General features: G+C 55.4%; 2 protein-coding genes across 2 annotated transcripts; one reads left to right on the forward strand and one right to left on the reverse strand.

Moving 5' to 3' along the window:
- Positions 1–34,929: 34,929 nt before the first annotated feature.
- DIO3 (iodothyronine deiodinase 3) lies at positions 34,930–37,042 on the reverse strand. Its single transcript, XM_033107043.1, has one exon. It carries the CDS (start codon positions 36,888–36,890, stop codon positions 35,976–35,978), a length of 915 nt encoding a protein of 304 aa, XP_032962934.1. The 5' UTR covers positions 36,891–37,042; the 3' UTR covers positions 34,930–35,975.
- LOC117022748 (basic proline-rich protein-like) lies at positions 37,031–40,950 on the forward strand. The gene is made up of 4 exons (XM_033106851.1): positions 37,031–37,193; positions 37,266–38,103; positions 39,614–39,692; positions 40,202–40,950. The coding sequence occupies exons 1-4, from the start codon at positions 37,031–37,033 to the stop codon at positions 40,358–40,360; spliced, it is 1,239 nt and encodes a 412-aa protein (XP_032962742.1). The 3' UTR covers positions 40,361–40,950.
- The last annotated feature ends 28,858 nt before the right edge of the window (positions 40,951–69,808 follow it).

The following is a 69,808-nucleotide window of genomic DNA, read 5'->3' on the forward strand; positions in this document are numbered from 1 at the left end:
CAGATGATGTATTATGGAATTGTACTCTTGAAGCCTATATAATGTTATTATTAACCAATGCCACCCCAATAAACTTAATACAAAAATTCTCCTCTGATACTTTCCTGCTTTTTTTTTTTTTTTAAATATAGGTTCAAGCTTCTGACCTGTATATATTTTTTCCTTCTTCCTGAAGAACTTTTGAACATTTTTTTCAAGGCAGGTCTGGTGGTGATGAATTCCTTCAACTTTTATTTGAGAAAGGTTTTATTTTTCCTTCACTTTTGAAGGATAGTTTTTCTGGATTTAGAATTATAGGTTGGCAGGTTTTTTCTTTCAACACTTTAAATATTTCAGTCCACTCTCTTGCTTGCTTTCCGAACAGAATCTGATGTAATTTGAATCTTTTCCTCTCTCTCTGTAGAAAGTGTCTTTTCCCTCTTGCTTCTTTCAAAATTTTCTCTTTTTCTCCAGCTTGAAAATGATATGCCTTGGTGTAGATTTTTTGGAATTTTTGCCTGCTTGGAGTTTTCTGAGCTTCCTGTGTATTGCAATTATGTGTATGGTACACCTTCTGAAACTGTTTCACCATTCTTGGATATTCTCTTTCTTAATTCTTTTTTGCATTTCAGCTTGGAAAGTTTCTACTGACACATTTTCTTTTTTTTTTTTTTTAATTTATTTTTAATTTATTGGGGTGACAATTGTTAGTAAAATTACATAGATTTCAGGTGTGCAATTCTGTATTACATCATCTATAAATTACATTGTGTGTTCACCACCCAGAGTCAGTTCTCCTTCCATCACCATACATTTGATCCCCCTCACCCTCATCCCCCACCCCCGAACCCCCTTACGCTCTGGTAACCACCAAATTACGTTCCCCAGATTACTTTTCAAACTGACACATTTTCAAACTCACTAATTCTTTCCTTGGCTCTGTCCAGTCTACTGATGAACCCATCAAAGGCCTTCTTCATTTTCGTTGCAATATTTTCCATTTCTAGCATTTCCTTTTGATTCATCCGCCTGCTTATATTATCTATTATTGCATATTGCCTACTTTTTCCAATAAAACTCTTAGTATGTGGATCACAGTTATTTTAAATTCCTGATCTGATAGTTCCAAAATCTGTGTCATAGGTACATTTAACAGACTGTGACAGATGAAGACAGTACACTTGCCACATCTAAAACTGACCAGAGATTAATGTCTAGAGTATACAAAGAGCTACAAGAAAAACCCTGGAAACCCTCTGGAAAAATTAGCGATCAATAGTAGTTACCATTTATATAGTGATCACTGTGTGCTAAGCTCTTATACAAAAGTCAGAAGAGATGCAGTGAGGCCCATGGGGGTCTTGAGGAGGGAAATCCCATGTCCAGCTTTCAGTGGGTGGAGAAAGGCTATCAGGAAGTGATGGGTTCTGAAGGGTCAATAGGAGTTCGCTGGGGGAGGGGGTGTGATAAAGCCATTCTAAGCTGTGGGAACTGCCTGAGCAAATGTGTGGAGAGAGTAACGTGCAAGTCAAATTCCCCAGAAATACATGAGACAGCAGCAAGAGATGTAGCCAGAAAGGCAGGCTGAGGAGCAGGCCGCCATGGATGGTTTCTGAGCAGGTCCACAATGCAATAAAAGTGCGAGTTGGACAGTCAGTGTGGGGGTGGACTGAGGAGAAGATCTGGGAGACATGGTCAGATGGAGGTGTCTTCAGGCCAGAGAGAGGGTTGTGGTGGCATGGAAGGAGGTAGACAAGTAAGACTTTGTGACCTGGGATGAAGGCAGAGGGAGAAGTCGGGGGCTATGCCTGGGCCTCTGGCTTAGCGTACTGGGCAGATGGAGCTGCTGGTCACCAAGAGGGTGGAAGGGCAGGTGGGAGGGATGAAGAGAACACGTTTGGGAGGGTCTGAGGTGTCATGGGCAGCCAGGGGCTTGGGAGGGGAGTGGGGGCTGCTGTCCCTGAGGCAGGCACTGGAGAGTGGGAGGGAGGCCCTTTGGGGCATGGCCCAAGGGTCACATACACTTAGCGGGTGACTGGAGGCTGGGGAGCCAGGAAGCAGAGGAGCAGGTGTGGCTGGAGGTGCAGGCCCCGCGTCCCAGCACCCTGGCCCCCTCAGCTCCATGCACTGGGGTTCTGGCCTCTCTGCATGACCAGACCTGATGTCAGTACAGTTCTCCCCAACTTTCTGGGCCTGGGGTGGGGGTCCTCTCTGGGCCAGAGATCTGGGGCACTAAGCAGAAGCAAGGTTTGGGCAGAGGAAGCTGGGGATGGAGGCACCCCAGGACCACCCCTCCTGAAAGAGAGGGGAGCAAGGGCTCCATCTCAGAGTCTTCACTACCACCCCTCATTCTTAGAGGGACGGGGTCTGGGCTCAGCTCCAGGTATCCTCCAGGTCCCCGCAACCCCCAGGGGTGGTGGCTGGGGGTGTCCCCCAAATGCAGCTGTGTGAGGCACAGGATTTATGCCATGGTCTCTGCCCTCCCCACCTGAGCCCATCCCTTCCACAAACCTCAGCACCCCCAGACCCCCACCCAGCACCTCCCTTGTTCCATTTTCTCTGTTCCGGAATGAGCAGGCCTACTCTTGTGATTTGCGCATTTGACTCTCAATGTAGACCCACCTTTCCTGCCTCTTCAACCTGCCCTCCCACCTCTGCTGCTCTCACCCAGCTTGTCAGACTCTGGACCTTTGTCCCTGGCGTTCCCACTGCCCGGAGCTCCCTCCCCTCAAACTGCCTGTGGATTTTCCCGTCTCACTCTGGCTTAGAAGAGACTATTATCACACGTACCCTGTGCTTTCCCTTTCAGCTTTATGTTTATTTGCAGGTTCTCTCGTTGGCCTGTTGGATGAGTGTTGGTGTGTGGCTGGGCCTTGACCTTGCAGTCACTATGTCTGTGGAATAAAACAAATGAAAGATTTAACTTAAAAAGACCCCTGGAGGGGTCTTGAATTTTGGGACATGAATCGCACAGTGAGTTTAAGCAGTAAAACCATAAGATCACGTGGTCTCATACCTTCTCCGCCGAACGTATGTTTTGATTGAGAAATTGGGTTTATGTTCTCTGTTTCAAACAAGAGCTACAGAGAAAACTTCACTGCGAATCTTTTTAAACATGATATTGGAGGCCATACGAGTAGGAGAGTTTCTGAGACAAGTCAGTAAGGGAGGCTGGAAGTGACAAGTGTTTAAACCTTCAGGGACACGCCGACCTGATGTGGTATCTGTGGCCCTGTGGACAGAGCCAGGGCTGGGGTGAGGGTCGGGCCGTTACCCAGCAGGTCTAGCTGGGCTGAGGGAAAACCGTCCATCTGTGAGGAATGAGTCAAAGACCATGTGCCTCCAGGCTCCTGGAGTTCTGAGGTCTTTGCCACTGAGGAGGGAATGGAGAGGGGTCTGCAGAGGAGGGGTGCAGGAAGTCGGAAGGCCTTACTCACAGCCCTCGGTTGGGTGGGGTGGCCAGCAAGACCTCACACCTGAGACTTATGATTTGCAGCTTTTGTAGGCTGGCCTCAGGGCCTTGGATGTCACACCCAGTGGGCTGGGGGGATCACAGCACTGTCCCTGATCCTTGAGCATCTGAGCCCCCTACCTCCCGAACCAAGATTCTGAAACTTCCTTCTTCATAGGGTTCCCCCACTCTCTTTTCTCCCTAGAAGAAATTGTAGCTGGAAGCCCAGATTACAGGTTGGATGCGGGGCTTTCTGGTTGGCTGGGAGGGAGAAGAGCTTCTTACATTGCTTTTCCACAGGGCAGCCCTTCCTCAAGCCTCCGCAGTGGAGCCCTGCACTTCAGAGCTGGCCCAGAATAAAGGCCCTTCCCTGTCTGGAGGCTAAAGGTCTCCTCTTAGCCTCCCCTATGCCCAGCCTTATCAGCCGGCCTTGCCCAACGTGCCCTTTCTTACCTCTTGTGCCTTCCTACTTCAACTGTCTAATCCCATTCTGCCTAGGGTGAACTCTTACACATTCTTCAAAGCCCAACCGTGTTTCTCCCTCTCTGGGAAGCCTTCCCTGGCTCCTATGTGTTATTTTTCATTCTTTTCCTGAGATCCCCCTACACTGGATACACAGCTGTCTTATAGCAGGCATTGCCCTATGTTATCATTTTGTGCTGATGTGTCTGTTGTCAGCAAAGGACCATGTTAATACCTCTCTGTGTGTCCCTGGTGCCCTGAAGCTGCTGGGGCCAGGAGGGTCTGACATGAGCAGTTGCTTAGAGAGTATTTATTGATTCAACACATAGATGGGTGCGTGGATGGCTGTATGGCTGGGAGGGTGGGTGGATGGATGGGTAGATGGATGGATGGATGGATGGATGGATGGATGGATGGATGGATTCCCTGGCTGACCTCAGGCAGTGGGCCCAGGACGGTGAGTTCCTAGAGCACAGATTTCTGCCCGTCTGCCTCCCCAGGGGCATGACCAGGCAGAGGACAGCAGTTACTTGGTAGGAATTTTCCTACCACAGGTGTGGCCTACCTTGGGGTTGGGGTCTGGGGATGTGGCAGGGGCAGGGGGCATGCACCAGGCCCCAGGCCTACCTGCCCTGGTTAATAGGGAACCTCCCTGCCCTCTAGGAGTAAAGAGAAGAGGTGGCAAGGCCTTTCCAGAGAGCGGTCAAAAGCTGATCAGTCCCCCTCTGAGTCCTGTCCTCTTGGGAAGGAAGAACCCCAGGAAGCACCAAGTGTGAGAACGAAGCACACCGCGTCTTAGGGGTCTCCCTGGGCCAGGTCTGCAGGCGTAGGGGTCTGCTTTGGTCCTGGATCTCCAGCTGCTCTCCCAGGGCCCTCAGGGTTGGGATGGGCTCCCCAACTCCCACCCGTTCCCCTCACTCCCCCTCCTGCCCTCCTCCTACTCCGCTCTCTCTCCTCCCTCCCCTTCCTCTTCCCTTCTCCTCCTCTCTCTGCCCAGTAGGCCCTGCCATGGGTTCAGTGGTTCAGTGCCTGCAGATCAGGCGGGAGGACCCCCTGTTGGGAGAATCAGCCCTAAGCAGGGCAGAAGCAGGGGGGGCCCTGCATGGGCTGGGCCTCAGACGCCTCTGTTCCCTTTCTGAGCCCGTAGTCAATTCAGTTTGGCGAGAAAGAGAAAGCCGCAGGAGAATGCGTGGTGCTTGAAGATCCCTAAGAACCTCAGTCCTTAGGTGGCCCCGCTGGGTCACTGCCCTTCAGGGCCTGGTGTCCCCATCTGTACATGGGGATGAGGCCCCCTCTTTCCTTCCCCTCTGCCCCCTTCTGTCTCCCTCCCAGGCCCTGCATCTGGGCACCTGGAGGCCTGTGGACCACATCCGCTCCTAGAGTGATGGGCCAGGGTGGGGGTTGGGTGGGGGAGGGTGATCGCCCCCCAGTACAGAGGCAGATCCCGGCTTGGGAGGAGGGGCCTCATTAGAATGTATCCAGCAAATAAACCGCAGAGCCTGATTGCACCCCAGGAGGTCACCGCTGCTGTGACATCGGAGTCCCCCACCCCCACCCCAAGGAAGCAGCACAGCTTGGAGGAGGGCTTTCTAGGGCTCTCTACTCTCCTGGAACTTGTGCCCCATGCCTGCACCCCCGCCTCCTCCCTATCACCTCCCCAGGGCCTGGGAGCCACGAGGCTGCTGGGGCTGCTTCCAGCTTTTGGTCCTCCCCTCTGAGATCCTCAGCAAGGGTGGGGGGTGAGGGATGGTCAGGGATGGGGCCAGAGTGAGAGCCACCCTTGGCAGCAGATGCCGTGTAGAGGCCTGCCCAGGCCACGGGGCACTCCCAAACCTGGGTCTTCCTTGGGCAGGGCCTGCTGTCCCCATGTCACAGCTGGGGAAACTGAGGCCCCAGGGGCAAGGGTTTCCTGGAACTCTGAGCTGTGAGGAGCAGCTGAGAGGTGGTGGGGTCTGAGGCTGTTTTGAGAGTCACCGCCCCAGACAGAGGCTGGGAGAGCTGGGGCTCCGCTCCAGAGAGCTCCCAGAGGCCCTTAGTGCAGGCCCTCCCGTCGTGGGGCCTCTCTGCCACCTCCTGCCCACCCCTCGCTTCCAGGACTCTCACATGGGGTGGGAGCACCCAGAGCACCTGGCCAGGAGGGCGCGGAGGGCGTGCACACCCACTGTTTGAGCATGACGCCATGGGGCCCGATGCAAGTCTGAGCAGGAGCCTGCAGCCCAGCGAGTGGGGCCTTTTGGGGCTTAGAGGCTCCCTGGGGAGAGCTTCATGTGGAGTGGGAGCTGCCAGGCCCATGCTCTCTGTGCACCACCCTCCAGCTGTGCCCTGCAGGGCCTTTGCACACAGGGTGCCCTGCCTGGAGGCAGGTGGGGTGCACAGGAGCCGCCAGCCATGACCGTGACCTTTGTAAGAACCCGTCCATCTCATCTGAGCTGCACAGTGATTGTGTGCAGAGCTACCCTCCCTGTGACAGGTGGGGAAACTGAGGCTCAGAGAGCTGACAGGACTCACCTAAGTTTGTGCAGAAGGAAGGGACGGAGCACCTGACCCTATGTGCAGCCTGGGGTTCTCCATGTGCAGACCCATAATTGGCTGGGCCACTTGAAAGAATCGAGGACAGTGAGATGAGAGAGGGCTCCTGCTTCTGCTCCCTTGGGGGCTCCCCAGCTATGCACCCCGACAGGTCACCTCGCCTCCCCGCCCTGAGCCTTCTCTGCCATGTAATGTCACTGAGTGAGTGCTCCCACGTCCCCACCCACCACAGAATGTGGCCGCAGCCCTGGAAGGCAGGGGTCCTGTGTAGGCTTAGGCCTCACGGCTCCTCAGTTAGGTGACATGGGAGGTGAGTAGACTCGCAAGATGGGTGGCCTGGGTTCAAGTTCCAGCTCCAGGGGTCCCTGACTGGGGTATCCCTGACAACCACGGGAGCCTCAGGCTCCTCACCTGTAAACTGGGTGTGCGGCCCTGCGCCCTCTGGGCTCTTGGTGTCTGGCAGGAGGCCCTGCACAGAGCTAAGCCCATGCTAGGACGCGGCAAGGGTGGGGGTGGGGTGGTCAGTGTGGGTTAGGGCGGCTCTGGGGTGGGCGGGCATGGGCCAGGCCACCAGGGGCCTTAAAACTCACGGTGAGGTGCCTGCCTTTGCCCTGAGGTAATGGGGAGCCATTAAGCAGGGCGGCGATGCCCCCAGACTGCCTTTGAATGTCACTCAGCCTGCGGTGTGGAAGCCACATTGATGGTGTAGGGATTCAGAATGAGTCACCCCAAGAGGTGCCTGTGTGGTATGTGGATTATTTTGAACTAAAGGCAACTGAGACCTGGTGGGCTTAAGGGAAGCTTCTGCTGCCACCCTCCCCCGAACTACCTGGGAGAATTTGAACTAGGGGCCTTGCCCAGAATAAGACATTATCAGAGATACCTTTTTTGGGCCTCTACTTGGACAGGCAAACTTCTACTCACTGAATATCTGCTCTTCTTATCCTGCAACGACCCTCTGACGCTCCAGGTGCCTTATCTCGTCCTCAGCTCAGAATGTCACACAGACTTCATTTCCCCTTTCTGTCTCTGAACCTCTCATGTATATGGGGTGTCTGACTCTCATGCATGTGGAGTTCCCGTGTGCACGAACTTAAATTTGATTTTCTCTTGCCCATCTGTCTCCTGTCAATTTGATAATTTAACCAGCCAAAAGAGCCAGAAGAGGGAAGGGGGAATTTTCTGCTTTCCCCACACTGGGTTGGGAGAGGAGGCCATGAGAAGGGAGGGGTCTGTGGTGGCTGCGCCCAGGGCAGTGGCGGGGCAATGGAGAGGCGGGAGCTTTGAGGGAGCTGCAGAAAAGGAGACACTAGGAGAATGGATTTTCCAGTCTGGTGATCTCTGAATAGTGGATTTGTCAGTGACTAAGCTGTGTGATCTTGGCCAGTTGCTTAACCTTTCTGAGTCTCAGCTTTTTTCAACTGTAAAGCTGGAGTCATGATGCTATCTTCTTGGGTTGTCATAAGAGGTCCATGAAGAAATATAGGTGAGGAAGCTCAGTATGTCCAGCAAACACTCAGGAATTGGCAGCTGTGGTTATTTTTAATGTCTCGGGCTTAATTATTGAGACCTCCCAGGTTTCTGACCTGGGACGTGAGGGGATAGAGTGGCCATTCGTTGAGACTGTTTCTTAGTTAGGATATAGGTTGGGCTGTGTGTAACAGACTCAAAATAACTGTGGCTGAAACAGGTAGACATTTATTTCTCTCCCATAGAAATCTGGGTTGCGAGGCCAGCTGTGCTCTGGGAAGCTGTCACGGTCCCTGCCATCCCTGGTGTCTTGCCCTGATTTGCATGGTACAAGATGGTTGGTGAGTGTGGGGGCACTAAGTTAATTTTGGGCTGGGGTCAGTTTGGGGAGGACATAAGTCACTCCCAAGGTCTCTGGGGCTGCACCATTATGCCTCCCCACCCCCCATGACGCTCTTTTCTCTTAACCTTCTTGCACATGCAAACTCTTGCGTCACATGTCACACGTCAATCAGTGGCTGCATAACACGCACCCGCGGCCAAGTTAATCTGCTCTAGCAAAGACGACATCTGGCCCAGCCACAGCACCCGGGTTATTCCTCCGTGGAGCCTGAGGTTGTTTCCATCATCATCCAGGATCCTCTAGGTTTCTGCAGGGGTGAATTAACCAGAGACCAGATACAGAGCAACACTTGCATCCTTATCTCTTAGAGGTGGCACTAGGCTCTGTCGACCCCTTTCCTGGGATGTAACACTGCTTCTAATTTGTTACATTGGTCAAGGAGGGGTTGGTTTCAAAGACTTCCATTTGGCCTTCCCACTGCGACGGCTCACACCCCACAGACCAACGACCCGATGTGGGAAGTACACCAATTACTAAGTCTGGCCATTCCAACTATTCATTTGGGGATCGCAGAAATCACTTCTAGGTGGGCCTGTGGGCCCCGTAGCTTCAGGGTAAGGTGGGCCTTGGCCGGGACTGTTTATTCCCGGCCTCCATCAGCCCCCAGTGCGGTAGGAGTCATGAGGATGCTTTAGGTCTCTGGCATCGGAGTCAGTTCAGGCCCGATGACGGGCAGGTCTCAAAGGGTTTGCTGTTCTCCTTCCCCCGTTGCATTATCAGCTGAGTCAGTGGCCAGAGGTCTCTTTGGAGGAAAAGTCCGGGGAAAGATTACCTTGGGTATTTGCTACTACATTGTATACTTGCTTCTGCCTTGGGGCTCAGCTATCTCTTCAGGAAATGAGTTCTGTGTCTAAAGTCTGACTCAGGAATGGAAATCGGGCAAGGGACTGGGACTCTTTATTTCTGGGACCTCCCTCAGCCTCGGGTTCACCCGTGGTTGACGTCTTCTGTTGGCACAAACGAAGAAATGCCCTTGTCTGTTCTGTTTCCTCCGACCGTCGGGTCATAGCTCTCTGCGGCCGCGCTTCCATGGTTGCCCTCCCACCTGGCCGGTCATCACCGCAGTCTCCTGGTGGTAAAGCTGTCACCTGGCCTTTATTGCTTGGGTCCTACATACATCCTCACTGTTAACAGCAGCCGGGTTTTGTCACAGCCTTTCTGCCACCAACCCTGGCTCCTTTCCAGAGGATACAGCACCAGCTGTTTTAGTGACGCTGCCGCCCTTGTGACCTTGATGTGTCCTCCAGGCTTTTCCCTGAACACAATCACCTGGGGCCTCTCTGGCCTGACATACTGTGTCTACTCCAGGTGCCCACTCCCTGAGCCTTAGAGTGCTGTCATTGTCTGCCATGGCAGTCTTGGCATTTCCACTCCAATCAGAGTGGCCAGCACTGGTTCAGGCTCCCGGGAGCCACCCCAGTGCCTCTGACCCAGCTGGGGTCCCTGCCCGAGTTCATCCCGTGTCTCAAATGCCTCCCAGACAGGTCTGTGTTCCAGTCTCTGCTCGCAGGAGCAGAGCCCACCCACTCCCTCGGGCCTAGCCAGCGGCGTCCTGCAGGCCCTTTGGCTACCGTCCCTTTCCTCCCTGCCAGGCCCAGCCAGCCCTAACCCTAGACGGGAACCTAGTGTGGGGGAGGGGCAGGTCCCGAGGGGGCAGGTGTTGCCTTGAGCAGCACAGCACTGCAGGTCACCTGCCTGCAGGAGGCTGGTCAGTCCCCCCTGAAAGGAGTCACTAGGCTCCTGGGGAGGGAGAGCCTGCAGGCACCTGCTCCAGCCTGTAAGTCCATTTTCCACCTTGGCTGGGCATTTAGTCTCCCTTGAACCTCAGCCATCTGGACTGTTGTGTCCTGGGCTCGGTCTCTGCTTTCTCCATCCTGCCCTTGCAGGAGAGGAGCCCCTGCGAGAGGCCCTCGGGCTTCTCGGGCTTCACACGGGCTTTCCACGGCCTGCTTCTCAGCAGCAGCTGCTGTCACCTTTCCGTGGTGCCTAGCAACAGCCACCATTCCTGGGAGCCTCATGTCTCCTGCGTCCTCCACGTGTCTCAGATGCGTGATCCATGACAGACTCAGAGCTTCCTCCCACCACTGCCCCTCCCGATGCTTCCTGGTGACAGCCTAACACCTGAACTGTCGAGCTCCTGCCACTGGCCGGCGCCAAGCCACCCACCTCCCTGCCTTCTCCATGTGCGCCCGGTGCCAACTGTCTCGGGTTGGCTTGTCTGGGAGTAGATGTCGAGATGCATTTGGGATGCAGGATGGTTATCAGGGCCGACACCTGCGGAAAGGAGTGGGAAGAAGTGGAATTGGACAGGGGAAGAAGCCAAAGCTAGGAGACCTCTACCACAGCCTCATGCCATCCTGGATGTGGGCCTGGCAAGGTGGGCGGGGAGCAGCAGCTGGAGGCCTCTGCTGACCGCAGGACGGGTGGTCAGTCCTCCCTGAAAGGGGTCTGGGGACAGCGTGTCTCAGAGGTCCTGCCTGTGGGCCCCAGCACACAGCACCACAGAGCTCCACCTCAACCCCCTACCTTGACCTCTCTGCCACCGATCTGGCTCCATTCCTCCCAAACAGTCTCTTCTCTTCTGGCCTTTGTCTCTTCTGGCCTTTCTCACACTCTGCACACCCCTCCCCACGTCAACTGGCCAACCCCTCATCTTCTGGTCCTGCGTACAAGGCGGGGTGCTCTCCTGACCCCGTGCAGCGAGTCCTCCCCTCACAGCCCGGCTGCCCTGAGCCGTAACGCTGGCTTCCGTTTATCTTCCGGTTGGCCTGACTTCTGCAAGTGCTTGCATCCTGGTGCTCGTGTGGCTTCTGTTTCCCAGCAGTGGGCACAGGGCCTGGCATAGGAATACACCCAATAAATGCTCCATCCCACAGGGAACACCCCCTTCCCCGGGTCAGGCGCTGCCTCGCATCTGACCCCAAAGCCTGGGTGCTCTCAGGCCAGTGTGCCTCCTCTCTGGGCCACCGGGCCTCCTCTGGCCACTCTTTGGGTCTCCAAGGGAAGAAGAGGAGGCTTGCTTCCAGGGTCTCTGTGGACCCTCCCCGGCCCTCCCATGTTCTTGGTTTCCTCCCTGTGAGAGCTTGGGCAAGCTCAGACACCCCCACCTTTGTGTTTCTGCAGCCCCATCTGTAAACTGGGCTAATAATGCCCATCCCTCTGGGACAATGAATGTCAAGGTGATTCCCAGCACACAGTTGGTGCCGAGCTGTAAGTGTCTCCCTTGAAAGAGGGAAAAGGATGCCATTCTCTGCAGGGACAAAGTGGTTTGTATGGGAAGTGGGTGGCTGCTCTTTACCTTGAAGGTGGAAGAAGGTGCGGAGTGCTGGGTCCCTGCTTTTGGAGGGGGACCGGGCAGATAGGAGCCTGCTGTGGGTTAAGCATTGCCCTCTCTGCACTTTAAAATGCACCCTCGCCCTCAGCAGGCCCAGATAGAATGGTCAGAGGGCAATGACATGACCTAGGGAAGGCACCCAGGCAGGTAGGCAGGCAGGCGGTCACTGGGTGCTGTCCTCACTGTGGGTGGTTCACCCAGTGGCCTTGGGCAAGTCACTTCTCCTCCCAGGCCCTCATTTTCTCTCTTGGGAAGCTGGGGGTACGGCAGAGAGGGCTAGAAGCCATGGATAAGGCCCTAACCTTTACAAAGCTTCATTTCCTCAGCTGTAAAATGTGGACATGAAAGTACACGCCTTCTAGGGCTGTTGTGCTGGTTAAAGGAGATGGTGCATGTGCCGGCATACAGTGCGCTCTCAGTAAGTGCTAGCTGGTCTAGTCATGACTTCTGTTGTAATTGCACACGTCACATTGCAAACGGAAGGCTAGCATGGGTGCAGACATTCAATACAGCGCTGCTCCCGGCCTCCACATGGGCGTGCAGACTCATGCAGCCATTCTGCAGACATCAGGCAAATGACCTTTGTGTGATGACCCACTCCTAGAAATATCCCAGTGGTGCTTGGAGCTGCCCCACAAGGGGCAGGTAGCAGGACACCCACCTCAGGGCGGTTGGTGGGAGTGGGACTGGGTGGGTCAGATGTGTCCTGTGGAAATTGAGCAAGAGCTCGAACCAAAAAGGCACAGCAACACAGGTGGATCTTAGAAACACTGAGCAGAATAGAAAGAGAAAGCAGGCTAGTTACCACCCAGAGCTGTTTATGTAAATTGAAACGACCTGCAGACCAGAGAGAACCAGGCTGCAGGAGCACACAGGGCCCCGCAAAGGCACCCTGCTCTTTTGCGGGCGGGCGGGGGAGAGGGCTTAAAACAATTGCCGAAGGCTGTGCACCCCCCCCCCCCAGTGATGCCGTGAAGTGGGGCTTCCGATGAGCTCAGCTGAGCTTAAAGGAAAAATGAAAAGAGAAAGAGAGGGGTCTGGGGGAGGGAGGAAGGAAGGCAGGAAAGGAGGGAGGGAGGGAGGGAGGACGGAAGGAAATCCAAAACGGACAGACACCGCGTTTCCCCGAAAATAAGACCGAGCTGGACAATCCGCTCTAATGCATCTTTTGGAGCAAAAATTAATAAAAGACCCAGTATTATATTACATTATATTATATTATATTATACTATATTATGTTATATTATATATTACTATATAAGACCAAGTCTTATATTACAGTAAAATAAGACTGGGTCTTATATTAATTTTTGCTTCAAAAGATGCATTAGAGCTGATTGTCCAGCTAGGTCTTATTTTCAGGGAAACACAGTAAGCACCCAACCAGGTTGTGTTGGGGCTGGGAAGGGATTTGAGCCCAGGGATGAGGTGGGGTAGCAACTAAGGCGCCCCAGAGAGCCCCAGAGGTGTCCTGCAGACGACATTGCCGCCATCACTGGGAAAACGCATCAACCGGCTTTTAACAATGACAGCTCTTTCCCTTTGTGTCCCGTCTCTAGGAACAGGGATTCTTACTGGGATTACTGACCCATTTTACAGAAGACGAAGTTGAGGCCAGGGTGGGTGGCGTGACCCACGGTTTAGCACCACTGAGTGCAGGAAGGGGAAGGAGCCCCAGCCCGGCCCTGACTCAGAAACGATGCTGCTTGCGCACGGTCGCAGAGCTGGCGGGTTCGGTTCAGGCCTTGCCAGCTCTGTGTCCTCTCCATTCTGCCTGCACCCCCTCGGAGCCCAGAGCATTCACAGGAATCTAAGCAACCAGCATGCCCAACAAAGCCCGACAACACACGCATGTTTGTCTCGGCAGCTCACCTCACCGCACAGGGACAACGGGTATTTACAGCGGCCCCGCGCCGCGCGCGAGCCTCCACGCCTTTGCACCAGCTGAGGACAGTCAGCAGCTCGGAGAACAGTTTAAATGCAAGGGTGTTGATCGTATTAGCGTCTGGGAAACGGCAAATCCCTTACCTAAAGCAGCCCCATCCTGAGCCCAGTGCCCGGCCCCCCAGCTGGATAATCCCCGGGGCCCCTGCCTGACTGCAACTCCTACAGGCCTAATTTTGAACGCTTGGTGCCTGCAAGACATCCGGGGTCTTCTACTGACGCCCTTGACGGGCCCAGGTCTACAGGCTGTCATGTCACCTCTCCCAGCCCCTTCCGTCCCCGTAGGTCCCAGGCCAGTGGTTCCCAGAATGGGGAGGATGGGCTCACGCCCTCCTCTTGCCCCCGGGCCTTGGCTCGAGTCGTTCCCAGTCTCTTTTATGGATCAACTCAGACACTTCCCCTTGGGCAGAATTGGCAGGTCTATCCAGGTGCCTTGGTCACCCAGCTTGGTGTAGGGTAGTTTAGAACAGTCACCCCATAGACTGACTTCCCAGGAGAATGAGGAGGCCCCTTATCTGCCGAACTTGTTTCAGGGACACTCAGCTGAAGAGGAGAAACCCTGTGTGGGTTTTTTTCAGGGGACAGGGACAGCCTGGGCACAGCCAGGCAGACACGCTTCAGTGACACCAGCATAGGATGGAGTAGCCAGGTCTGTGCCTTGAGCAGGCCCCCCAAGGAAAGCCTGAGACACAGCTTGGCTTTACTTAGACAGTGGCCCAGGGGCGGGAGTGGGGTTGGGGGAGAAACAGGAAGGAGGGAGCCCCCACCATGGGCAGCTCTGGTTATATCTTAGGATCATGTGCCCAAGCAAGGGGAAGAAGTCCCTAGCTCTATCCTGCGGTGGGCAGAGGTCACTCACAGGTGCTCACTACCTCTCACTCTGGTTGACACAGGTGAGAAAGCCCAGGGTGGGGCAGGAAGAGACTGAGTTTTCCCGAGTGCAGGCGTCATCGGGTGGCCCCAATGCAGGGAAGCTGAGGTCTGTGTGGGGCTTGTGACCACAGCTGTGGCCAGAAAAAGAGGCGATCCGAGAGGCGTCAAGTGTTGTCCAAGAAGGGTCCCAATGGTGGGCCTCGTGCTTCTTTATTTACTTAAAAAAGTAACTTATTCTATCAGAAAATTTGGAAAATATAAAGAATAAAAAAAAGCAAATAATTACCTGCCATTCTACCCACCAGCGAGAACAATAGTTAATGCTTTACTGTACTTCCTTTCAAACTTTTTTATCCGCGTATGCATGCTTCACACATTGGCATACGTGTGCAGCTGAGACCATGTAGATTTTGTGATATTTATCATAGATTTTATGCAACTTGATTTTCTTTTGATATTAATTTCCATTTCTGGTTCCACTTTCTCTTTGGTTGCCTTGGAGGCTCCTTGGGTGACCTTGGCACCTCCTGGCCATCCGTCAGCACTGGCAGCTCTCCTCTCTGAGAACTTGCCACTGGCCAGCCCTGCAGTGACACTGAGGTTATTGCTCATCCTGAGCAAGAATCTCCCTCTGCTGGTTTCCGCGTCTGCCCCTTCATCCCTCTGGACTGCACGCTTTCAGTGGCTGAGGGCTATAACAAATAAGCGACAATGTATGAAAGAGTCAAGAACCATTCTTGGCGCAGAGTGGGTGCCAGAGCTGTTAGCTCACCCCCGTGAGAAAGGAAAAGGATGGCAATTGTTTGGATGGGGCAAAGTGGGTCCCACTCATCTATCTGTCACAGTTCCCAGCCTGGACCTTGGCATACAGTAGGCACGCAGTAAATGTCTACTGACTGAGTGAGCATAGCCACAGTGTATCAGAGAGAAGATTGCAAACAACAGAAACACAATTCAGACGAGTTGAAGCAAAAAATGGCTTCCACAACAGGGAGGTTCATGTTCAGCTCTGGAGCCAGGTACAGCTGAATCCAGGAGCTCAACCTGTGTCGTTGGCATGTGCCTTGTTCCTCTTCCATCTCACTGCTTGCCTCTGTCTTGGCTCTCCGCCCAGAGGGGACATCTTTGTTACAGTTTATGATCATAGCTAAAGAGGACAGACCTCCCAAGGGTCCAGCTAGCAAATCTCCAGGAAGTTTGAAAGGCTGGGCCTGGATCTGGGCCTTATCCTGTGGCTGGCTGGGGTCAGCCCTCTTGGGCCACATTGGGTGCTTTTCCTACAGGAAAAGGGGTTCATTAGGAAGGAGGGGGAAGGGTATTGGACAAAATAAAGAACACGTCCACTTCCTAAGGGTCACTTGAAATGTGGAGTGTAGGACACAGATTATTGGGTAGGACAGCGATAGATGTCACTGAGGTGTCTGTAATGGCGACTCCCAAACCCATCCTTTCCTCCATGAGGTCATCAACCAGCCCAACATCCTGCCAGCAGGTGATTGGTTCTGGAAAGTCACATGACCCAGTCTTGCCGGGGGCATCTGGGAAATTGTCTCACTGCTGAGAGTACACTGGGAAGAGATGCTTCCTTTTCTTCCTCTTCTTCCTTGACCAATTGTTAGGCCTGGGTATGACACCAGAACAGCTGCCATCATTTTGTCACCAGCTCTGAGGGCAAAAGCTCAGGGAGAGAAGGAAAGCATGTGGGTCCTCCAGGACCCCCACTCCTGAGGCATTCTCGTCGCGCCTGGAGCCCTCCCTGTTCCTGGCTAACCATCAGGAAACCTGTTTGAATCAGAGTCAGCGTGACTTGAGGCAGAAACCACCCTAATTGATAACAGCTGTCATGTTTTCTGTGGCACTGAGCTGAACTGAGACGTATGTTTCACAATTTACTAGCTGAGTTCATAAGCTTTTCACAGCTCTCTCTCATTTCCGGAAGTTATAAAAATGTTTCTCATGTGGGAATGGGGCCTGCACATGTGCCCCACCCTACAACCTGGGTAAAGAAGAGGTTTTGCTGCACAGATGGGGTCCCCAAGACATATAAATTATATTTATGTAAAAGGAACCTCATTTCCTTATTGATTCTCATAGAATTTCACAGATGCTGAAAACAGCAGACCTGAGAGAACTGCAGTTCACCCTTTTCCAGGAGACACCAAGAGGCTGGGTGACATCTGAGAGCTTGGATAAGGGGCGTTACCACATTGGTCTTGTTAATAACTTGAGTCCCAGAACTTAGCCTAGAGAAATGGGGTCACTGAAATACTTGTTGAGTTGATGATCTTCCCAACTGCTCCCAATTGGATTGTTGAACTGGGTGGCTGGATAGATGGATGGATGGATGGATGGATGGATGGATAAGTGGATGGATGGATGGATAAGTGGACGGATGGATGGATGAGTCGATGGATGGATGAATGAGTGGATGAATAGATAGATGATGGATGTGTAGATGTTTGGGGGATGGATGGATGGATGGATACGTGGATGGATGGATAGAGGGATGGATAAGTGAATGGATGGATAGATGGGTGGATGGATGAATGAATGAGTGGATAGATGAATGAGTGGATGAATAGATGGCTGATGGATGTGTAGACGTTTGGGGGATGGATGGATGGATGGATGGATAAGTGGATGGATGGATAGATGGGTGGATAAGTGGATGGATGGATAGATGGGTGGATGGATGAATGAATGAGTGGATGGATGAATGAGTGGATGGATGAATGAATGAGTGGATGGATGAATGAGTGGATAGATGGTGGATTTTGGATAGTCGGACAGATAGGTGGAACTTCTTGAGACAAACTATCTGATTTGGGAAGCAGGTGTTCAGACCTGGCATTGGCTCTTCCGTGGAAGCCCAACACTTTCACCTCTAGTCAAGGAAGGCATGTCCCCTCACCCACACCCCAAGCTCTGACGCCTCTCAAAGAGGGGCAGGTGAGGATTCAGTTTGATAGCTCAGGGCCCGACAACCTCACCCAGATACTCTCCAGGCTCTGTTGTGGATGGCTGGGGAGGAGGGAGAAGAAAAGAGAGGAGGGTGAGGGGCAGGGAGGCAGTGCCTGGGCAGATCCCTCACCCACCCTCATGCCCATTAAGATCCAAGCCTCCAATCCCAGGAGTGCGTTTCAAGAGAGGGACTGGAAATCAGGGAGTTGTTTGTGACGCTAGGATCGAAAAACATAGGTAGACTTGGGACATAGTGGTGGACAATGCCAAGCAAGATATTTGGAATGAGAAACTGGACTCCATGGTTATGACATTAGGAAATGTGCCTCCAGGGTCCCCAGGGTCTGAGCATCGCATAACTCCAGGGATACCCTGCACACTGGGTTCTATGGGAGGGGATCCTCCCAGGTGGTGCTGTGAATTACCTGGCGGAACCTGTCTGAGGGAACCTTCCAGGACTGTCACCCTTGGAGGAAACTGAGCATGAGAGTCTGGAGCTGTGTAGGTATGTGCACGTGTGTGCATTAGGATGTGTGTGCACATGTATGTGTCTGGGTCTCTGTGTCGACTCTCCTGTATGCCTATTTTAGCCGGGTCTGTTCTATACTCTCTTCAGGGCTCTGAATGCCGTATGTCTCAGATCCACTTGCATTAAATAACCAGAGTTCTCTGTGTCCTGCAGGCAGGCAGCCCACAGCTGTTTCTGAATTTCTTGAAAATAACAAGCCACACTGTACACAGCCATAAGTCACCCAGACCACAGAGGAAGGCTATTTTGGGATGGAGGATGGGGGTGTCTCTGCAGACTGGCCCAAGCTTGGGGAGGGGGTGGCAGTCCTCTGGTCTGGAAGCCTTTGCCATCAGCTATAGCGCTGGTACAGGTCCCCTCACACACTGGGGGCAGGCGGGGGGCGGGGGGCGGGAGACAGTCCAGGGCTCTGATTGATCTCTCTACCTTGGATTCTGGGTATCACCTTCCTCATGGACCCTGTAAAGCCTACCCTATTTCCTATGATTCTCTTGGAGTCCTGGCTCTCCCTGACTCAGTTTTCCCTAGACTCTAGGCCATGGCTAGGCATATAGGCCTCTGTGCAGATGCCAGACACCTGTCACAGACTGCCACCCCTCTCCACCTGCCTTCCCCAATGGCAGCCAGAATGAACCTCCTAACAGGTTTTGTTAAAACCCCATTTAGATGCCAGGACGCCTTGCTAAGAGGCCAAGGCAAGGTCTCCAGCATAGCAGGAGTGGGAAACACTTAATGAGCACTTGCTATGTTCCGGTGCCTACCTGCATTGTCTCATATAATACACACAACCACCTTAGCAGTGCGGTGCCACTTTCAACCCCATTTTCCAGGGAAGACATCAAAGCATAGAGAGGTTAAGTAACTTGCCAGGGCCACACAGTTACAAGTAGGAGAACATAGATTTGCACCGATCTCCAGGATCTGGGCTCAGAAAAACCCAGCTATGCCCCCCAATCTCCGGTCCTGCCCCCATATTGTCCTCCTAGTTTTTCCACATCTCGGAGAAGTGTTCCCTGACTGTCCCACGGGGTGAAGCCATCGAGCGCTGGCCCACCTGGGCCCCAGGTGAGGACTAGTCTGACCGAGGATTTCTCTACGTGTCCTGTCTAAGGGAGGCATCACACTAGCTCTTCCAGCCCAACTCGGCAGGTGGCCAACACCCAGCCCTGGGCCGGGAACAGGCATCCAGGAAACAAGGGCAGGACCGGGCTGACCCCCGAGCGGTTACAAATGAAAGGAGTGCAGTGGGACAGAGAAACGGTGCCCCACGCCCACCTTCCTGCCCTGAACCTTGTGTGCGTGGCAGCCTTTGCTTAATCAGCCTCTGCCCCACCTGCCCTGTGACACAGGGTCTGAGAGCCTCAGAAGCTCCCAGGCTTATCTGTTTATTGGCGGGAGGGACATTTCTCCATGAACACAGATAAATTATGGCCATGGAAACAAAGTTGGAATGTAAAGCAAACCCCTTTATCCCTCCACGAGCGAGGGGGAGAGAACCACCCGCTATGGCTCCTCTCACAGGCCCAGAATTTTGGAAAATGCTGTCTCCACTCCCATTACACTCGCGGACCATGCTGAACTTCTGGAAGGATGCAGCCGGGAGTGCCTTCTCTGGCCCCCTCCCACCCCTGCAGCTTTAGAAAATCCCACTTATTTATGATTTTCTCTTATGAGTGCTGCTGCCTGCCTCTGCTGCCAGCTGGGGGGGGCTGCAGCAATGGGAGCTGGGGGTGGGGGGGTGCCAGAAACCAGGGTTGCTTCCAGTCCCCAACCACGGGAAGCTGGGCGACTCTGTCCCTCCCTCTCAGATGAGGGGCTGGCATACATTTCTCTCCATCCTCTTTCTGCTCAGGCATCCAGAGACTATTTATAACTCCAGGAGTTATTTGCTGACACCCGCCGGCTGCTTTTCCTTCTCAAGTGGCCTGAGCAATATCTGAGAGAATGAAAGGCGATAAAAAAAAAAAAAAAAAAAAAAAAAAAAAAAGATTCCTTCTGTAAATGATTTATTTTCTAGATGTGTCATGGCAATTGCAAACGCTTATGACATCTGGAAGCTTTTAGACCTGGACCATATGGTTCAAATTGGGTGTCACTGAGGAGATCCGAGATTTATTTGGAGTGGGGGGAAGGGGTCCATGAGGGTGATAGTCCTAACAGAACGACAGTAACGACAGCCGACATGTGTCCAGCGCCGTGCGTCCAGGCGCTGTCATCCGCATCTTACTTTATCAACTCCATCCGTCCTCACAGTAACCCTAGGATGTAGATGCTACTACTAGTATTATTGTTTTACAACGAAAATAATTTTTTTACAAATAAAGTCTTTTTTTTTCCCTTTTACACATAGAAAATTTCCTTTAACAAATAAGTCAGTGGAGACAGGTAGGCAACGACTCGTCCTCAGTCACACGGTTCCTAAGTGGAAGGTCAAGGAGTCTGGCCCAGAGGCCGTGTGTGCTGGTGACTGTGTTCTTTATCTCTGAAGGACTTGGGCTCCAAGCCCTGAGTTCAAATCGTGCCTCTGCTGCTTTCTGGCAGCGTGAGCCCCGTACTTTGCATCTAGAAGTCCTCGCTGCAGGAATCCTGCCTCCAGGGGCCCTGTTGCTGAGCAGGGCCAGCTGTGGGGTGGTCTGCAGGGCAGTGGCCCTGGGTCCACGACCTGGGACATTCTTCCCATGCACACGGGGCTGTCTTTGTTATCTCCTAAACAAGGGAGATTGAGCTCCAGGACCCAGCTCTCTGGGTCTTGGAGCTTCCTGCAGCTGTGCCCCAGGCAACAGGCTATGGAACCAAGAGCACATGTTTCCAGCTGGGAGCCTCTTAGGGGACAGAGCAGGGGGGCTGGGGCTCCAGGTCCAGGAAGGGGGAATGGGCTTGTGGCCTCTGGGCAGGAATGTTGGCTCCTCTGGCTCCAGGCTGCCCATCCACCCTTTGCACACGCAATCCAGGGAAGGAGGGAGCTGGCCACCCTGATGCAAGTGGCAGCAAAAGGTTGAGAGCCCAGGCCAGGCCTCTCTTCGCTCAGTGATGGAGATATCTAGAACTATCACCGCCAGCCACCATTCACTGGGCTCCCAGGCCTTTTACAGGCCCCAGCTGGCTCACTTCTCACACACCCAGCCAGGCAGGCAGTACACCCCCATTTCACAGAGAAGGACCCCCCCCAGGTCCCAGGAGACTGTAACTACTTGTGCCCTGCACTTTTCTCTCAGAGCTCTTAACAGATGTCCTGGGAGCTTCCCAAAGCTGAAAGTCTTGTTTCACTTTGTCCCCCACCCACTGCTCATCCCTGCTGCCTGCCCAGCACCCAGCACCCAGCTCCCAGCTGGAGTCCTGAACCCCAGAAGCCTTTCCCTTGGGGGATCTGTGCATCTTCATTCGCACGCGGCTGAGGCTAAGCAGTGGAAGCTCACTGCACAGCTCCGGGCTCAGTCGCCCTGCGCCCAGGTGCAGAGAAGTGGTTTGAAACTCCTCCTTACCCATGTCTGCGTGTGACGTCACCCGAGTGCAGGGCACCCTGTCAGAGTGCAGAGCTGCCTGGGTGGAGTGACAGGGCGGCTGAGGAGCCAACTTCAGGACCTTACCTGGGCCCCCCGATGGTTATGCTGATTCATCTCTAATTGCTGCTGCTTCCTTTGGCTCATCGCAGGGCGGTGCTGGAAATTTGTAGAAACAAAGCACAGGCAGTGGGTTTGCAGAAGGCGGTACCTATTCTGGAAAGGAAGCGCAGCCCTTGGGGTTCCGGGGCAGCCCAGCACAGGATCACTGGGGCTTGACTGGGAAATGGTCCCTGTGCGTTAATCAGGCAGAGAAGTAAATGTAGTTCAGCCCACCTTCGGGAGCCAGACTGCCTGGGGTGGGATCTCGGCTTGGCAGAGCTGGGTAATGTAACCTCATGTGCCTCAGTTTCCCCATCTGTAAAATGGGAATTATAATCGGGGCTTCTTCAGAGCGTTGCTGTAAAGATTCATCCAGTGTGAAACAGCACCTAGTGGAAAGCATCATGTGCCAGCTCTTACGGGGTGAATTTGAACCCCCACCCTAAGACCAACTGGATAAAGAGGGTCCCTCCGATGGGTCACACATGAGCCACGTGACTGCCTCAGAGCCAGGAGGGGCCTCCAAGAGCTGAGGACTTTTTTCTCCTGTTTTGGGAGGTGAAGTGGAGTGGGACAGGGTGAGGGTGCTCTGTTCTTCACGTGAAATTATGAAATATTTCAAACATACAGAAGAGTACCGAGGAGAATAAAACCGTGACCATGGCCACCACCCAGATTCAACGCATAGCAACATTTGTTTTCGATTTTCCAACATGAAATCAATATTGCTACGGCTGGAGCCTCCTGTCTTCTTTCAAAACACGCTCCCCCACCACTCCCCAGTGGAGGCAGCCTTTGGAGGTCGCTTTCTGTCTCCTCGCATCTGCTTCTATGTTTTCGCTGTGTCTGTGTGTGCATGCTTGTAAATATATTCCAGATAATTTGTGCACTTTTCGTTCTGTACACATCTTTCTGCAACATATTTTTTCCCACTCCACATAATTCTCTGTTATTGAGGTGAAATTCACGTAACAAAAAATTAACCATTTGAAAGTGCACCTTTGAGTGGCATTCAGTGAATTCACCGTGCTGTACAGCCACCACCCTTCTCTACTTCCAAAACATTTTCACGGCCCCAAAGGAGACCTCACACCCCTTGAGCAGTCACTCTCCACCCCACTCTGGCAACCACCAGTTTCTCTGTCTGGGGGGTCGGGGGAGGGTTGCCTCTTCTGGGTGTTCCATACAGATGGAGACACAGAAGATACCTATATCCTGCTTTGGAGGTTCTCCCCTGGGGAGGCGCGTAGCTCTGGTTCATTGATTCCAGCCGCGGTACGGGGTCCATTGCTCCACAACTCACCTACCTACGCCCCTACCACGTGGCCTTACAGTGCTTTGCCTTTGGGGGGGGCGTCCCTGTGGTCCTGGAGGCCCCCACCTAATGTTCTCTTTTCCTAATGCTGCATAATAGGGCACCCAGAACGTAGTGCTGAAGATAAAGGATTTATTATTTCCCTGCTTCTGGGCTCAGCCGGGCAGTCCTTCTGCTGGTCTCACTTACAGTTGCTCCTGCATTGAGCTAGCAGCGAAGGGGGCACCAGGAGGGCCGGGCCTCTTTCCTTCTCCAGCAGGGTAGCCTAACCCTTGCCTGCTGGCTCCAGACCCCTAAAAGCACAAGAGTCAAAGCTGCCAGGCCTCCCGTAAGCCTAGATGCAGATGCCCAGAAATGCCCCTTCTGCTGGTTAAAGCCAGGGACAGACCAGCCCAGAGGCAGGGTAGGGCGTCCACACCAGGAGTGGTTGCTGAGGGCTAGCCCCCACACTGGGCGGTAGGCTGGGAGTGAGCCGTGGCATTCTCTAGAACTCCTCTGCTGTCAGGCACTCCCAACAGGAAGGACGGTGGTCCTGGGTCTCCATGCTGGCCGCTTACGCCTGCCGACCTAGGAGGGAAGCAGCAAGTGGCATGGCATCGCTGTTTTCGTTTGCACTTTCCTGATTCCTAGTGGAGGTGTAATGGATTCCTATACCCACTGTGACAAATTACCACGACTTAGTGGCTTAAATGACACAAATTTGTTCCCTTAGAGTTCTGGAAGTCAGAAATCTGACCTGGGCACCACTGGGCTTCAGTCAAGGTGTGGCTCCAGGAGAGAATCTTTTTTTTCTCTTTTTCAGCTTCTAGAGACACGTGCCCTCCTTGGCTTGTGGCCCGTTCCTCCCTCCCTCTTCAAAGTCAGCAGCGTAGCTCTTCCGATTTCTCTGACCCTCCTGTCTCCCTCTTATTGGGACCTTGTGATGACACTGGGCCCACTGGGAAAATCGTCTCATCTCTCATCTCAAGGTTCTTAACTTCATCACATCTGCAAAGTCCCTTTGCTGTGTCAGGGGACATACTCACAAGGTCCGGGGATTAGGACGCAGACATCTTTGGGGGCCATTATTCTGCCCACCACAGAAGGTGGGTGGCCTCACAGGTCCACTGCCACCTTCCTTTCCACCTCGGGCAATCAGTTGTTTCCACTCTGCCCATCTCTGTACCATGTGTGGGATTCATGGTCTGTATGAGTCACAAATATGCTTCTGGTCTCTGCTTTGACCTTTTTTAACAGCTAGAGTGTCACTCTCACATCGTGTATTTGAAGACAGTTTAATAAAGGGACTATTTGTCAAGGTGCAAAGGAGCCAACAGGGACAGTGCAGCCCAGGCTGGAGAAGATGCCAGGGCCAGTACCACCTCTAGTCCCTAAGGGGAGCGCAGAGGGAGAGTTCCTGGATGGGAGATGGAGGGTTGGGTGGAGAAAGCCCCTGACAGGAGCTGTGGTCTTAGGCACACAGGTTTCCCCAGCCCCATGGCACCACTGCCCAGGGATCGGGGAATACATTTCTGGCCTCAGCCTCCTGCCGTCCTCCAGGCTCCTCCCAGGGCCTCTCCTTGGCCACACCTACCCTGCAGAGCCCTTGGAAGAGGTCTGTAGATGGAGACCCCAGGCAGGCTGGCTGAGAGCCGCTGTGTTGCGTGGTGAAGGACTGGAGGGATAGGATGAGTGTCAGCTGTGCTTATAGCTTCTTTGGTTACCAAGAAAATTATAATTTTGTGATACAGCAATATTTCCTTTATGTCTGCCTTTTTTTTCTTTCTTTTTTTTATCGGGGAATACTGGGGAACAGTGTGTTTCTCCAGGGCCCATCAGCTCCAAGTCATTGTCCTTCAATCTGGTTGTGGAGGGCGCAGCTCAGCTCCAAGTCCAGTCTCTGTTTTCAATCTTTAGTTGCAGGGGGCGCAGCCCACCATCCCATGTAGGAATTGAATCGGCAACTTTGTTGTTGAGACCTCGCGCTCTAACCAACTGAGCCATCCAGCTGCCTCTGCCTTTTGTTTTTTAAATAGGAAAATTCCCCTCTCCCAAGAACAAGAGATACTCTTTTTTTAAAAAAGCTTGTGTGTGTATATGTATTTTAAAATTGTGATAAAATACATATAACATAAAATTGACCATTTTAACCATTTTCAAGTGTATACTTCAGCGGCATTAAGTACATTCACATTGTTTTGCAACCATCACCACCATCCATCTTTTCATCTTGCACAACTGAAACTCTGTCCCCATTAAACATTGACTCCCATTCTCCACCCCCACTCCCAGCCTCTGACAACCATCGTTCTGCTTCCTGTCTGTGAATTAGATTGCTGTAAGGATGTCATAGAAGTGGAGTTATACAGTATCTGTCCTTTTGTGTCTGGCTTACTTCTCTTAGCATAATGTCCACAAGCAAGGTTCATCCTTGTAGCACGTTTCCTTCCTTCTTAAGGCTGAAAAATATTCCATTTTAGTGTAGACCACATTTTGTTTAGCCATCCATCCATCCATGGACATTGGGGCTGCTTCCAATGTACTGGGAGGAATACTGCTGTGGACATGGGTGCAGATAGCTCCCTAAGACCCTGCTTTCTGTTCTTTGGGGTGTATACTGAGAAGTGGAATTGCTGGATCATGTGATTTTATATTAAATTTTTTGAGGAATGGCCACACTGTTTCCCATAGTGGCTGGACCATTTTGCATTCCCACCAGCAGAGCACAAGCTTCCAATTTCTCCACATCTTCACCAACACTTGTTATCATCTGCTTTTTCTTTTTTCTAGTAGCCGTCCCAATGGGTATGAGGTGGGAACTCTTTGTGGCATAGACCTATTCTTCTGCGTATCCTTCTAAAAGTTGTAACAGTTTGCTTTCCATATTCAGGTCTTTATCCCACTGGCAAATTTTGGTGTGTGTTATGTGAGCCAGGATTCAATGTGATTTTCTCCTTCTCGGTCCTCGTGCTGTTTACTGACCAGCCCTGCACCCCTACTGGTTGCTGACACCCCTGCATCACCCACGGGTTCCCACACAGCATGAGTCTCTCTGTGTTCTGTGCTCTCTGTCTCTCCTGGGCCGTCACCTTACTTTTCCATTGCCACTTTGTTAGTCGCTCTGTTTCCTTACCCTGGCCATGGTAGGATGTTGTTTTCCAAAGATAGCAACCACGATGTAGCCTGTTCCCTGAGTGTGACCTCAGCATGCCTTCCGTGGAGGGGTAGGGGCCTATGTCCCCTCCCCTCCACCAGGCACACTTCTGTGACTATGTGGACAGAGTTTGCACAAGTGATGCTATGTCACTCGCAGCGTCATAACACTGCCATGCAGTTCTGCCTTGTTCTCTTTGGGCATGTGCTCTTGGAGCCTGGCTGACATTCCACAATGAATGTCATTGTGGAGAGATCCTAGTCACACGCAGAGATCCCAGTTGGTATTTCGGCCACAGACCCAAGAAGTTCCCAGCTCAGCATAAACACCAGAAATGTGTGTATAGAAGCTTTCAAGATGACACCAGCCCCAGCTCCCATCTGAGTGCAACTGCCTGAGAGACCCCCAGGTGGGACCACCGGGGACAGCCCAGTCAGCCTCTGACCTGAGAAGTGACGAGAACATAACCTTGTTTTAAGCCACTGGGTTTTGGGCTGATCCATTCCACAGCAATGGATGACTGAAACACGGACCTTATTTTTCTTCATAGCCATTTTTACTACTCAATACTGACTGGGTGATTGTTACCATCCAGAGTTTATCTGTCTATTATTATTGTTCTCCCAAGCTAAGTGTGAGCTCCGCACGGGCCAGACTTTGAAGGTTCTGTCTCCATGGAGCAGGAATCGTAGCTGGCTTATTTCAGGCTGGGAATGAATATATGTCAAAGGAATTAATGGATGCATGGTGTCTCCCCCCGTTCTCCTTCCCACATTCTCCTGGCCAGGCCTGGTCCTACTCTTCCATGTGAATGCTGGGATAAACGCGAGCACAGCCCGCTGGGGGTTTTGTGTGGAACTGCCCTGGATTTACAGCCGCATCTGGGAAGACCAGCAGTATTCAGACTCTTGCCCTAGTAGCAATTTGTTTAGGTGGGGTCGTCCTTGAAGCCCCAGCTCAGTCCGCAGGAGACTGTGCTTTGTACTTTCTGTGTTGTCTCCAGAGGAGAATGGGTCCCCACTGCAGACTGCTGTGTGGTCAGCATGCAAACATGGGGGTGGGAGGGAGTGGGGGGCTGCTGGTGGTGGTGGTATGGGGGTGAGAGAGGGCTCCAGCACTTTCTCTGGGAAAGGGGTCATGGGGTTCGGGAGCTTGGGCTGCTCTCACCGCTGAGCTTGGCAGCTTCAGGCTCTGCCCTGAGCAGTGTGGTTGGGTCCAGCTTTCCCAGAGGGTGGAGTGGCTGGGCAGGGAGAGGGAGCTCAGGTCAGAGAGGGCAGGGCCATGGCCCAGACAGGCAGGAGCCCAGCATATTCCTTTAGGTGATCAGGCCACCATTAGGGACAGACACTCTGGACGGAGTCACTCCCTCTGCTTGAAGGGTACTTTCCTGCCTCTCACCAGGGTCTTCAGCGTAAAATGCCACCTTCATAAAGGGCCTTCCAGCATTACCTTTCATCCCTGCCTGCCCCTGCTGTACTTTACTGCCCTTGCCCAGACCTGCCAGGATGTTCTTGCTGCCAAGGCTCTGCACACGTCATTCTTTCCATCCCTGAGGCCCTTCCCACCTGGCTCCCAATCCTTTGTGGTATGCCGCCTCCAGGAAGCCCTCCCTGACTGCCTGCCTTGGGTTCCCCACCTCCTGGGCTTACTGCCTTGTTGGTTTCTGTCTCTGCAACTAGCCCGATTGCTCTGTGAAGTTGGGACCAGGACTCCCTGGTGACTAGTACAGCCCCAGTGGGCATTAGGGCTCAGTGAAGGTCTGGAGAGTGAAGTTACATGGTATACCTTGATACAGGCTCATAACTTGCTTTCACATACACTCACACATGCTCACACACACACCAGCTCTGCATTTCTGGCTGAAGGATGAGCGGTGCTGTTTCTTGGCCTTTGTACCTCCCTCTGCTCAGCACCTCCCCTCCTGACCCGTGGCTTTGCCTCTGTCCACGGCCTCCCCGAGCAAGCAGAGTCTAGTGCACTGAGGTAGCAAGCGTCCACCTGCCATTGTCACAGCTCCTGGCCCCGGGACAAGCAAATGGCCAGTAAGGGGTTGTCCCTGAGAGGGGCCAAGTACGGAGGGAAGAGCCACGGGCATGGCCTTGGAGGCCTAAATCATGTGTCCTGGAGACGTTAGCTGACATCACTGAGCTCCCTCTCCTCCCTGGAGAACTGGGAGCAGCCGTAATTCGGCCCAGTGGGGGGACCGGCCAGAAGAGCCAACCCCGTTCTCGAGACTCACAGCATGTGTGTCTGAGTGTGTGTATGTGGTACGTGTGTGCCTGCGTGTGTGAGTGCGTGGGGTGTGTGCATGGAATGTGTGCTGGACTGGACTGGGGTGTGAGGAGGAGGCTTGCCTCGGTCGTCCGAGGGCCTGTGGGCCTGGCAGTCAGGCCTGGGTTCACTGCTGGGCAGTGGTCCAGGGCCACTTGCCCAAAGGGCCCCAAGTTGCTTTAAGGCTCTGCTGTCACTGTCTTGAAATGCTTCCTAATTTTTGTCTTTGCGCGTGTGTTTTGTAAGTGAATTTGGATAGGACACTGGAGCATGTGTGTGGGCAGAGTAGATGGGGGTATGCATGGCCTTGACCTGTCACCTCATTCACAAGTGGCATTCACGGTGTCCTGTGAGCTGAGGCTGTCAGTGGACCTGCGACATGGGGGTTCAGAGAGACTCAGAGTGAGTACAAGGTCGGTGTGTGTGGAAGCCGTTTCCCTGAAAATGCTGGCACAGAAGGAGAGGGAGAGATGGGGCTCCCCACAGTTCCTTTTCTTTCCGTCCTTCCTTCCTCAGCAGCAAACTGAAGGCAGAGAGTATTGGTGAAATGTGCCTGTACCGGGAAGTGAAATAGTAACAGGTGAGTCAATTTTGTGCAGCATTTCCATTATTCTGGTGAAAATAAAATACACGTGTGGGTATGAGCTACGAAATACGAATTGTGAAATTTCAATGATCCATGTAGAAATAAAAGGCTCTTATATTGCATTTAAAGCTGGAAAGATGAATGGTAAAATTCATGCTAATAGTTTGTGATGGTTAATTTTATGTGTTAGCTTGAATGGCTGTGGGTGCCCAGACATTTGGTCAAACGTTATTCTGGGTGTGTCTGTGAGGGTATTTCTGGGTAAGGTTAACATTTAAATTGGTAACATTTACAGGAGTAAAGCAGATTGCTCTCCGTAATGTGGGTGGGCCTCATCTAATCTGTCGAAGGCCTGAATAGAATAAAAGGCCAAGTGAGGAAGGGAGAATTCACTCTCTCTGCCTGAGTGTCTTGGGATGGAACATCGGTCTTCTCCTGCCTCCAGGCTCAGATTCCGACTGGAATCACACCATTGGCTCTCCTGGGTCTCTGGCTTGCCAACTGCAAACCTTGGACGTCTCAGCCTCCATAATCGTGTGATTATAGTAAATCCTCCTTATGGTAAACCTCTCGGTAGATATCCTATTGGCTCTGTTTCTCTGGAGAACGCTGATGAATACATAATTTAAAATGTTAATTTTTCTTTTTTTCGAATGGTATTAAATAGCAAATAAACAACATGGCAAGTTCAGGTGCCACGGAAGAGCTTTGTATGTTATCTTACTGGCACTTTGTCCCTCGCTTTTTGAATGAGGGGCCCTACGTTTTCATTTTACGCGGGGAGCTGCACATTGTGCAGCTGGCTGTGCTGGGCGGCATTTCCTCCTTGGCTCCAAGTCACCAGAGGCGACTCTGGAGAGCCTGGGGGCCTCCGTCACGGGTCCCGGTGTCTCTGGAAGACGGAACTGAAGATCTAAGAAACGATGGCTCCACGTTTCCCAGCCTTGGTGTTTTGCGCGCTGAGGCTGCCCCTACCTGGGCCTCAGAGAGACTGCGTTGTTGTCTCCTCTGCCTCCCACTTGGGATTGTCAAAATTAGAAAAGCAAACAAACAACCCAGGACGTCCAGTGAAATTTGAATTTCAGATAAACAACGAATTCATTTTTTAATATGAGTATATCCATGCAATATTTGGGACATACTTATGCTAAAAGATTATTTGTTGGTTATCTGAAATTCACATTTAACTGGTGTCCTTTACTTTATTCAGCGGCCCTATCCCCTTTCTCCCTCCCAAATGTCCCTCATTTCAGCACCCATACCCGCCAATGCCCCCTGCCCCCTCCTACCCCTAGGCCTGGTCCAGAATTCACCATCTCTAGCCAGACCCTCAGTCTGTCCTGGCCTCCCAGCTTCCAGGATTCTACGTGCCACAGCCACTGTTTTTTGCTGTTTTTAGTTTTATTTTTCTGTCATAAGAGCAATACGTGTTCACTACAGAAAAATCACAGGCTACAGACAAGCAAGCAGGAGAAAGTAAGAAAACACTCTAATCCCACCCACACAGAGACAGCTACTGTGAATTCCTCGGGGAGATTTTTCTAGAGCTGCATGTGTGTGTGTCTTTGCAGATATTACAAAAGAGCAAACACACTCACCGCCCAGTTCAGACTCACTGTCCTGTGAGCTGCATTTTCATGAGACTACAGAGGGAGGAACTGGTCTGTGTCGGGGAGTCTCAGCACCCTGATTTGTTTTAGCCGCCATTAGAGGGACACTGTGTAGCCTGATGTTAAACCCCAGTGCCAGGGTCAGAGAGGCCTGTGGGCCAGGGATGACCTTGTGTCTCAGTTTCCTAGGGCTGCCCTCACAAAGAACCACAGACTGGGGGCTTAAACAACAGAAAATGATTTCCTCACAGCTCCGGAGGGTTGGCTTCTCCCGAGGTCTCTCTCTGAGGCGTGCAGATGGCTGCCTTCTCCCTGTGTCTTCACACGGTCTTTCCTCTGTGTGTGTCTGTGTCATCTTTTCTGAGGAGGACCCCAGTCATACTGGATTAAGGACCATACCAGTGACCTTATCCTAAATTAATTACCTCTTTAAAGGTCCTAGTTCCAAATCAGGCCACATTCTGAGGTAGGAGGGGTTAGGACTTCATCATATAAATTTTGGAGGAGGACACAATTCAGCCTATAACACCTTGGGCCAGCTTACTCCAACCACATCAAACCTGTTTTTTCATCAATGAAATGGGGCAATGATCACATTTATCTGAGGGATGTTAGGATGACCAAATCCAATACTCCCCATGAAGAACTGTGCCCAGCGCCTGGCCCCAGAGCAAACATGCAGATGTCATTTCTTACTATTCCATGCGTGGGTGGCCCCATGGTTTGGAATATTGTTTCTCTGCAGACGGATGTATGAATACTATAAAGGGGAAGATATGCACCTCTTGGTGATGACCTACCTCTTTGCCCAGTAGTTTGAGTATTTCCTTCAGGCAAGTACCTAGAGGACAGTTGCTGGGTCCAAAGCGGGGGTACCAGCGTGTCCCCTGAAAGTGCAGTTGTCCCACCGACCCTCATCCCCAGACATCCCCCGCCCCTTCCCCTCTCCCTCTGACTTCCCGACTTTCCTGTCTGAGGGTCCCATTCCTGTGGCTCAGCAGAGACCCTGGGCTGGTGCCCAAGGCGCCCGACACTCCTCTCTGCCCCTCCCCCACCACCGCCCTCCTGCTTTGCAGCCACACTGGGGGCTACTTGCCTTCTGAACACAATTTATACCTTCAGGCCTCCATGGCTTTGCACTGGCAGCGCCCCCCACAAGGATGCCCTTCTCTCCATGTCTTCCTGGAGGAGGCACTGCCTTCAAGGGCAAATAAGACCTTCTCTGTGAACTTATTTAATGCCTTTCCGTCCTCTCCCTGCTTAAGGCTAAACCTCGTGCTAAGCCATCATGGACCTTAAAAATACTAATGACTAGGATGATGAGGGTAGCAATGAGAACAATGGTTGTCTCACCCCTCACAACTGATCCCGCATTCCTGGAGGGCAGAGATGAGCTCCTCCTGGGGAGGGGGGCATGGAGCTCAGACATGTGCTGGTGCCTGTACAAGTCGTCCTGCAGGCACAGACCTGTTCAGACTAGATGCATGGATGGGTACAGGGTGCCAGGATAGGGACTGGCACAGGAAAAGTGTGTGAGATGGGTGGGGCAGTCATCAAACACCACGCATTGTGGTCCTGATTGTGGAACCTGTATCTGAGAATGTTAATGGGTGAAGTAGAGCCTGGAAGGAAACACCCCACAGTTCACAGGGGCTGTCCCAGACGAGGGAAGATTGGAGACTCTATAGTAGTGGCTTTGAAGCTTTTCCAAACATTTTTGATCCCTCAGGAGAAATACATTTCACATCAGCCACCTTGTTCACACACACACACACACACACACACACACACACACGGAAACAAGTTTCAGAAAACTGTTGTTACCCTAGGTGGGATGTACAGTGGTATTTATATTGCACTGATTTTATTTCAGTTCTTCAGAATGCTGGGCTCTAGCTGATGAGTTGACTTCATGGTTTGCTGCTGGGTCTGGCCTGGAAGTTTGAAAGATCCTGCGCCAAGCGAGGCTTGGCACTTTCTGCTCTAGGTTCTCCTGTATTTAAAATTTAACATTGAGAATCAATTTGTGTATCATGTTCACATTTTTCACTTAAAAATAAAGAAGCGAAAGCACCGGGAAAATATAAAACAACAAAATCAAAAAGACTTTCTGGAAGGCAGTTTAGCAAAATATGGCAGAGCAGACATCTTTAAAGGCTTGCAGGCGCCTTGACCTGGCAATTTCACTTAAGAAATGTGCTAGCGGGGAAAGGGTGCAGAGCTGTGAGCTGGGGCTGCAGGAGCGCTTCCTTTAGGGTAATGAGATCTCCCTCACACCTGGGGCGCAGGGAGCATGCCCGGCGTCCATTGGACAACGTGGCCTGGTGACCTTCAAAGACACTTACTGACATGGAAAGACAGCTTCCAGGAGTGAAAAGTTAGTATCAGGCTACAAAACCCTACCCGGCTCTTGTTTTTAAAATACATCTTTGGAAGTGTGGGAGACTGGGGAGACAGGCAAGTTTGAAAGGGCACACGTAATGAACAAGCATTATATGTATAAGGAGGGGAGATTTATAGGAAAAGAAAGAGAAAGGAAGAAACAAGGAAAGGAGGGAAAAGGAAGAGAGAGAGAAACGGAAAAATGAAGGGGAGGAAGGGAGAGGGAGGAGGAAGCGAGAGGAGAAATGTGTTTCTGGTGGTGGTGGTGTGCAGGAACCCCCTGGGGCGGCCAGCACGCCGGCCGCGTGGCCAGTGGCAGGAGCCGCAGGTCCCGGCTCCCAGCGCTCGGAGTTTCGGTCCCGGGAGCCCGGGGAGGCCCAGGAGCGCAGCTCCGCGAGGACAGGAGGTCGCTCTGCGCGTCCAACTGTATTCGGAAGCGGCGGGCGGGTCCGGGGAGCTCCGGAGCGCCCTGTGACTCCCCTCGGTGGCCCCCTCGCTGTCCTGTGCCGCCCTCCTCTTCCTCCCAGCCATCAAGCCCCTACCCGGGCCAGCGCGGGCTGGAGCTCGGGACCGGCCCTCCCCGGCACCGCGTCGCGGCCCCGCCGGTTGCTCTGTTCCTCCTGGGGACAACCCGGTGAGAAGCGGCGCGCGGGGAGGAGGGAGAGGGGAGATGCAGAAATACCATCTGTGCCAATTGTTTCTTAAAAGTTTTTTTTCAATTTAAATACTTCTAAAGCAAAAAAATATTTTTCCCCCCAGTTCAAGGTGTCCATCTCAAAAAGTTTTCACCGAGGAGCAGCGTGGGGGCTGGGCGTGGAATTGGAAGCGACGTAGGTGGAAAGGGCCTCTCTTCCCTCCCGCCTGCTGTGACCCCACTCTCTCGCTCAGACACCTCCTAAGTGCACGCGCGCTCACACCCAGACGCTCACCGACACTCCCCCGTCTTCCCCCCCACCACCCGCACGGTCCTGGGTTCCGGGGCTCCGGCTGTTTGGCTGCCCAGCTCCCCGAACTCCGGGTCCAGGGACTCCAGCCTCAGCGCTCTTTTCCTCTGTCTCCCCCCACCCACTCTTCTTCTGCTCCAGGTGTCACTAGCCCCCACCCAGGGAGCAGCAGGGGAGAGAGTGGGACTGGAATTGCTTGGGGCACCCAGTCTGGACTGCGGGCGGGGATCTCTGCTAAACGCCGCGACCCCCGCCTCCCCCAGCTCCAGTCCCGGCAACGGCCACGCCCCTCTTTCTCCGTTTGTCCTCCCGGTTTTCCTTCGCTTCCCAGCCCCGAGCACTTTGAGGATGGTGGAGGTTTGGCTGGAACTTGGGGAAGCTAAGGAGGCGCAGGAGGAGGGGGATCCATCGGAGGGGGGCGCACTCCGCGCCACCCCCGCCCCGCAGTAGGTGCTGCTGCTAGAGTGATGGCGCTGCACGGCCGCCCTCCCTCTCCACCACACCTCCCTCCGCCACTGTGCGCTTTGCAGTAGGGCCTCCTGCAGACCCCAGCGGCGGCAAGGGATTGGGAGATGGGGGTGGGGAGACGATTTTGCAGGTGTGGAAAGGGGGCGAGGGAGAAGCCAGGTGCTGGAAGGGAGCTAGGGAGGAGCCAGGTGTGCAGAGGCGCCCGCGGCGTCAGGGAGCTCAGCACTACCTAGTCCAAAGCCCCCGTGGCCCCCCACACCGCTCCCCTCCCCACACGCTCGGACATTCGGAGAAGTTAGACGCGCGGCTGCAGGGGCAGCTGTAACGTGTGTGTGTGTGTGCGCGCGTGTATGTGCGTGCGTGCGTGCGCGCGCGCGCCAAGTAAGGACCCCCATGTTTCTCCCGCCTCCCTCCAGGACCCCACCAGACTCGGCTTCATCGCTCTTCTCCCGACCCCCAATTCTCCACTACTAGTGTGTGCATGCGCGTGTGTGCGCCCCCAGCACCACCACAGGCCCTTTCCCTCTTCGTCCCCCTCCGCGCCCCAGCCTGCTTCGGTTCCTTCCAGCCACCCTTCCCCCCAGGGTCACTATGGGGACAAGAGGGAGAGATTTGTGTTTAATTCTCGCGGCTATTCAGGGGGAAGGAAAAATAAAGGGACCAAAGGCAACCCGAAAGCAGTTTACTTCAGGCCTTTATTATTGTAAAAGAAGTTTATATACAGGGACTATTTCCAGCAAAACACTCACCAAATGGCCTTCAAGTCAGAGGCCCCCACCTCTCGGCCCAACAATCAGCAGCTCTGCCTAGGAGGCCCCTCACTCGGGGTCCCCAGGCTCTCCCGCCATTCCCGTCCCTGTGGACTCTGCCATCCAAACCCCGTTTACCAGAGGCTCAGCCTCTTCCTTGTTCCTGGGGCGCTGCGAACCTCGCCAATGGCTCTCTAGCCGTCCTTCTCTGGTCCTGAAGCAGTTCCCAATCTCCCTCTCCCACCCTGTTTATGGTGGTTTCCTCATGGAAATCCAGAGCACTTTCCCCCCCACACTGGGTTTAGGCGCTGCTGCGACCCCCTGCATTTCAGAAGCAGCTCGTGGTCGAGACCAGTTAGAGACAGTTCGTCATCAGCAGGAGCTCATGAGCACCCAAAATAAGGGGGGAAAATACGCTGCCCACCTTTCCCCATCCCACCCCCCTCCCCAAACTTAGAGATAAGACATAGACACAAAAGCAACAGGGCATCCCCTCCCCGCGCGACAGGTGTGGGTGCAATGCAACTAGGGCGAGCTGCACCAGCTGCATGGCTGCTGGAACCCAGCTGCAATCAGGGCGCGAGAGTGCAGCCAGAGTGTTTGCGTGGGGGTCGCTGAGCCTGCCAAAAGGCACGCTGGCTTTTATCTGGGGAGGAGATGCGAGAGAGCACAGCAGGGACCTCTGCAGGACAAGAACAGGGGCACACAGGGAAAGGGTGGCGCCGCACCCGCACTCCTAAGGGGATTTAGAGGCAGCCAGGCAGGTATAGGCGAAGTACAGTCACAGAAGCAGAGTGGGGGTGGGGGAAAGTCTTCAGGTGGTTTGGCTGAGGGCGGCAGACCCAGCCTGCGATCTGTGGCTCAGCACAGCTGTGTCACTGGGTCCTTGCCAAATCTGACTTCGTTTGGGGCGTTTGCACGTGGGCTTAGAAGGCTCGAAGGCAGGGCCTGCCAAGTTCAGTCAATTGTCCGTTGGTTGTCTACACTCGACGAGGCTGAGTGCTGTGCAGCTGTTCGTCGTAGCGCTCCAACCAGGTGCGCAGCTCGGAGACCTGGTACCCGTCCGGGCCACGGCCACCCTGGTACATAATGATGCCACTTTGGATGACATAAAGGCGCTCGAAGTAGGCGCCATAGGCCGAGCTGCTGGAGTTGGCCATGGTGTCCAGGACGAGAGCGCAGCTGGGCGCACCTTGCTGCAGCACCCGCGCCGCACTGACCCGGTCTTCCAGGCTCTGGTGCTGCGGGATGCTATAGGGGGAATCCGTGGTGACCCAGCCGTCGGAGGGGTGCGCCTCCTCGATGTAGATGATGAGAAAGTCCACGTCGCGCTGGTACTTGGTGACCAGGCGCTGGAAGGCGCTCATGCGCGCCATGAATGGTGGTCAGGTGCAGCTGCCGAAATTGAGCACCAGTGGGCGGTTTCCTCGCGCGTAATCGAGGATGTGTTGGCTCTGAAAGCCGTCCGGCAGGACCACCTCGGAGTTGGGCGCTGGCCCGCCCTCGTGAGCCTGCTTGAAGAAATCCAATTTCTGGCCGTGCCACACCGCCTTCAGCGACGCTAGGGTGCACAGGCGGTTGTCGTCGGACACGCAGATAGGCGGGTCGTCAGGGGGCACCTCCTCGCCGTCACTGTTGAGCTCCACTTCAGGTTCGGGCTGACCCCGGCGGCGGCGGCCCAGGAAATGCTTGCGGATGCACAGGAAGTCGAGGAGCCAGAGCATGAAGGCCGTGCCGAGGAAGCGCGGGAAGAGCACGAGGCACGAGGCTGTCTGGGCGCAGAGCCTCAGGGAGTGAAGCAGCAGGGAGCGGAGCATGCTGGCTGCAGCCCCCGAAGCCCCCTGGGACCCGTCGCCGTCTCCAACCACCAACCGCGGGGCGGCCTGGCGAGGCATCTGGGCTTCGGCTGTGCGGGAAGCTCGATTTATAGCGGAGGCTTCAATTGGCGGGAGACTCCACCTCCGGCCAGGGCCCGCCCCCTTGCAACTTGAGCCCGGAGGGATCCCCCAGCCGCGCGACCAATGCCTTAGAAATCATGGGCCGGGGGCGGGCGCCCGCGGCCGGAGGGCGGGGCGGCCGGGCCAGGGGCCGGAACGCGAAGCCAGCTCTCCGGGGCGGTGGACCCCGGCTGGGGATGCCGCCCGGGACGGCGAGCTGGACCAGGGACCCAGGCGTCCGCCGTGGAGGTCCTCCAGCTAGTGCGAGCGCTGGCGCGGCCCTGGTCCTGGCAGCCTGGCCCCGGCCCGCACCCCTCTCGCCGCTCACCTGAGCGGAGCTCCTCCGCGGCTGCCGAACCTCGCCGCAGCTCGGGTTCGCTTCCCGCGCGCCGCCGCCGCCAACGCCGCCCCCGCCGCTGCTGCTCGTGAGGGGCCGCTGCCCAGGTGCCGCGGGAGCCCGGGTCCGCTGCCGCGGCTTCGCTGGCCCCGGCTCCCGCCCGCGGGGGACGCGGGCTCGCGAGGAGGCAACTTTGGGTCTCCGCCGCCTTCCTCGTTCGCCCGCGGGCGCCGCTCGCCTCCCGGAGCCCGCCCGCCCGCCCGCTCGTCTCCCGCGCGCGCTCACACTCGCGCCTCGCACACGGCCGCCCCCCGCACCGCACCGCCACGCACACGGCGCTCGGCGTCCCCCGCCGCTGCCCGCGGCTGCCGCGCGCCGCCCGGGCCGCGGCCGCCCCGTCCCATCGCGTCCCTGCCCTGCGCCGCTGTTCTCGGGTCAGCGGCCTGGGGCCCAGCGGGGAGGTGCGGAGGGCAGGGCCGGCGGGCGGGAGAGCGTCGGGCGCTGGAGACGGGGTGGGTTGGGGAAAGCAGCGCGGTCCCTGCGCCCAGCAGACCCGGGGGCACGGGGCGCGGGGCGCGGGGCATCCGCGCGGGGCAGTGGCGGCCCCGGCGGCTCTCCCACTAGGGGTAGCTGTTGCCTGAACGGCGGAGCGCTCCCCTCTCGCGGCTTGCCTCGCTGGGCGCAGCCCTGGCCGCCGGGCGCACCCGTCCCGTGCGTCCCCGGACGTTGCTCTCTGCCCCGGGAACGTCGAGACTGGAGCGCCCGAGCTGAGCCACCCTCGTCGACCGCGAGTGCAGCTGCTCGACTCACCGCGGAGGCGCCAGGACGCAGAAAGTGCGTACTCTCAATCGGGAATGTGTGTTGAAGCTTTTAGGGGTGCGGGGCAACTCCCCAACTCCGTGGGGCCCTGGCCCGCTCTGCTGCCGCGTCCTTCTGATTGCTCGCTGCGCGCAGCGCGGGGCAGCCAACTTGATCCCAGGGGCGGCGGGGCGGGGAAGTGCCTTGACCTGGGGTACCCGAAGCCGGGAGCAAGTCCCGCTTCTCCTCGGCCCGCCTTGTCCTTCGGGGGCGCGGCCTGCGCTCAGTCGCGAGCGATTTGTACCCGTCTGGGGAGTCGAGCCCCCACGGGATGCCTTCGCAGTCGCGGGGACTTTCTAGGGCGGCGGTAGCAGAGCCCGAGTCTGGCGCCACCGCCGCCTGCGTCCCGTGTGCCGCCTGCCCTGGGACCAGCCGCCTAACTTCTTCCCGGGACGCAGACCGCGCTCGCGCCCGGGCGGAGGTGGGAGCTCACTGGGCCGGAGAAGGAGAGGGCAAATCGCCAGCCGCAGCGGCGATGGTGGCGAGGGAACAAGCTCCGAGACGTGAACCACAGGGCAAGGAGCTCCCACCCAGGACCCAGAGGGACCCAGCGGGCGCAGGAGTAGCCGACTTGGGTCCTCCCCTCCGGTTTTCATGGCCTTGGCGGGACCCTCTGCCCCCTGAGCTTCCCGCTGCCCCTGTGGCTCCAGTAGATCAAGACCCCGAGTGGAAGAAGGGGGGGGGCTCGAGAATGTAGCCCCTATTCTCTTTCTCCCAACCTGGTGATTTCTCTGCCGCCTGGGGCAGGGGTGTTGGGGGCTGCACAGCCCAGGAACTGCCCACCCAGAGGGAAGCCAGCTTCATCCCCCGACTCCCTAGCACCTGCACTGGGCCCTCACCACCCTGGGTAGGGGCCTTTCAGGTGGGCTGGGAATTCTGCGAGCCAGACCTGGCTGGGGCAGCCGCGGGGGGTGGTGGGCCACTTGTCTGCTGCCCTTCCACAGGGCACCTTTGCATTAGAATATTGTTTCCTTTCCTTGCCTTTCTGTTTTGGGGGTAGGTATTGGGAGAGAAGACTCCTACTTGGCAGGTCTCTTGAGAGGTTTGGGGGCTTGGGGGTGCCCACTCCTGGGCAGGGAGGGGTAAGCGGAGTCCAGCTTTTGTTGGACAAACTCTTAAGCCCTGATTCCTTGATTTTTGGGGAGTGCCAGTCAGGGATCTGTCCTGCCCCCCCCACAGGAGCTGGGACAGTCCCCCCCACCTCTCACCCCCCCACCCCCTTCCACGCTTCGTCTCAGAAAATGAAAAGCCACCTTGGGCTGGGAGAGCCTTTTCTGCTGTCTGTGATCTGGTGGTGGTGGGGGTGTGTGGGAGTGGTCCGGGGCAAATGTCAGACTGGCTCCTCTGGTCCCCTTTTCGGGCCAGCCCAGCCCAGCCCAGCCCACAGCCTGGACACACACCCTCCAGCCCCAGGGAGGCTGGGAGCAGGAGCACTGTCAGTGCTGTCAGGTGCTGTGGGGATCTGCTCTGTCTCTTGTGCTGACAGGTTACACTCCACACCTCAGGATTCCCGAACACTGGACAAGGCGCTCAGGCCCATCTGGCTCCCACAGCCCCTTGTGCAGGTAAGGGCAACCCAAGGTTGGGGGGTACTGGCCTTTGGGACACAGATCCTGGTTTAGTGACTCTTACTTCAGTGCTCTATCCCCCAACCGCTCCTCCCTTCTTCTCCTTTTTCTCTCCCAAACCCTCTCTCCTCCCCAAGCAACCCCTTACCCCACCCTTCCCTCCAGCCCAGGGCAGCACCCCATCTCACCTTAGACCTGGTCCTTCCTACCAGCTTTCCATCCTGTCCTCACTTGTCCCAGGGGTCAGCGGTGAGAGTCTTGGCCCAAGGCCAAGATCCAATGGGACATGGGGGAGCTCCAGGCCTCACCGGAGGCCTGGCCCCCGTGGACTTGGCAGGCTCTGCCCGGTGGGGTGGGGGACGCTGTTGGAGCTAGGGCTGTTCCCCATGCCACTCGGCCTGGTTAGGCCTGCCCCCCTTCCTTCCTGCCCTCTCACAGCTCCAGCAGGGGGCGGGCAGGGGAAAGAAAAGGAGGGACAAGTTGAACTGGACCCGTTTGGTATCCAGGAGCAACTTGGCAAGGGCCCTGGGCCAGAGGAGGGCTGGGCTTCGGGCGGCCTCCCTGCTTCCGGACCGTCCTCACTGGGGCTGTCTCTCTGTGGAAGGGAGGGCTTAGAGGTGTGCCAGACCCCGACCCCTCCCACTGTCGTGTGTGGGGCTTGGTGAGTGGGCATGGGGTGGGCCTGAGAGTACCCTGGGAGGTTGGTGCTGAGATTGCCATGGGCAAGGAGGGCCTCCTGAGGCCTCTGGGAGGAAATGGGCCAGCCGCATACCTGGTGAAGAGCCACAGAGCCACAGCCATGTGCGGGCTGTGCCCTTGCTCCGCCTCATCGTGACCTGGCTGCCTGGGCGTGAGCCCTCCTTGGCCACTGACCCTGTCTGGCTCTCCCCTCCATTGGCCTCTTGATGCTCTGGGACTTCCCAGACACTGATCTGCCTCTGAGCCCGCACTCATGCTGTTCCCTCAGCCCTTCTGCGTCCCCTGGCGACTCTCATTCCTCTTCTCCCACCTTTACCTCCACCTGGGCCCAACCTGCCCAGCTCCTCCCCACCCCCCAGGGAGCCGAGCCCTTCCTCCATTCCCTCCTGTGCTCTCCCCTCCCACCTGCAGCCTCAGCAGGGGTGGCTTTCAGCAACCGTTTCTGTGTCTGCTGCTGCCCTGGCCCAGTTTCCCCCAGGCTGGCCCAGCTGGATCCTTTATGGTGACTACTCTGAACCTGCCCGGCACCTGGGAGAGGACCAATAAACCTCTGTGAAATGAGTAAATGAATGCAGTGTGGACTTACTGAAAACTTATTTCAGGAGAATTTCAAGATGTTTCATTCTGCCCATTTGCACACCAGCAGCAGTGCGTAAGGTAGGACCTGTTGGCAGCTGGGGCTGAGTGAGGTCTTACAGGACCCGCAGCCGGGAGCAGTCCTTGGGCAATCCCCCGTGGGTGTGGCGTCTGATGGGTCCACCCGTCCCCTGGCCGCTGGGCTAAGCAGGCCCTCCCAGGAGTGCTGGGCCCTCCCACAGATGTGCTCACACTTCTCAGTTACTTTAAGAATGAGTTCTTCTTTCCAAATTTCTGTCCACCTCTCCTGACTCCAGCTTGGCTAGACTGAACAGGTGGACACCCTGTAGGGGGCAGTGGCTGTGGGCTCTGGGGTGTGGTCTGTGAGGTGTCCTCAAGACAGCAGGTCTCCGTCCCTCGTCAGGCCCCAGCCAGAGGCCCTCCCAGTAGTGTGAGCCCAGAAAGGGGCAGATGGTGGGGCCCTGGGATGGTTGGGCAGCCTGGGAACCACGCCAGGAGAGCTTGTTGGGGCTCCAGGGCCTGGATGGAGCAGCTGTCTGGGGGTGGAGGAGGCCTGGGGCTCCTGGTCGAGGAGAGGAGCAAGCCTGGAGGTGATGCCAGGTAACCTGCTCTGTGACCTGGGCACATCCTGTCCCTCCCTTGGGCCTCCTTTGATGGCACTTTCCAGTGCTTTTCCCATGCTGCCTCTCCACACTCCAGAGGGTTCTAGGAAGTCCTGCAGGCCCTGCCGTGCTCCTGTGTGCTGTTGTGGGGCTGGTGAGACCCTCACCTGAGACCCCCTCTGACCTCCTGTCCTCATTTCTTGCTCCCAGTACCATCTTTCCCCTCCCTGTTTCTGCCACAGCTCTGAGGCCTGATCCTAATCCTCAGACCCAGCGTGGGCTCTGACTTGCTCCAGCCCCGAATGCAGACACAGTGAAGTCCCCACCAGTGCTCCCCGGGGCTCAGGCAGGCCCCTCTGGAGGTGGGAGACTCCCTGGGGCTGCCTGGGGACTACCTGGGACTGGTGGGGTGTTGGGATGCTGAGCCATATGTGTAAAGGGCAGATCCTGCTCTGAACCCCGAGACTGGCTGGAGGGCTACCTTTGGGTCAATCCGTCCTGTCCATCTCCTACCCTCTCTGGGAAAAGGCAGGGTACAACCAGCCAGAAGAAGGCATCCCAAGTTCCTGTGCTTCTCCGAGCCTCAGATTTCTCAACTAAGAGATGAACCTGACGTCGTGTTCACTGTGTCATGCAAGGCAATGCCAGGTGTACACGTGTGTGTGTGTGTGTGTGTGTGTGTGTGTGTGTGTCTGTGTCTGTTTGTTTATTCCCAGCTTTGTTCCAAAGTGCACTTCAGGTCCCTTGTAGAAAGCCATGGACCACCAGGAGGTACCACAGTGACAAGGAAAAGTGAAAACAAGAGGAAAGACCCAGTAGTAAAATTTGGCTGGTTATGGTCCCCAGGGTCCAAACGATAAAAAATGACCGTCCAGCTGCGCCTCACACACGGCTGTGTGTGTGGCTGTGCTTGACTCAGTCTCCATCTGAGTCTCGGCTCATCAGTGCGAATGAAAGGCGACGAGGAGTGTGGCTCGCTGACAGGAGAGAGCTCAGACAGCAGAGGGACCCTCGTGTGGCACTGCCCACGGCTCAGACCAGTAAAGAGGTGACAGGATGTGCTCACTGATGAGACCTCACCACAGCCCCTGGCTAGTCTGCGGTGGGAGTGTCCTCCTGAACCAGCTGTCCTTTTGTACACCCCTGTCCCCCTCCCATAGGGGTCCTGGGCACACAGAGAGAGTCAGGCACATTGTCTGCCCTGGAGGAGTGCCCGGTCTGACCAGGTCCTGGGAGGGGGTAGGCGTGCTGACAGAGGGAGCGCTCTGGGCCTCCCTCCTCACTCCTGTACTAGGGTTCCTAGTCTCCCATAGGACCTCCTAGAGCAGGTGGGGGACACAAAAGCCTGGGAAGGCTGGGTCTGTGAGGCTCTGTCATCATGGCCAAGCTCTGTGACCTCGGGCACGTTACCTGAACTCTCTGTGCCTCCATCTCGTCATCTGTGAAATGGGCAGCATATTCAACCCCACCTCTCAGCAAGGTTATTGTGAAAAAAAGTTTGGTCGTTCACGCACAGCCCCTGGAATAGTCTAGTGCGTGGAAGTGCTGTGTAAATAATAGTGACAGCTGGCACAAGCCCCACCAAATGCCAGGCACCACGACAAGTGTCATAACCCTGCTCTCCGGGAGCTCCTGCTCTTGGGCACTTCAGGGGCACACCAGCTTGGTCCATTCCTTTCTCACAAAAGGTCCTGCTGGGGCCCTGCCAGGGCACTGCCAGGTCATTAAGTTGGGGCCGTCCCCGTTATGGAAGACCATCTCTGTGCAGCCCATTGGTCCTCAGGCACCTCCCCGACCCCAATAATTATGTTTTGTTAGGACTCTTTAGGTTTATACATGGTAGACACTCAGTCCAAACTAACTGCAGCTAAGAAGAAACTGACTGGCTGCAGTTAGTGGAAAGTCCAGGAGAAACCACACCTTCAGGCACAGGTGTATCCAGGTGTTCAGGATGCTGCCAACGCCTTGCCTCTTGGGCTCTCAGCTCCATCTCTGCTGCACCCACTTGCTTCTCAGGTGGCTCTGTCCACACGTGGGCAACATGGCCCCAGGAGGTCAATGCAACATGTGTCCTAGCCTCCCGGAGAAGAGAGCACAATTTACTCATGGCAGAAATCTAGTGGGGACCCAGGGGTTAGCTCCTTTGGTCAGACCTGGGTCCTGTGCCCATCTCTGTCAGAGAGAGTTCCCAACTCAAGTGAACTGTGTGGATCCTTCTAGATAGGGGAGGGGAGGGAGAGGTGCTAGTGGACACATACATGTCTACCACATTGACTGCAAAATTCATGATGACAGTAACAGCTGCCCTTCCCGGGCAGTTACACGTACCACGTAATTAATGAGGTACAGACTTTTATTATCCCCGCTTCACAGGTGAGAAAACTGAGACTCAGAGAGATGAAGTGATTTGATTGAGGACACATAGCTGATGTCTGACTCACGCCGTCCAGCTAATGAGAGGGATTTAATCATGGAGGGGCCCACCTGAGAGGGAGGGGCAGGGTGCGGGGGGGCCAGGAGGGGCTGTGTGGTGACCTGGGGACGAGGAGGTCTGTGGGGGAGGCTGCTGAGTTTGTGGGGACATGCTGAGTCCCAGGTGCCCGTGGGCCTCAGGAGAAGATGTCCAGAATTGGTGGGCAAGCCTCACATCGTGGGAATAATAAGACCCGCTTGCTTTGCTTTTGGGATTCGCGGAGTGCGTGTGTGTAGGGGGTGACAGGGAGAGGGAGAAGATGGCTGCTGACAAAACAAGCCAGAGTGAGAATGGTGGGAGGGTGCAAGCCACAGCACCTACCCTGGGCAAGAGTCCACTGGATCCTGCCCTGCGGCAGCCTCCACGGGTGGTGACGTGGGGCCAAAACCTTTGTAGCCGAAATTGTTTCGGTGTAAACGCTTGTCGGACAATGGCCATTCCAGGGCACTCAGGCTATGGCCAGTGCAAATGACCATCAGCGGAAGCCATCATCCGGTGAGGGCCAGACCTTCCCACCTGAAGGACGCTTGACCTTTGGAATCTCACAGCCTTGGTGCAAATCCTGGCTCTGCCTCCTGTAGGCTGAGTGGCCTTGGGCGTGCTCCTGAACCTCTCTGGGCCACCGTTGCTCATCTGTGGAGGAGGGTGCTGTCCCCTCCGCTCATGGGTTTGTGGAGAGCCCAGGAGACAGCGGGTGTTGCGACCTGGCCCACGGGCTGGAGAAGCAGTGTGTATATGACTGCCTTGCCTTGGCCAGTGCCTGATGGGTCTGACGGGAGGGGTGCGGCAGTCTGGCTCTACAAGGGAGAAACGCACCCACACTCAGCATCACAGGGTGTCATGGGCCAGGAGTGGGAGGAGGTGGTGGTGGCCCTTGGCCAGAGTGGACTAAGAGAGTGTCTAGCTTTTTCTCGATGGCTGTCCCTCCCCAAGACCCCTGGCCCCAGCCCTGGACCGGAAGTTCCTTCACACACCACCAGGTCCATCCCCATTGTAGAGGTGAGGACACGGAGGCCCAGAGGGGCAGGAGCGTGCCCCAGGTCACACACACGGCAGTGTCCAAGCGGGAAGCTGGACCGTTCCCCGAAGGACTTGTCAAGCGCATCAGAGAGCCCCCAGAGTGGACGAAGCTGCTGCTGGTCCCTCCACCAGGAAGACCTTCCCCGCTTCCTCGTTCTCCTTCAGGGCCTGGCACAAGTGCCCTGCTTACATCCTGAATCAGCCAGCCAGAGTGCTCTGGTTACCACTGGCCCGTCACTGAGCATGGGGCCCCCTGAGAACAGACTCTCCTATCTGCCAGGCCAGCACACAGGAGCCATGGGTCCCAGGAGAGCTTCTGGATTTGCACCCTCTCCTACTGTGACCTTAAAGAATCCCTTGGCCTCTCTGAGCCTCAGTTTGAGGGGGTGTACGGAGCATCTCAGAGCAGGGGGTGTTACCTGGTGGGTTAGGGACTCTATCTGCCACCTATTGGCAGATAGAGTAATAATGCTGGCGAACAAATAGCCACACAACACTAAAGGGTTGCTTCTCACGTGCCGTGGGGTCCAGCTGGTCCAGGTCTTGGCGGGCTCCCTGGCCTGCCTGGGTGTCGGCTGGTGTCAGCTGACCTGGGATGGCCACCGTTGGGAGGGTGGCTCTGCTCTGCTCTGTCCTCTGGCGGGCTTGCCCAGGCCTGATCTCACGGGGTGGCAGAGGCATGGGAAGGAGGCAGCCCTGATGTATGAACTCCTTGAAACCACCGCTCGTTCCGTGTCTGCTCACGTCCCATCGATTCAAGGAGGTAGTGGGTGAGCTCCCGTGTAGGAGTGAGGGCCCTGCAAAGCTATTCAGCAAAGCCTGGGCATTGGAGCCGTGGGCAATTATCTGCCCCGGGGCTGCACCCTCAGCCCTGCCCTCTCTGCCCAGCTGCACCAGCCCCCCGGCCATTGACTCTGAAGCCCAGTCTTGAGGAAAGATGCATTTCTGTAGGGTCTAGGGTCCTGCCTCACTCCTTCCCCACCACAGCCACAAGCAAGGCTGGAGGACCTGCCAGCACCTGGAAGGCAGCTTTGTGGACAGGGAGGGAGGTGTGTCGTCCTTCGTGGAGGTCCCCGTGTCCCATGATCCAAATAGCAGTGGGGGCTCACTGATGCGCTTGACAAGTCCTTTGGGGAACGGTCCAGCTTCCCGCTTGGACACTGCCCTGTGTGTGACTTGGCGCACGCTCCTGCCCCTTTGGGCCTCCGTGTCCTCACCTCTATAATGGGGATGGACCTGGTGGTGTGTGAAGGAACTTGAGGTCCAGGGCTGGGGCCAGGGGTCTCGGGGAGAGAGAGCCATTGAGAAAGAGCTACACACACACACACACACACACACACACACACACACACACACACACACACAGAGACAGAGACAGAGAGAGAAGTCTGGGGGCAGACTTAGTCCCTGCCTCTGATATTATTTGCAGGCTCCCCTTAGTGGGGGTGGGGGTGGAGGACATAGGGGTTGGGTGTGTGACTACCTCACCATTTCCCTGCCAGTTGGCCTGCTGGGCAAGTCCTTGGGGGGAGGGGAGATCCCTCTGAACCAGGACCGGTAGCCTTGCCTCCCTTCCCTGCCTGGGGCTGGCTCCTGAGGGGAGGTGGATTTGTCTGGGACAGGAGCCTGTCACAGTGAAGCTGTTCAGCATGCTGGAAACACGGTCCCCAGGATGACTGTGGAAAATCTGTTCTGTCTTATCTCTCAGGAGCAGAGCACAGCCACGCTGACTACTCTGCCTGGTACACCGAGGGGCAGGGACGCGTCACAACTTTAATCAGGTCCCTCCTGTGGGCCAAATGCCAGGGGGAGGGTTTCCACATGTCAGTCCTGCGGGAGAGGCCGCTGAGCCCTCTGCACAGTGTGATGGAGGCCCGGTGAGGCAGCCCACAGTGGCTCAGGGCTGGTGCGGAATGGCGCCTCCTTCTGTCCTGACCCGTTTATTCCCCGGTTGGGCGGGAGCTGCAGCACTGCAGCTGCTCTGAAGACCCAAGCCAGCCTCTGTGCTGGAGGGGCTCCTGGTGGAGGGGAGGCGAGTGCTGGGCCACCAGGCCAATGTGGGAGTTGGCCTGGGGCTGGTCCTGTACAGAGGGCAGACTGGCCGTCCTCACAAACCTGTGGACAAGATGCCCATGCTGACAGCAGAGGAACCGGCTTCTGTGACCAACAAAGAACTAACTGCTGAAGTTTCAGGGTGGCTTGTTTGGGGACGTAGGAAATGGAGGGTTCAGGTTGGAGGGTGGAGGGGGACAGGCAGAGCAAGCACATGGCTGCCCTCGGGGGAGGTTCCCAAACCGGCCTCTGAACTTCTTCACCCTCTGTCCCCTCCTGTCCTCAGGCCAACGTGCTTCCTGTCCTGAAGGCTAACCCGGGGTGCTGTGGGGGGCTGGGTGATGCACTGTGCATGGCTTAGCCTTGCTGGTTCTGGGCATAAGCCCAGGGAACCCACAAGCCCCCGAATCTGGGACGTGAGCTCTAGGAACCGTAGGAATTGCTCCCCAAAACCCCAGGCCTGCAATGGGTCCCTGCTAGGGGCCTGCATCAGACAGGGAGACCCTAGGGGAGGGACCAGATGCTGCCTGTGGAATGGGCAGAGACCAGGATGGGGAGGGAAACGCCAGAGCCTCTTCTAGAACAAATCCTGATAGGGCAGGCTGGGCAGGTGTGAGTGCAGTGGGAGAGGGCCTGGCCGGGGAGGACCGTGCACAGGTGGGGAGGACCGTGCACAGGTGGGGAGGCCCAGCTACCCCAACATTCTGCCCCCTCCCCCCTCCCTCCTCACCCTCTCCCACCTCTTCCTTTTTCTCCTTTCCCCCATCTCCCCCCTGCAACCCCTCCACACCTGTGCCCTCCCTCCTTCTTTTTCTTTTCTTGCTCAGCCAGCCACCCCCTGAGCCCAAGACCCTGCTCCCTGGGTTAGAAGATGCTTCGTGCGTTAGCAAGAGACTTTTGCGACCAAGAATTCTGTGACTGTCATGGGCCCAGCTGTCACCCAGAGGGGAACAGTCTGGTGGAGGCAGAGTGGAATCTGCCCCGGGCATGTCCTCTGGGCAGGAGGGCTCAGTAATTGCCCTGCTGCCAGCAGCCCGGCTGACAGCAAATGAGCGTCTTCTGAGGTTGAGGCTGGAGGTCTCTGACATGTCCTGAGCTCTCAATAGCCCAGGATCGATAGTCACCTCCTGAGACCCTGTGCTGGGCCCACTGCTGGGGCCATGCCGTCCTCCAAGGGCAGCTGGGACGCGGCCTGGCTGGTGGTCGCCCCAGGGGGATTCTCGGGGCAACTCTGTCCTCAAGAAGTGCTCTTTGGAGAGGGAAAAAGAACACATTTCAACACCTCCAGATTCTGAAAATGGATTTCTCCCGGGAAACAGAGACTCAGAGCGTGTTCTCTTCCCTGAGAGAGCGCCAGGAATGCTGCAGGGAGTGTCGGGGGAGGGGAGAGAGGCCCTGCATCAAGGAGGAGGAGCGTGGGAACGAGGACTTGGAGTCTCCGAGACCTGGATGCAAATCCTGCCGGCCACCAATCAGCCATGAAGTGCAGCCAGGGCAGCACTTCACCTCCCTGGCCTCAGTCTGCCTTTCTGTAACTCCCTGTCTTGTAAGGGTTGCTTTGAGGACACGATGTAGATAGAGCACTGCTTGATCTCTATCCCTTGTTCAGGATGAAAAGCCTTCCTGAGTCCAGGATGGTAATTTCAGAGTATTTCTGAAGGACATCCCAAAGTCCCAGGGAGGTCCGACAGTGCCAGGTACTCTGGGTCTGACTGCTGTGTGGCCCCAGTGAGGTGATCAGTCCTCTCTGGGCTCCACTTTTCTCTTCTGTAAAGTGGGAGCAAAATTCTCCACATTGCGAAGTCACTGGGAGGATTGGCTGGGATGTGGGTGCACTGCCAGGCACAGCCCCTGTTCTCAGGCAGGGAGGGGTGTGGGGCCTCTGAGTAGTTGGGGTGGGGGCAGCTCTAGACAGGGGCAGGAGCTGTCTGCCCTGAGTGTGGCCCAGCTTTGGCTTGTCCCTCCTTCCCTTGCTGGTCCCCTCCAGGGCAAGTCCTCCCCCTTCATCTGCTTTGGCTGGCACAGCTTCGGGGCCGCCTCCTCCAGGCAGTCTTCCCAAATGCCTGGTCAGGATTGAAGGGTTCCCTGGCTTCAGTAGGTCCATGCCACATTGTCTCTCTCTGTAGACATTGTAGCGGCCTCCTGTTGGGTTTCTGCACCTCGGATCTCACCTCCTCTCAGTCTTCCAGAGTCAGGTTTGAAGAGCTGCTCTCTGCTCAGAATGCTGCCCTGCCATGCTGCTGCCCACGACTGCTGAGTAACATCTAATCTGCTTGGCCTGGCCTTTGAGGCCTCCAGGTGGGACCGCCGCTTCCCTCTGCAGCTCCATCTCTTGCCCCTGGCCAACACTGACCCAGTGCTGCAGCTGTGAAACATGGCAGCCATGACTGTACCAAATGCAAGGCCCTTCCACAGCACCTGCCTCCTCAGCAGGTCTGTGAGGAGGTGTGACGGAGACCATCAGTCTTCCAAGTGAGGGAGCCAACAAGTCTCAGGGAGACCACCGGGCGCCTCAGTATCAGGACAACCGAGGGCTTCTGGCTCCAAGTTCACGCTTTTCACGTGGAACCGCAATTTCTCACACATTCTCCCTCAGCTAGTTCCACTATCTTCTCCCTCTGGAATGGCTTTCCATCATATTTTCCCAAACCCTAGTTGTCCTTCAAGGCTTGACCCAGATGCTGCCTCTTCCAGGCAGCCTTCCTGGATTCCTCATCAGATCACCTCTCACCTCCCCCACAGTCTGATGTTGCCTTTTACCCATGATGTTGGTTCACCATGGTCCTGGGAGGGAGGGAAGATTGTATTCTAGTGGCAGAGATTGCTAGTTGCCTCCCCAAATCCATTCTCCTCTCTTTCTAAAGTAAAAGAACCCTGAATTTGAGCGGGGTATGTGGCTGCCCATTCACGTTTTCAGGCTCCCTTGCAGCTACATGTAGCTGTTTGACCAAATCCTTGCCAATGACATATAAGAGGTGACCTGTGAAACCTCTGGGTCCTGCTCCTAGAGGGAAAAGAGATGGCTTCCCCTTCTTCTTTTCCCTGTTCATGCTGCTGGATGACAGACATGATGGCAGAAGCTGGAACAGCCATATTGACTACGGCATGGAAGCTGGGTGTTGAGGATCACAGAACAACCAGGTAGAAAAAACCTGAGTCACCACCACATCAGCCTAGACAGCTGAAGCTCCGACTGTTCTATGAGAGAGGGGAAAATATAACCCTTCTATTTTGTTTAACCAGTGTAATTTGAGCATTAGTTACAGCGGCCAAAACTGTATCCTAATTAGTAAGGTCCAGATAGAGAAGTCCATCAACGGTCTGCAGAATGACTAAGTGATTACAAACCAGCAGTCAGCCAGCCACAGCTTGGAGACTGCTTTTCAGAGCACGTGGTGCCCTGGGGTCAGGGAAGGAGCCTGTCCATGGGTTTGAGTGCTGGCTTTGCCACATGGTAATTGTGGCTCCTTGGGCAAGCTACATAATGGCTCAGCAGCTCACATGCCTCTGTGACGTGGGTGACAGTCCATCCTTCAGAATGAGGTTGAGATGAGATGGCAGACATAAAGGGCCTGGTTTTGAAGGAGCTCGTATGTGTGTGTGTGTGTGTGTGTGTGTGTGTGTTGGTTCCTCTCAGGCTGAAATGGCTTTAGTGAGAGCTGAAGTGTCACCCCTCTTCTTGCCTGCCCCTCCACTGTTCCCTCTGTATTCCTATTCAAAGGGGCCACCATTTCCTCCTCCCTCTTCTCCCCTGCACCCCCACCTTTCTCCTGGAGGGCTGGGGGATTTAATGAGCCCACATGAAAACATTCAGCTTGTAACAATGAATATTTTCCACCAGCGTTTTTCTTGCACTTAAATTAATGATCTTGGAATCTCTGGAGATGGCGGCGATGGGAGTTTCCTTTCTAGAAGCTGTTTTTAATATGACAGAATTAGAGGCCCCCAAGGTTGCCCACGTGCCTCTTTACCCCAGCTGCCCCATAGGAAGCAGGCCTGACTTGACCCCTTCGGAGGAGGCCCACCCTCCTTGGAACCCTCTGCCCTCACCCGGCTGGCTGCCCCATGCTCCGCAGGTCACTCGCTGTCCCCTCAGGACCCTCCAGGTGAGAATAAAGGGCCCCTGAAGCTCTCACCGGCAGAGCCTGGACAAGGCTTCCGTCAGGCGTTGTCCTGCCTTTGGAGCCCTGGACTCCAAGACCCACTGGCCTGGAAGGGGCCAGAGAGGAGCTGAGGCGGAAGTTTCATGCTCCGGGAGTTGCCCCAGTGTTGGTATTGAGGGTGGGGGGGCTGAGAAAGTGGGTCTGGGGTCCCACCCCCACATCCACTGGGCAGCCTGCTGTAGAAGCAGGGGTTCTCTCTCAGCTGCAATATGATACAAAGGGTTTCACGGCTATAATAAAAAAAGCAGTTTGAGAGTGGCTGGTGCAGTTCCAAGCCACCCCCTTTTAAATATTTTTAATTGTGGTAAAATACATATGGCATCAAAATGGCCATCGTAGTCATTTCTAAGGATACAGTCCAGGGGCATTCAGCACACTCACATTGCGGTGCCGCCATCACCACCGTCCATCCCCAGAACGCTTTTCATCTTGCACAACTGAAACTCCGTCCCCATTAAACACCAACTCTCCATCGCTCCCCGCCTTCAGCCCCTGGCAACCGCCATTCTGCTTGCTGTCTCTATGAATTAGGCGGCTCTAGAGACCTCATAGAAGTGGAGTCATAAATCATTTGTGCTTTTTGACCGGCTTATTTCATTTAACATACTGTCCTCGAGGTCCATTATGCTATAGCCTGTGTCAAGATCTCCTTCCTTTTTGAGTCTGAATAATATCCCACGGTATGGATGGACCACATTTGATTTATCCATCATCTGTTGATGGACATTGGGTTGCCTCCCCCTCTTGGGTGTACAAATATTTCTTTGAGACCCTACTTTCATTTCTTCTGGGTTTGTACCCAGGAGTGGAGTTGCTTCATCATGTGGTGATTCTATGTTTCATATTTTGAGGAATGTCCACACTGTTCTCCACCTTGGCTGCACCATTTTACCTTCCCACCAACAGTGCCACAGGGGTCCCCATTTTTCCATGTAACTCGCCACACTTGGTCTTTTAAATTTTATTTTATTTTAGCCATCCTAATGGGTGTGAGCTGGCGAACTGAGACCAGAGAAGGAGGGATGGGTCTCAAGGTCATATGTAGGTCTGGGGTGCAGCCACTCCGGGAGTCCAGGCCTTCAGGCTCCTCTGTCCACCGCCGGCTGTGCCCTCCTGCGGGTACACCCATGCCCTTCCACAGGGCCCTCAGCCTCTGAGCAGCCGTTCCTGGGGTGCCTTCTCCTCCGGGTGCTTCCCGTCAGCCTGCTCAGGAAGGTGCAGGGCAGTTTGCCCAGTGAGGGGTCCTAAGCAGGGGGAGCATCCAGCTGCCTGCCCTTGAGAGGCTCGTGGCTGAGTTGGCAGCCACGGGAGTGCCAGTGTAAGATGTACCCTATGGGGGTGGCTGAGCCCTGGGAGGTGGACCATGAGGGGGCAGGGGACATCTGTTGATTCTGCATTCCAGAAATTCCAGCCCTTCCTGTGGCCCTCAGATCAGGGCTGGACCACCGGTGAAGGTGCCCCAGTCCATCTTGATCCTGGGTGGATGTACAACCCATGAGAAGCCAAAACTTTGGCCTTGAGTGGTAGGACCCAAGGCCAGAAGATGGTCACTGCCAAGCCACCTGCTGGTGGGGTCCAGGGACTGTCCTTTCATTCCTGAGCCTCAGGGCTTTTGGAAACCCCAGGCCAGTTCCTTCCAAGGTCTGGAGCCCAAGGACTACCCCATTACCTTCCGACAAATTCCTCATTTGCTCAAGGTAGAGAATCCTGAGGACCCTGAAGGCTCCACTGAGGAAGGGATGCTGAGGGCTGTGTGTGGAGAAGTCGCTGGCCTGGCCCTGTGGAAGGAGCATTATATCAGGCAGAAGGGACAGCATGAGTGTCAGCCAAAGGGGCTGGGGAGCTCAGGGCAGTGGGGCAGGGGAGAGGCTCTCTCAAGGCTGGAAGGCAGGCAGTCCTTAGGGACCTGGAAGGGGCTGGGGTATTCGTTTCCTATTGCTGCTGTCACAGCATGTTGCCACAAACGCAGTGACTTAAAACAACACACATTTATTACCTGACAATTCTGGAGGTCAGAAGTACAAAATGGGTGGGCAGGGCTGCATCCTTCTGGAGGCTCGGGGAGAATGCTGCCTTGTCCTTTCCAGCTTCTAGAGGGCGCCTTCATTCTTTGCCTCCTGGTCGCCTTCAGCTTCCCTTCACATCACTCAGCCTCCCCTGCTTCCCTCTTGCACGTGTAAAGGGCCCTCGTGATTACATGGGGCCCACGCAAATAACCCAGGGTCATCTCCCCATCTCAAGATCCCCGACGTAACCACCCTGCTAAGTCCCTGCCGCCACGGAGGACAACATGTTCACAGGTTCCCAGCATTAGGACGTGACCATCTTTGGGGGCCATTATTCTGCTGACCGCAGGGTCCAGGCTTTTCTGGAGGATAATAGGGGGCTCCTGAAGGTATTAAAGAGGAAGGCCATGGTCAGACAAGGGTTTGAGAAACATCCTCTGGTCAGACTGCAGCCATGGGGCAGATGGGACCAGGTGTGGCTGTTACAGGTGCCCCTCCGTGTGTGTGTGTGTGTGTGGGCGGGTCATCTCCCTCACAGCTGAAACCCCAGCCACCTGGCCACACCTGGCACGTGATAGGGGCTCCATAAACGTTCATTGAATACATGAAGAAACCTAAGGGGAGCTTCAGAGAAGGGCCTGGAGTGGGGAGAGGTGCGGATGGGGGGAGGGGCTGGCCAGGGAGGAGTCAGGGGCTGGACTCGGGGTTGTGCTTCCCTAAAACCTAGGAATGCTCTGTAGCTGAGCAGGAGAATTGAAAGGTGCCCCACAGGTTTCCCTAAGCTCTGCCCCAACAACTGTCTGATGTGCCACATTTAAAAAATCACAATTAGTGCTGGTCCAGCACACCTGAGAACGCCCCCTTTCTACCTCCCTCCATGCCCTCACCTGCCCTGCCCCCTGCTCTTTCCTCATAGCCAATCAAGGGCTAAGCCAGGAGCTAGAGAGGCCTCTGATTGGAAGAGGCTGGGCACCTGCTCCCAGGGATGGGCAACCATATGCTGGATCTCTGCACAGGGGGCTGGTCCACAGATGCTCTGTCCAATAGGGCGTCAGACAGAGCTAAGCCAATCAGATGACTGACTCTGTGTGATTGGGAGTGGGAAAAGGTGTGTGGGCAGCTGGAAAGGAGCATGTGGAGCGGAGCAGAGAGGCCAGGTTAGTGCTTGCGCCCAGGGGAGAAAGGTGCACCCTGGGCAGCCTTGCGCCCACCCTCTTACATGGGGAGCCTGTGTGCCCCGAGCCTTCAGGAGCCAGCATACTGCCCAGCACCCTCCTAGGACCTCTCCCGCCACACGGAGCATCCCTCTCCAGGTGCCTCTCTTTCCTCTTTCCCACTTTTCCTCCAGGAAAACTAACACTCCTGTAAGGACCGGCTAAGGGCTCAGTTCTCGGCACCCATTGGCCCTAGCACCTGCTCTGCAGTGTGCTTTAAAGCATGAGGCTCTGTCTCCAACAATGGGAGTCCCTGGGAGCGGCGCCTGGCATCGCCCAGCCCTGAGAACCTATGACAACTTGGGGTTGTCTGAGTGCGGTGTGGGGTGGGGACAGGGTGGGGTGCAGCCAACGCACTGTAAGGGCCCCAGAGGTCCCTTGCAGAGGTCTGGACTTCAATCTATTGGTGATGAGAGGCCCAGGGGCCACTCTGCAGCCGGTCCACGGCAATTTGCTTAGGGTCAATAGTAGAAAGTGTGGCCTGGGTGGGGTCCCATGAGGAGAGCTGGGGCTCAGGCTCACCAGCTGAGAGGAGGGTGCTCATTCATTCCCAGATGTGGAGTTTTCACTGAGCTGAACCAGTCTGTGGCCCCAAAGGCACTGGCAGCTGAGGAGGGACGGTCAGTTAGCTCTTATGGGGACCCAGCCAGAGACTGGCGGCTCCTCTTCCTGGGGTGGTAATGGACGCACCATTACCGCAGCCTCACCCTGAGGCCTCTACCCTCACTTCCTCCTTTTCCTGCCCCCTCCGTGCTGGCACTCACTGCCCTCAGCCTCCTGGTCCTGCCCCACGGCAGCCCCTGCTCCCCACCTCTCAGGGTGGAGAGCCCAGTGCCCTCTGAACATGGCTGCCCTCTGCCCACTGAGGGGCTGGATGCAGAGCTCACAGGTCTCCAGAGCCCCTCCTTTGTTTATTTAGCTACATCCCTCAGGATCTCTCTTCTGCCAGGTGGGCATCACCCTAATCTCACAACATGATTTATGTCATATCTTTATATCATCAGTTTTATGATTGCCTTAATGTTTTTATTTGAATCAACTTGCCTTTTTAAATTTAGTTTTTCAGTTACAGCTGATATTCAATATTTTGCATTAATTTCAGGTATACAGCATAGTGGTTAGACATTTATATAATTTATGCAGTGATCCCCCTGATTAGTCTAGTACCCACCTGGCACCATGCATAACTGTTACAATATTATTGACTATATTCCCTATGCTGTGCTTTGCATCCTGGTAACTATTCTGTAACTGCCAGTTTGTACTTCTTAATCCCTTCACCTTTTTCACCCTGCCCCCCAAACCCCCTCCCACCCGGCAACCATCAGTTTGTTCTTTGTATTTATGAGTCTGTTCCTGTTTTGTTTATTTTGTTCTCTAGATTCCACATATAAGAGAGATCATACGGCATTTGTCTTTGGGTGGCTTACTTCACTCATCATAATACCCTCCAGATCCATCCATGTTGTCTCACATGGTAAGATTTCATTCTTTTTTATGGCTGAGTAATATTCCATTGTACATATGTACACTTCTTCTTTATCCAATCATCTATTGATGGGCACTTAGGCTGCCTCCACATCTGGGCCACTGTAAACAATGCTGCAATGAACATGGGGTTGCATATATCTTTTTGAATTAGTGTTTTGGATTTCTTTGGATAAAATCCAGAAGTGGAATCACTGGATTATAAGGTAGTTCTATTTTTAATTTTATGAGGAACCTCCATTTTGATTTCTATAGTGGCTGCACCAATCTGCAATCCCACCAACGGTGCATGAAGGTTCCCTTTTCTCCACATCCCCACCAGCACTTGTGGTTTGTTGATTTATTGATGATAGCCATTCTGACAGGTGTGAGGTGGGATTTCATTGTGGTTTTAATTTGCATTTCTCTCATGATTAGTGATGTTGAGCATCTTTTCATATGTCTATTGATCATCTGTATGTCCTCTTTAGAGACATGTCTGTTCAGGTCCTTTGCCCATTTTTTAATTGGATTCTTAGTTTTTTTGGTGTTGAGTTGTGTGGGGTTTCTTTCTTCCTTTCTTTCTTTCTTTCTTTTTTTTTTTTTATAGATTTTGAATATTAACTCCTTATTGGATGTATCTTTGGTGCATATCTTCTCCCATTCAGCAGGCTGTCTTTTCATTTTGTTGGTGGTTTCCTTTGCTGTGCAAAAACTTTTTAGTTTGATGCAGTCCCATTTGTTTATTTTTTCTTTTGTTTCCTTTGCCCGAGGAGATATAGCAGAAAAAATATTACTAAGCAATATCAGAGTTTACTGCTTATGTTTTCTTCTAGGAGTTTTATGGTTTTGGGTCTTACATTTAAGTCTTTAATCCATTTTGAGTTTATTCTTGTATGTGCTGTAAGAAGGTGGTCCAGTTTCATTTATTGCACGTATCTGTCCAGTTTTCCCAACATCGTTTATTGAATAGACTGTCTTTATCCCACTGTATATTCTTGAATCCTTTGTCGTAGATTAAATGACCATATAGGCATGGGTTTATTTCTGAGCTCTCCATTCTGTTCCATTGATGTATGTGTCTGTTTTTATGCCAGGTCCATAAATCAACTTTCTAAACTTAAGTGCTTGTGACCTAAGCAATAGAATCTGAAAGTCTGGGTTTGATTTGCTAGTTACATATGAGTATATATTTTCTCAATACATATGGATCTAAATAGTAACTTGAAATAGAATTTTTTCTGGATACCCTTTAAAATCACTTGTTGCCTTCCTTTGAGAAATTCTAAACTACTTTGTTGGGGAAACTCAGGTTCTGTGAGGAGATATGATGTGCCTCAGCCTCTGAGAGTCAGTTGTCCAGCTGGCCAGTGGCCCAGGCCATCTGTCTGCCCTCCAAGTAGTCGCGTCTTTGCCTCCTGGGTGAGCATTTCAGGGGGAGAGTGATTCATTGGGAAGTAACATCCAATCCCAGCCTTCTCGGGCCTCCAGCATGCAGTGGGCTGTCTGTCCTGCTTTCCCAGGCTCGCTCCCAGGCTCTTTCGAGCCCTTTGGTAGCACCTCTGGTCTTTGGTGTTGCAGGGTCTGCTGTTTGCAGCTGGCCTGCTCTGGGCCCCATCGCCTCCTTCCACCTGTGCCCTCAGTGACTCGGGGCCCTGCACCCCCACAAGGCTGGGCCTGGAGGAGGAGCTCAGGGATGGAGGGATGCTAGAGCAGCAGGACCCCCTCCCCAGCCTGTCCTCGTCACTGTCCCAGGTCCTGTCTCACATGCTGGGAGCTCTACTGGAGACTTTTCCTTTTCTTCTGAGCAAGCTTTGTTTGGGCACCTGGTGTGGGACCCTCAGGCCGTGTTCTTGCTGGGCTGGGAGGAACCATGTCGACTGCAGGGCAAGGGGTGGTGGTGTTGGGCATCAGACCGGGATTTGGAGAACTGGAAGCTCAGTGGAAAGAAAAGCTTTCAGGATGGAGACACAGGCCATTTCACTAGGGTGCCCACTGGAGAGAAGGCAGGATCCAACTGGGGGCTCTGGAAGGCTGCCTAGAGGAAGGGGGAGCACGTCTCTCCATCAGGTGCCCCACGCTGTGCTGAGTGCTTGAGCTACATTGTGTTATTTATTCTCCATGGTGCGTGTGGGGAGGTGACGTCTCTAGTTCACAGAGGAGGACACTGCTCAGTGGTTTCCTTCAGGGTCAAGCAGCAGCACGAAGGTGGCAAAGCCCACATTTGACTCTGCCTGGCCTGATGCCAGGTGTGTTAGTTACCTATCGTGTGTAACAAAGTACCTCAGGCCTCAAGACAACAGCATTTATGATCTCAGAGTTTGTGTGGGTCAGGACTTCGGGTGCAACTTAACGGGGCCTCAACGGGCCGTGATCGAAGGCGTTGGCCTGGGCCGCCTCGTCTCGAGGCCCAGCCGGGAAAGGATCAGCTTCCAGCTCAGTCAGCTGGGGGGTGGCTGGCTTCCTTGCTGGCGGGGATGGAGGCTGCCCTTAGTTCCCTGCCACGTGGCGGTTGGTTCAACTAGGCAGTGGCTTCCTGAAAGCGAGCGAGGCCACAGAGTCCCACGAGGCGGGGACCCAGTCTTTCACCACCTAATCATGTGAATGACATCTCATCCCTTTTTAGAAGTGTCCCAGGGTCCAGCCTACACTCCAGGGGAGGGGATTCCTGAGGCAGTGAACTCCGGATGGGGGCCGTCCCCCACTCCACGGGGTTAATGGAAGTGGTTGTCCTGGCTCCTGCCCTTTGAGGCTGGGCTGTGGCTGGGCCATGACTTGGAGGGGTGACAAGCAGAGTAGGAAAAGGCTTTGGGTGACAGCTGCTAAGGGGTTCCGGAACATCACAGTCCAGCAGCTGCCCCTCGGAGTTGCCCCACCTCCCAAGCACCAGTGGCTCCTCTCTCTCCAACCCTGACCCCCTTGGCCACCCCTGCACCCTCCAGGCTGTCTGGGAATGGGCAGGCCCCCCCCTGCCCCCACCATGGCATCTCCAGCACTACCCACCCTCCATACCTCCTTTAGGACAATGGGGAAGGATTAGGAGGAATTCACCATTTGTTCTTCAAATGTTTTGCAATTTTCCTGGAAATGTGAGTGATCCCAGAGGGGCCCAGGGCTGCTAGTCTGACCTCCACACGCTGCTGGCGACCTGGGCTGGGAAGGCAGCAATTCCCACTGCAGCCTTTCCAGGAACTGGCGGTCGGTTGGTGGCTGGGCCGGGCCCCCAGAGTTGCACAGGCAGCAGTGGAGGGCAGCCAAGGTTATGGACTTGTTGGCAGGAGGGGAGTGAACGATGGGGATGAAGGACAGTGGGCAAGGTGCCCCTGCCTAGCTCCCAGTTACTGGATGAACCCCCTCCAGGGTTTCCAGACCAGCTGGCCTCCCTGGGGGCTCCGTCATCCCTGGGTCCCCACTTCCTGCCCAGGTGTCTCTGTTCTGGTCAGTGAGGGTCAGCCGTGTAGCACGAGTATAGAGCCCCACCGGGGAGACATGGCCTGGGAGGTAGGCCCTGCACTGGCACAGAACTGGCCCTCTGCGGGGGCATCTTGGGCGAGGCTGGCCTCTCTGAGCCTCTGCTTCCCAGTCTCTAAAGAAGAGTGGGAACGTTTGTCCTACACTGCCCACCTGGCAGAGGTTCCCCTGCCCCCTAAGGGCAGCGCCCTTCACCTCTCTGAGCCCAGTTTTCTCTTCTGTAGGATGGATTGTTGTGGGGGTCAAATAAGGTCACGGAAATAGAGCTTTTTGAGTAGGATCCCACTCCAAGTTAGCACCCCGAAGATGAACACAAGCATGAAGAAAGAAAAGACAGGTCTGGAGCCCCTCCCCCAGCCCAGATGTCCTCGGGTAGAGGCCCAGGTGGGGAGCTTGGGGGTGCGGCCTCTGTGTCCCCAGGTGTGAAAGGGCCTGAGGGCTGGCTGTCCTCAGGGCTGGGGTGGCCACATGGCCCCTGCTGCTGCTCCCGCACCTCCTGTCCCCCTCTTCTGTCTACACTCGCACGGTTTCTGTCTTCTGGGGTACTACTGCCTGCTCAGTTCTCAGTCCCCTCCAGTCTGGCTGTCACCTCTTCCTTCCTCCCCTCCCACCCCCACAAAACTGTCTTCAGGGTGATCGTCCGAGACCAGAATCTGGAGGCTGCACGTCAGCCTGTGCGTCTGTCAGCACCCCCTCCCCTCCCCCGTGGTCTCTGCCTTCGGGCTACACGCTGCTGCCCTTCGTACCTTCCCTCCCCGCTCCCCACTCCCAGCGTCCTGTCTGAACTCCCTATTCCTCCACACTTACTCCATCTCATGCATTCCCCTGGCCCAGTCACCCCTCAGCACTGCCCTCTCCCTGCAGGTCCCACACCTGCTGTGTCACCTCCATGAGTATGTCCCCCAGGCAGGTCACGTTCAACACAGCCAAGTGCATCTCCATGGCTTCCTCTGCCCCAGTCCACACCGGCTGCCTCCTCTGGGGCCCTTGTCTTATGAGGGCTCCATCCCTGACCCTTCCAGCTCTGTCCTCTCCCCACCCCCCCCACCCCCAGCTCCTTCCAATGGGTCCTTTTATCCCATTGCTACCTCCTCGGTCAGGCCTCGTGCCTTCTCTCCAGAAGTGAAACACAAACTGCTTCTTAGTCAGCATCCATGGCAGAGCCTGCTAGCTGTCCCCCAATAGCCACTCTCCTCCAGCACCTAGCTGCCCAAAAGACTACATTTCCCAACTTCCCTTGCAGCTAAGTGTGGCCATGTGACTGCATCTGGCAATGGGCGCTGTGCAGATTCACACAGGTGACTTCAGCGTTGTGCCTGGCAAGGGAAGGCACAAAGCCACCTGGGAAGTCAGAGTTACAAGAAGGACCAGACCTTGATGACTTTGGAGACTCTGCTGGCTGAGGGGCTGCTGTGTGCCAGGCCCTGGGGCAGCGGTAAAAAGATAGTCCCACCTCTGAGGGGATCTCGGTTTAGTGGAGTGACAAATGCATCAGTATTTTTTGCAGTAACACGCCGAATGTGCTGGGTACATCGTGGGGCCTTGAAGCAGGACCCACAGGCTCTGGGTTCCGAGTGGAAAGGTTGTCGAGGGAGTCAGGAAAGACTTCAGAGAGGAGAGGCACTGAGGGGTGGGTAGGAGTTCTCTGTGTGGCAAAGTGGAGGAATATTTTCCAGGCAGGAGAACAGCACGTGTGCAGCTATGGAGTGGTTAGGGAATCAGAGGCTGTTTGGTTTTTGTGGTCATGGCGTGAAGGACGGGAAGAGACGGGAGACAGGCAGGCACAGCCCAGTGTTGCTTTCCGTCCCCAGACAAGTGAAGATGCTGGAGCACAGTGGGCAGCCGGGGAGGGTCTGCAGGGCTCCGCTATAGAGAGTAGAGGGGTAGCACAGGGGGATGGGCTGAAGAAGAGGGGTCCCTGAGGGTGACTCCTGGGCTTCTGGCTTGGGCGGTGGTGGGGCTGTTCCCTGAGGCGGCCCCCGGACAGGCCTGGTGTGGGCGTGGTGTGGCACATCTTCCCACGGACAGATGTCACCCACTTGGTGGTCTGTGGCCCCAGCACTTTCTACCTGGGCCTGAGCGCTTCCTAGGAGGCTCCAGCTTTGTCCTCAGCTGAGAGCTCCCTGCCCCCACGCGCTGGCCAAGGCTGGGTGAGTTTACTAGCCACGGGAGCCTGTGGCTCCTGTAGCACCAACCTAACTCGGACCTTCTGGTGTTTACGGTTGACAAAGTGTAACTTCCTGTTTTCAAGAGAAAAGGATTAGAAACACTTATTAAAAAGCCGTTTGAAAGACATCAAAAGACTTCCTGAACGTCAAATGACTCTTACAAAAGAGGCATTTAATGATTTAAGCAACATGAATGGGAAACATACTTAAATGATCACCAATTCTCACAAAGCCCAGGGACTTGGTGGCCACGTGCAATGTGGACTGAGGATACCCAGAGAAGCTAAAAATAGTCTCCAGGGTGGGGCAGCCCTTTTGTGGGACCTAGGCAGTGGAGGGGGCTGTCAGGGGAAGCTGAGCTCCGGGGTGACCAGGGCAGGCCCCTCAGGATTCTAACCTTGTGCCCCGCGCTCTCTCCAGATGCCAGCATTTTGAACTCCCTCCGGCCTCTTCAACACCCCAAGTTTCCACTGAATTCCCCCTGGACTGACACCCCTGATACCCAGTCACCCCATTCCACCCCAGCCTCAAACCTGGCTTCTGTCTCCTCCAAGTATAACCCCGCACATCCAGCCAGCCCCTCCACTGGGCTGGTGCCACCTGTGTATTGTCTGTCCCTTGTCCCCAGGCCCTAACCCAGGCCTCACCTGAGGTGCTCGTCCTCACCTGCCTCTAGATGCCCTCTTTTTTGTCTCCTCATCCTGGCCCTCCACCACCACCTGGGTCCCGGTGCTGGACATAGAGAAGATGAGGACCCTGCCCAGCTCCTGGGGTGCCCTCCGGTGCAAGGTCTCTCTTGTTTGGCCACCAAGAAGGTGTTGTAAAGGCCAGGTGGCTCTCGTCCTTGCTGGGTGCTGGGGCCACCCTGGGAGGTCAGTGGATCACAGATCCTGGTTTCATGGGGAGACAGCTGTGGACACAGTTCCCCAATTCCCTGGAGCCCCCGGGGAGCCAATTCCCTTGGCTTGACAATCCCTCACCCTCAGCATCCCAGGTACTATGACACCTGTGCCTGATGTTGTCCCCATGGACCCAGGCCCCTAACTGCTTCCTGTTTCCTCTGCGCAGGCTCTGGGCCTTCTGGAAGGATCACTCCGCCCCAGGAGCTGGAGGCCCCAACCTAGCCTGTGTTCAGCCTGGGCCCATTGACCTCACATGTCCTCCCAGGTTGTGACTATTTGATCCTGGGTTTCGCTCCAAACAGGGTACGTCGTTACTTAGGCAGCTATAAAACACTTGAGTGGTTCCCAGAAAATGCCAAGGAATTCTTGGAATAAAAATAACAATGAATAAAGTTGCCTGGAAATGAGGCTTTGGGGCTGAATTTGATCGCGCCCCATTTAGAAGAGAAAGTTAGCTATTGCTGCTGAGGTGAGGTGAGGTTTTCCGTTTTCCTCAGTAAAAAAGATGCTTTTCACACTCCCCTGCCCCCTAAGGCCCTCAGAGTCATGAACTGCCCTGGAGCTAAGGTCAAGGTCGTTCCCCAGGGCCTGCAATCTTGGGGTGTAGGTGGCGCCGTCTCCTCACACTCTGGGCCGCCAGGGTGCACCTGCCATGTTAGAACACCGGACGATGGGTGTCCGTTCACGGGGGGCAAACACCTTGGTACACCTGGTCACCCCTTGCTAAGCGGAGCCCGGGACTTGCATGGCCCCCTCCTAAATATACCTCACGCCCCCATCCTCACAGCCATGCCCGGGGCTTCAGCACAGGTCTTCCTCAGGTACAGTTGGCCCCCGACGCTTCCCTGCTGTCCTCTGAGGGAACCCCTTACCCCGGCACGCCAGGCCTGTGTTAGCTTCCTGTGGCTTCTGCGATGGGTAATTTTATGTGTCAACTTGACTGGGCCGTGGGGTGCCCAGACATTTGGTGAAACATTATTCTGGGTGTGTCTGTGAGCGTGGTTTTTGATGAAGTTAACTTTTAAATCAGGAGGCTGAGTAAAGCAGATTGCTCTTCCCGATGTGGGTGGGTCTCGTCCAATCAGGTGAAGGCCTGGGGAGAACAGAAAGGCCGACCCTGCCGCAAGTAAGGGAATTCTTTCTGCCTGACCGCCTTCGAACTGGATATGGGCTTTCCCCTGCCTTTGGCTAGAACAGAAACATCAGCTTTCCCTGGGCCTTGAGGCTGCCAGTCTTTGGATGGGAATGACACCACTGGCTCCCCAGGGCCCCCAGCTGGGTGACAATGCTGCAGACCTTGGGACTTGCCCCTTTCCATAATCACGTGAGCCAAGCTCTTTCTCTCTAGATGTACATCCTGTTGGTTTCTTTGAAGAGCCCTGACGAATACAGCCGCTGTAACAGATTATCAAGACTTAGCGGCTTAAAACAACTGAAGTGCGTTCTCTCAGTTCTGGAGGCCAGAGTCGGATATCAGTTTCATTGGACTGAAATCAAGGTGTGGTCAGGCTGCGCTCCCTCGGGGGCTCGAAGGGAGACTGCGTTCTGGTGACTACTGGTGACCTTGGCTTGTGGCTGTATCACTTTAGTCTCTGCTTCTGTCTTCACATCTTTTTCTCCTGTCTGTCTAATCCCCTCTGCCTCTCTCTTACAAGGACACTTGTGATGGCATTGTGTCCATCCGGGAAATCCAGGATCATCTTCCCATCTCAAGATCCTTGACTTAATGACATCTGCAAAGACTGCGCCATGTGAGGGGATGTTCCGAGGCTCTGGGGTCAGGACCTGGCTTCTCTGGGGCCACTGTTCACCACCACAGACTTTAACTACCCCGGCCACAATGGACTTCTCTGGTCCCTGGCATACCAGGCTGTGGCACATAGTCAGTACTCAAGAAATGGGTTGCTCAGGAATGGGTGGACAAAGGAATACCAGGCAGTGCTTCTGTGTAGGTCTCCTCACACCTGTGTGGGCCAGGCGAGCCTGTGGGAGGTGAGGATGCTGCAGGCACTCACCGCCGTTCACTGAGACGAGAGTCAGCAGCTCAGTGTCCCAGCCTGCTGTCCTCCCAGAGGTCATTCATCTGTCCCTCCAGTTCCCCAAACTTTCTGCGAGATGCAACGGGCATGCCTTGCTTTAATCAGAAGAGAGATAATTATTCAAACTTTTGGATGGCCGTTGCCCTGGGGAGCCAGCCCTGGGGAGCCAGGCCTGGGGGGGCAACCAGCCTCTACTGAGCTCCTACTGAATGCTGCCAGAAGCATCCTTCTGGCTTAGCTCCTAAGGCCGGGCTTGTCCTGAGACCTCACAAACTGCTCAGGTCTGTAGCACTTTTCAGAAATACCATGCCCTCCTGGCTCTGATCCCGGTCCTGGACCCGCACGCTGCATCAGTTCTGAGACTCGACCCTGCGAGAGGCTCTGCTCTAGGTCTCTGCTCTCTGCCTACCCAGGTCCCTGGCTCTGTCCCCGCCTGATCCCCGACAGTGGCTTTCTTGCCAGTACCTTGGACTCTTGGGCTGTCTGTCCCTCCCTCTTGGTTTCCCTTTCCTGCTTTTTGTAAAATGCTTTGCTCTGTTCTGCATGCCTGGTAGGCTGGGAGCTCAGCTGTTGGTCTGGCTTTTGGGGTCTATGACAAGGACTGTGGAAATGGCCATCATCAGAGGAGCAGGGGGCTGACTGAGGCAGATAGCCCAGGTGTTCCCCAGGCTCACACCCCAGAGCGGTCTGAGCCAGAGTCCCAGGCGGTGGGCGGGGAGGGGCGGCAGTTCTCCGCCTGCCTGCGGGCTCTGGGACTGTGCTAATGCTCCCTGCCCTGGACCTGGGCTGCCTGTAGGGACCCTCGTGAGCTGGGTCAGGAGCCAGTGTGGGGTGGAGCCTCTGAGGTAAAACAGAGGCCTCTCTTCCCCTCCCCAGTTGCCCTCTGTGCCCACCCCCTGCCCTGACCCATTGGCACTGCTGGGAAGATCCTGGTAGCACTGCCTGGTGGATAGCGGGGGGATTCTGGGGGCAGATAGGGAGCCACAGAAAGACAGAGGGGGGCTGGTGCGGGCTGAGATGCGGCTGCCAGACGCGGGCTGGCGTCCAGGCTCCGCTCAGAGACCAGGCTCCAGCTAATTAGCTCCCACCACCCACGTCCGCCCCTCCTCCCACACGCAGGCGCATGTGTGTGCTGCCAACACGCCCCCATATCACTCTGCACCCTAGATCAACCCAACCCCCTCAAAACCCTGCAGACAGCCCCCAGCAGCCCACCCGGTGCCCCCACGACTCTCCCTTCCCGTCACCCATCCTGCCTGAGGACACAGTCACGTCATCTCCTCCCCTGGGCCCTGGCCCCACTACGGTCATAATTACCTGCACAGTGAGCACATCTTCTCGCCTCCACACAGACGTGCCCCAACTGCACACCTCCACTTCCCACCCCCACGGGGCCCTGCGTATTGGACCTCAGCTTCCATGGGCCCTTGGTGGACCAGCTGCCCCTACCCACTCTCTCTAATTCTAAAGAAGCAGAATTGACCTCGATTGGGTGTGGTACAAGAAAAGTCTCAGAGAGGCACTTCTGGGTCCTGCAGGTCCGGGCCCTGGGGTGGCTCCCCATTCCCTGCTTCTCTGGGCCTTAGTCTCCTCACTGTACAACAGACTGATGACGCCCAGGGAGCCTGGGTGTGCCTGCCACCGAACTCCATGCCCTCCTCCCGTTGTCCTCTGGCTGAGGCTGACCTGGAGCCTCCTCTCCCACCCCAGCTCCCTGCTGTGTCTCCCCCCACGCCACTGGCCCTTCTGCTGCCGCACCCCTGCTTCAGTCTTCCTTCTCACCCTACCCTGGCTGTCACCCCAGTTTCTACCTCTATGGGTGCCCAGTCACCACCGTTGTCTCTCAATCCTTGACCCCTGTGGCTCTTATGACCCTCCCCAGTGACACTTGCCACCCCCCTCATGACATACCTGGACTCCATCAACATGCAGCTCTCTCTGCCTCTGAAAACCTGCGCCCCAAATATCGACTCCCAGGCCTACCGCCCGCCCCTGGTTCAGGTGGCCCTGTGCCTGGCTCTTTGTCCCCTGATCTTCCCACTTCTCCCTCACCCATCAGCCCTGCCACGTCGCATCCCTCTCGGCTATTCTAGGCCACTGTTCCCATCATGTGAGTCCTCAGCTCCCTCACTCCTGCCCCACCTGGCCAGACCCCAACCCTGGGACAGTCCGAGGCCCTGCCCACCGGAGCAGCCGCCCATCAGCTGGAGATGCTGTGTCAGCTTATGGAGCACGGCCCCACCCCCGCCTTCATCCCCTGCTGTAGGGAGGGGGAAGCACCAGAAACCTTCACACCTGCCTGAGCCCACCTGAGCCCACAGGTACAGAACCTCCTGCTCTTCCCCGTCTCACTGTCAGTTACACCATCACCCCCTCTTTTTCTTGAATCCAGACGCCCTGCTCATCTGCACCCGCCCCTCTTCCTAGGTCCACCTGTTCCTCCTCCTCCTCCTCCTCCTCTTCCCCCCTCCCCTTTCTCCCTTTCTCCCTCCTCCCCTTTCTCCTCCTCCCCCTCCTCCCCACCTCCTCTTCCTCACCCCGTCATCTTCACCCCCCTTATCCTCACCCTCCTCATCCTCATTCTCTCTTATGTTACTGTGTTCAGTGAGGGGCTCAGTGCTCTTAGAAAACGAAAGCACTTTCCCTCTGATCGGCTTCCCCCAGCTCCTGCTCCCCGTCCACCCCTTTATGGAGGAATGTGCAGTGTGTCTGCACCTACCATGCCCCCCATTTAGGGCCCCGAGTGGCAGTAGGCTTCTTCCCCTGCCTCTCAGGGCCCACCCCCTTCCTACTCTGCATCCTGGAGGTACATCCCCCTGGGCTCCCACCCGGGTTGGCCTGTGGGAAGTACCAGCAGGAAATGGAGGGCAGGAGGAGAGTGAATTGGATATTGCTTTTCTGGCTTCTTCCCAGCTAGGGTGCTGGGGGCTGCCTGAAACCTGAACAAAGGACCCCACTCCTCCGTGGGTCCTCTCCACACAACTCCACTGTCTGTCTAGGTTCCAGTAACTCCTCCCCTGGCTCCTCCAGGGTCCAGGGCATGGGGGCTGGGGACTAGTGGGGGTGTTGGGTAACTTCCTGCTGTTACTTCCCAGGAAGCCTGCAGTTTCTCCTGTGCCCCGAGTTTGCCCATACCTGTGTAAGCCTCCTCTCTACTAAGCTCTCCTTATATCACCCGACTTGAATGGGTGCGGTCCCCTTCCTGCAGCCCAGGGACCCTTCTCACTGTCTCGGTGGCGGTCAGCACCCACTTTCTCTTCCCTGGGGCTCCTGGGGACCACACTCCGGTTTCCTTTCTCTGTGTCACATCCATCGTAGGTTTGGACTCGGGGATGCCCCAGGCTTCTGCCCAAGGTGTTTCTCATCACTGAGTCCTGGGCGCAGGCCCAGCCCCAGGCCTTTGTTGCCTGTCACCTTGCTTGGGCCATCCCACCCACACCTAAATGTCAATGGATGATCCATGGTGCTGACCGCCAATGGCTCTGTGCTGAGCCAGACGTTCCCTGGACCCAGCTGACCTTGGACACCTGTGCTGGGACAGCTCAGAGAAATCTCCCAAACACCTGCTGACCTGCTTGTCCCCATCTCAGGACTGGAACCACCATCCATCTGGTGGTGCAAACCCAATCTTTCTCCCCAGCCACAACTTCCTCTGTTGCCGAGTCCAGCTGACTGCACCTCCTCAAGCGTCCCCAGCTGCCCCCTCTTGCCATCTGTATTCCCACTGCCAGGTCCAGGCCCTTGTCTCCTCCCTGCATAGAGGCAGCTCCTACCGGGTCCCTGCACCCAGGCCGGCCCTCCTGTAATCCATCTGCCTCCCAGCAGGCCAGTGGCCTTTCCAGAGCCCCTCTCCAGGCTGCAGCCACTCCCAGCTGCTTTCCCTTCCATCCAGTTGAGGGTGTCTGACCCTGACACCTTTAGCATGTGGTTTCCCCTGCCTGGGTCACCCTTTCTCTCCTGGTTTGCTAGCTGACTCCATAACATCTCTGCATAAGTGACGTTTCGCAGCAGTTGCTGTTATTATGATTGTCTCCCTGCACTGTTCCCCCTGAGCAGGACTGGGGCATTTGGGTGGCACAGCCACACAGAACACTCGCCCTGTCATTCATTTTAAGGCCACACCGTGGGACCAGGATCCTGGCATGGTGTTTCGAAGCCCTGCCCGTGATGATGATTGCGAAGCGTGCAGGTGCCCTCTCCTCTACCCTGTACTGCTGGAATCAGGAGCAGGGGCTTCTCTCAGGGGACATAGCACCTCCCTCCCTCTGTGGTCGCAGGAATGCCCATGCACCATAGACTGAGGAGGGCTTCCTGGGGTGGGCAGAGGAGCCCTGGCCTTCCACTGCCTGGGCCTTCCTGTTAGGGGGCCTCCTCAGGTCCTTGCAGACTCCCTTGGTGGCCACTGGCGCTCCTGTGGGTGGCAGACGCAGTTGGAGGTGTGATTCTAGAGAAGGTAGCTGCTGAGCACCTTTGCAGCTCCTCTGGAAGGGAGGGCTGGCGGGTTGTTGTTTTCATGCTTTACGAGAATGAGCAGGTGACAAGAGGGAGTCTGGGGGATGGACTGGAGCTCAGGTCCTCAGGCCCGAGTCTCTGGTGACCCTGGGGCCCCAGGCCTCACCCTACAGGGCACAGCCTTGAGCCCTGGGCCCACCGTGCGGGATATGCCAATGGACTGAGATAACCCCCTCTCAGCCTCCTGTTAGGAACACCAGGTGTGGGGAGGGGAGCTTCTTGGCTCAGGGAAGTGGGGTGTTTGTCACGTTCTGCTGAGATGTGGCCATGGATGCCTGCCGTCATTTGTCATTATAATTAAGTACAATTTGGTAGGGGGATGGGTGGGAGGAGCTGTCAGCCCCACTCACCCGCCTCTTTGCCTCTTCGAGAGGGCAGAGTGAACCCCAGCAGCCCAGATAGAAAGGATGGGGTGACTTCTCACCCACATCCACGTGCCCATGTGCTGGCCAGGTGTGGCCGGAGTGGACACTGCATCCTCTGCCCCTGCCCTCTCCTGCCTGCCCTTCCCAGCAGAGCTACAGTCACCACTCCACTAGGAGACCAGCGGCCACCAGCACAGGTGGTCTGGGGCTGACTGCAGCCTCCAGGGAAGCCAGCTTCCCGCCAGTGGCCTCCTGAGCCCAACTTGGCTGGAGGCAGAACCACAAGGTCCAGGCTTGAGGCCGGTTGCTTCCCCTCCAGATGATAGAGGGGGCCATGGGAGAAGCTGGGTGGGGGGCTTCAGC

The sequence above is a fragment of the Rhinolophus ferrumequinum genome, chromosome 6 (assembly GCF_004115265.2).
Source record: "Rhinolophus ferrumequinum isolate MPI-CBG mRhiFer1 chromosome 6, mRhiFer1_v1.p, whole genome shotgun sequence".
In the NCBI taxonomy this organism is placed as follows: Eukaryota; Metazoa; Chordata; class Mammalia; order Chiroptera; family Rhinolophidae; genus Rhinolophus; species Rhinolophus ferrumequinum.

Coding starts and splice junctions, on each gene's coding strand:
- LOC117022748 (XM_033106851.1), top strand. CDS start 37,031: ATGGGCCGGGGGCGGGCGCCCGCGGCCGGAGGGCGGGGCGGCCGGGCC. Junction 37,194..37,265: donor CCGTGGAGGTCCTCCAGCTA/GTGCGAGCGCTG, acceptor CGCTCACCTGAG/CGGAGCTCCTCCGCGGCTGC. Junction 39,693..40,201: donor TCCCACAGCCCCTTGTGCAG/GTAAGGGCAACC, acceptor TTTGGTATCCAG/GAGCAACTTGGCAAGGGCCC.